General features: G+C 39.9%; 1 protein-coding gene and 1 pseudogene across 1 annotated transcript; one reads left to right on the top strand and one right to left on the bottom strand.

Moving 5' to 3' along the window:
* The first annotated feature begins 11,532 nt into the window (after window positions 1-11,532).
* Window positions 11,533-35,801, top strand: LOC133882805 (probable dolichyl pyrophosphate Man9GlcNAc2 alpha-1,3-glucosyltransferase; annotated as a pseudogene).
* A 1,132-nt stretch (window positions 35,802-36,933) lies between these two features.
* Window positions 36,934-48,805, bottom strand: LOC133881937 (uncharacterized). The gene is made up of 5 exons (XM_062321014.1): window positions 48,423-48,805; window positions 41,657-42,593; window positions 41,407-41,502; window positions 38,341-38,477; window positions 36,934-37,608 (listed from the first exon to the last, which is right to left on the bottom strand). Exons 1-5 carry the CDS (start codon window positions 48,662-48,664, stop codon window positions 37,440-37,442), a joined length of 1,581 nt encoding a protein of 526 aa, XP_062176998.1. The 5' UTR covers window positions 48,665-48,805; the 3' UTR covers window positions 36,934-37,439.
* Window positions 48,806-54,868: the final 6,063 nt, after the last annotated feature.

Below are 54,868 nucleotides of genomic sequence, written 5' to 3'. Positions count from 1 at the left end.
AATTCACTGTCGAATTTTGTACAAAACACAAGCCTAGGGCCCTCTATTTATAGGATTACAGGAAACCTAAAACTGCTGAGATTCGAACTCTGGCTGGCGAGCGTCCGGACGGAAGTTAGCCTCGTCCGGATGGTTTTCTGTGATATCCTTTCAGAAACAGTGCAATTCTATCTTTATCAGGTTCACGTCTGGACGGCTTGACCGAGCGTCCGGACGGTCTTCGTTAAAATCCTTTCCTCTTTCGAACGGAACTTTGGCATATTCTGAAATACTGGACATCGTCTGGACGTGTTGCCACGTCATCCGAACGGCTTGTAGAGACTTCCCAAACAGTGTCGACTTCTGAAATCCAACTACTTGTTGAATACTGATTGACCTAGCATCCGGACGATGTTGCTCTAACATCCGGACGTCTTCATCATTATCTGCTGGACACTGAGGGGCATCCGGACGCCTTTAAAGGCCCGTCCGGATGGTTGCACAGGAACTGGCTGTTTTGTCTTGGATTTTGCAAGGACTCTTCATGGACATCTTCTAGAAGCTTGTGATCAGATAATTTCTTTGATTTGAACATTGTCTGAATACATGAAGATTCTGAACAGGAAACTGACCATCCTGTTAAATTGCAATCGTTAGATAAAATGCTTTTGTTAACCAGAATGTTGTCAATATAAAATACTGTTAGTTTGTAATTGGCCACATTCTGTTGGACAAAATCACTTCTTTGTAAAGATGCTTTTTATCAGGGATTTCGCTATTCAGAAGTGTCTCCAAAAGATTCTGCACAGTTTGCAAGTCAGAAATTTCGGTTCCCTGCCAGCCGTCCGGACGACGTGTCATCCCGTCCGAACGCCCAGCTGTCTAATGCATCAGCCGTCCAGACGACGTGTCAACCGTCCAGACGCCCATCAGACTAAAGCATCATCCGTCCAGACGACGTGGATTCCCATCTGGACCTTCCTCTGTGTCGAGAAGCTTCAAACTGCTCCAGCTTGCATCCGTCCGGACGATTCAGCAGCTCTTCCTAACGATCCTCAGTGTTCGATCAAGCCTCAGGATTTCTTTCCAAAACACAGATATGGGAAGATTGCTGCAACCGTCCGGACGACGTGGATTCTCGTCCGGACGCGCTCATCCATAAGGCAAGTATCGTAATTCAAATCCAGACGTCCGGACGCCAGTCAGCATGGTCCGGACGCGCGTGCATCAATCAGCCGTCCGGACGCACGAAGCCTCTATATGGAAATTACTTACAGCGAATGTGTGACCGTCCAGACGACAGGGCATCACCGTCCAGACGCGACTCTTAAACAGGAAAGATCTTTAGCAAAATTTTCAGAATTTCGGTCACACAGTTGTCCGTCCAGACGACCTATGACCACCGTCCGGACGGCGCTCAGTTTTATCAAGCCAGACGCTCATTTGAACTGTCAGCATATAAATAGAGGCCCCAAGGCTTGAGAACAGCAAGAATTCGGTATTGAATTCCATTAGTGCTTAGAGAGCTATATTGTGAGTTTATTGAGCTGAGTTGATCTCTCTGAAGCCGTTGTTGTCTGTGCTGTTGCTGCACTTATCTTGAAGCCTATCTTAGGGATTGGCCCTAAGGTAAAGGATTTCATTGAAGACCCCTTTAGGTAGGAGACCTGGTTAGGAGGCGTTCATGTTGGGTTAGACGTTAAAGAGCAAGGTACAACCACTGCATCAGGGGTATGTAAGTGTTACTACTTTGTATCTAGTATTGTCTTCTGAATAGTGGATATCCTGGGTTTGGCTGTCCCGAAGTGGTTTTTCTCATATTGAGTTTTTCACTTCGTTAACAAAAATTCTTGTGTTATTTATTTTCCGCATTGTTATTTTGTCAACACTTTGTGAACACTTGCTTTATATTAGAAGTCAATTTCTATTTTTCAAATACTAACAATGGTGAACTCATACTTTCACATCTATGGACGAGGCTAACACCATGACCATATAGACATTAATGCTTTGGTTGTAGGTACCGCAGATGTCGACAACGACCCTGTGGCAAACTACTTGGGATACTACGACTAAAGCTCGTCGCTCGGGTTGTAAATGTGTTGGACTTGGATGGTCCATTTTGATATACATTTTGTTTATGACTAGTGTCGCTTGTGACACCTAGTTTGATAGCCATTCTTTTGTTGTATAAATTCTTTATGTCTAAGCTTTAAACAGATAGATGTTAAATGGCCCTTTGTGTAATTAACAATTTATGTTATTAGAGTTGATTTCCATTGTTTAGATTTGTATTCCATTGCATAGTTATTATTACTCTGATATATCAGGTACAGGTTATGAGACTTGTACTATGAGTTGGCTGAGTGACAAATAGTCGTGCCACTGTGGTGATCCATTTTGTATGTTTTCAAAAAAAGAGTCATCACAAGCAACTTTGTGCGTGATTCCATATTTTCTCATTAATGCTTCAAAAGGCCTATTACAGAAATGTGTACCCACATAACTGATAATGGCTCGAGGTGTTCCAAATCTAAATAAAACATTTTCTTTTAAAAATTTCAAAACCATTTTATGGTCATTAGTCTTGCATGGAATTGCCTCAATCCATTTGGAAACATAATCAACTGCTACCGGAATGTAGAGATTCCCAAAAGAATGGGGAAATGGCCTCATAAAATCGATGCCCAACAATCAAATATTTCTATAATCAAAATTAGGTTTAAGGGCGTCATATTTCTATGGGTGATTCTGCCTAACTTTTGACATTGCTCACAAGCTTTGCAAAATTCTTAAATGTCTTTAAAAGGATAGGCTGATAAAATGCACACTGTAAAATTTTAACAGTGGTTTTCTTAGTAGAAAAATTACCCCCACATGGTTCAGAATGGCAAAAGGAGAGAATACTCATGAACTCATCAGGGACATATCTCCTAATAATTTGGTCAAGACAATACTCGAATAAATAGGGATCATCCTAGAAAAATTTTCTTACCTCATTCAGAAATTTCTACCTATCTTGTTGACCCCAGTGTTGGGGGTAGGTGTCTGTAACAAAATAATTAGCAATGTTAGCAAACCATGGCATCTTAGAAATGGGAAACAATTGCTCGTCAGGAAAATTGTTAAGTGACAATTATTTGTGACAAGTGATCAGCCACAACATTGTTTACTCCCTTTTTGTCTTTAATTTCAATATGGAATTCCTAGAGTAGGAGGATCCATCTAATCAACTGCGACGTAGAATCCTTCTTGGTGAGAAGGTACTTGAGAGTTGCATGGTTTGTATACGCATAAACCTTGGATCCAATCAAGTAAGATTTGAGTTTATCAAGAGAAAATACTATAGGCAAAAGGTTTTTATTTTTTCTTTTTCTTTTTCTTTTTTTCTTTGTAGTAGAATAATTAATCTGAGCATCATTCAAGGTTTTACTTGCATAATAAATTACATAAGGCTTCTTGTCCTTTCTCTGTCCTAAAACAACACCTACAGTATAATCACTTGCATCGCACATGATCTCAAAAGGAAGATTCCGATTGGGTAGTTGATAATGGGAGCTGAAATGAGCATCTCGTTTGGCTTATCAAAAGCTAACTGGGAAACCTCTGTCCACTCAAATGAAGTCTCCTTTTGTAGGAGATTACTGAAAAATTAAATGGACTTCTAATTTAACAGTGTGTGTGAACAGTGTGCAACAAAATATTAAATGCGGAATTAAAGGAGACAAATATTTTGTTGACGAAGTGAAAACTCAGTTAAGAGAAAAACCACTCCGAGGAGCCAAACCTAGGATATCCAATATTCAGAAGACAAAGCTAGATACAAAGCAGTAACACTCACATACCCCTGATGCAGTGGTCGAACCTTGCTCTCTAACGTGTAACCCAACACGAGCGCCTCCCAACCAAGTCTCCTACCTGAAGAGGTCTTCAATGGAATCATTTACCTTAGGGCCAACCCCTAAGATAGACTTCACAGCTGATCAAATCACATACTGGCAAAGCTAGAGAGCTAGCAGATCTTCAATATCTCCCTAAACACCCTCTCTAAGCTGTAGAGAATTCACCACCGAATTCTATGTTGAAAACATGCCTAGAGCCTCTTATTTATAGGCTTAGGAAACCCTATTTTGAGTCAAAAAAGGAGTCTGTGGCACGCGCGTCCAGACGGGAGCCAGGGCCATCCGGACGGGCAAATCTTTCTGTCCGTACTGAGGCCTTCCGAACGCTATTAATTGTAACGCCCCGCCTTTTACAAAAAGGCGTAAGTGAAAATTTTTCGATTTCCACGTGACATTACTACAACATCAGAGTTATAAATTGGTAGCGGAATATAATATATCCAACAGGCTTGGATTAAATAACACATTAGAGCTTTTAAATTAAATACCTCTAGACATTCATTAGAAAATACTTAGAACAAATACATGGAAACAGGTGTCCATAGTGACACAAGAGAATACATGGAAATTATTAGCAATCTTGTCAACATAAAATGTTATAAACACAGAAGACTACAAACAAAATACAAACTATATATCTTTAACTGGAAGACCACTCGAGCTCTAATCTTTGTCTATAAACCTGCACCAATGTATATATATATATATAGAAATAAAAACACAAAACAACCTAAGTGAGTCCACTGTTTCCCATAATAATATGAATGCTGATTTATTTAATAAAATACCACATAATGCAAATATGGTTTTATAGTCACGTATATACGCAATATATAAACCGTGGTAGCTAATCACAGTCATATATTAAATGTATACCTAACCATAAAACAGTAATATGACAGTTTTAAATGCAAGGCTTAATTATCAATTTTATGCACTCCTCTCGTGAAGGAACCAACGGTCCGGATTAGCGTGTCACGGGAGCCAACGGTCCCAGTTGGTAATACCATCAACACCCCAGCTGTATTAGCCAACTCTCACATTTATTAGTTTGTTACTAGAATCCAAAGGTCCCAGCAGACTATGAGCCAAAGGTCATAACCCGTTTAATTAATTTAGTGTCACGGAAGCCAAAGGTCCAACTGGCAGCCATCACCCCCCCGCTGAATACCAGCTTTGTTATTAACCATTTTAGTTAAAAATAGAAAACATGTAAGATCACATGCGCAAACAAATAAATAAAGCAGTAAACACAATATCATGGAAAAATCCACCAGTTTCTTCCTCAGTAAGTATAGAGATACTTACAGCCTTTTGGTGCAGTTCTCATAATAGCTCATATTCTGCAATAAATATATGTTTGTACACTAAGTGTTAACATTAATACTCGTGAATATTAATTATATATATATGTATATTAACATGAGTTTAAGGAACTCAATATCATTGTCATAATTTTTAATTAAACCATATAACAATATTAATTGATTATCTTGGAAGTTAATTTACAGTTTCTTTAACACTCAAAATCATTTTACTCCAAAATCATCAATAAACCCAAACACTTCTCAATACACCACAAATTAGTACCCAAAACCCATATCATTCGGCCACCTACAAAAACCACAACTCAACTCAGCTAATACCCATCAAAATATAGCCATCAGGAGTCAATACCCATGTGTCCAAAATACTATAATCATAACCAATCCAAAATATCTCAGAACCGAAACCTCTCCTGCCAACACACACACAGCCGAAACCAAAAAGGTACCCAATATCACCATTCAGTTAGGACACCCACAAGAACAGAGTATTCCCCAGGCTTTGAACTATACGGGTTCTACTCATGAGCCATCATCAACCAACCAAAAATACTACCCACAGATTGACCAACAAAAACACCACATACACGAACATCACAGTATTCGGCCAATCAAAGGAAAAACAGGGGAATTAGTTCAACTTGGCAAAAGTCCATAAAACATCAACTTCCAACTCAAACAAAACCACCCACATACGGCCAAATTCATAACAGAGCACACGGCCAAAGACCACTACAGCTCAAAATCATCAATAAATCCAACAAGAAACCCAATCGGTTGAACCCACAAAAATACCCATTCTAAATCAGTCCTTCCAGAAAATACCCAACATCAAACCTATCTAGGAATCACCCATCTATGGGTACAGGGGATCACACGGCCGAACACCCACACAAAACACACACACGGCTAACCCGGGTCAATCCAAATACTCAATAAATCCAAATACATAACAGAAAACCACAATAAATCAAACAGAAATTACAAGAAATCATTAGGAATTTAAGGCTGGGGAAATTCACCAGAAAATCACCCATGGAAGTCGCCGGATTTCCAGCCAGAATCGCCGGAAATCACCCCTAGATCAATCGGCCAACGACCCACCGGAAGTCGACTCGCCGGAAATCGCCACAGGGACCGGCCAGAATCGCCGAAAACCGCTACTGGGACCGTCACCGGCGATGACCCATGGAGGATCGGGTCTGGGTCTCGTCGGAGGGCCGGGTCTCTGTTCCGGTTCTCCTGGGTTTCGGATCCTCCTGGGTCCGACGGGTTTTCTGGCTCCACCGGAAGCTTGGCCTCCGGTCGGGTCTTCTCCGGGCTTCTCCCGGTTTCACTCTCAGCTCCGGTCTTTCTCCCTCTCACGATCGGCGTCTCTTCTCTCTCTCTGATTCTCTTTCTCCCTCTGTCTCTCAATCTCTCTCTCGGTGAGAAACAGAAAAATAGAGAAGAAAGAAGAAGAAAATAAACAAGGAGAGTGATCTCTCTCTCTCTCTGTTTCACTCTCTCTCTGGCTCTCGGTTTCAGAAAAGAGAAGAAGAAAGAGGAACAGAAAAGAATGAGAAAGGAAGAAGAAAGAACAAATAAAGAAGAAGGAAGAGCTTCAGTTAATTCTCACTGAAGAGGTGCGATTTTCTGATGAAGAAGGGAGTTCGGATTTTATAGAAGAGAAACCGTGGGCAGCAAGGGTGATGCACAGAGATTACGCAATAGATTCCTTCACCCAGATTCAATTAACTCGCAGATTCGACTAATCTACAGATTCAATTAATCTGTATATAAAATATTTTCTGAATATTTTTATATCGGGTCTTTACCATTTAATAAATCATTAGAATATAATTTTAAACCCGTTTTGAGTCCAAATCATTTCATAAATAATGTTAATTTTTAAATAACATTATTACACTGATAATATTATTATACAAAATAATATTAGATCAAAATAATATCTTGTACAATAAATATTTCAAAATAATATTATATATTAATAATATTATTCCACAAAATATTCTCGTATAATAATATTAGAGATATTATTATTCCAATCAATTTACTAAATATTTAGGTTTTGGAACAGATAGCACATAAAGATGCAATTTATCAGAATAATGTCGATCAAGCAATTAAAAGTGTGAATTAATCACCATAGGTCTTAAATTCTATTTAAAACGCTCTGTCTTAAAATCTGGGGTATTACATTAATGGCCGTCTGGATGCTCAAATTACAGAACTTTTTCTTAGCTTTCCAACGACGCCGATTTCATCCCAATCCGATATTTGAGTAAAATGTTATTACCAAAATACCCGAGGTTGTCCGGACGGCTTGACCGAGCGTCCTGACAGTAGACTGCAACCGCCTTTCCAAAGTAGCACTGAAAGCTTCCATAACAAGGCCACGTCCTGACGGTGTTGCCCTAGCATCCGGACGGTTGCACTTCGGCTGTACGTAATTACCATAATAAGGCTTGGAGCGTCCGGACCCTGAAGGCTGATGTCCGGACGGTTGAACTGGTGCACGTAATTTCCATATTTGAAGCTTGATCGTCCGGACTAGGGTTGGCAATTTTTGACACAACCCGCGAACCCGACACGGGAAAATAGGGTTTGATTTTGGTGTAATCGGGTTCGGGTCATAATCGGGTCAACCCAATTATGACACAATTAGACACGGTTTTTTTTTTTTAAATAAAATAAAAAATAAAAAAAAAATAAAAAAAAAATAAAAAAAAAATAAAAAAAAAAAAAGAGAAAGAAAGACCGAAGTCGAGTAGAGTCAGTAGAACAATGAAGATTGAAGAATCTAGAAATAGAGAATTGGAGAAAGTTGAGAAACTGAGAAAGTAAGAAACGAATCGGAAGTTCGGAACCCTAGCCCGCTACTCGGCGTAGCCGCACCGGCCCGCACGGTGCACGCACTCCACAGTCAGAACCCTAGCCCGCTAGTCGGCGTAGCCGCACCACCCGCACAGCGCACGCCCGTTGCCCGCGCTCCGCAGTCGGAACCCTAGCCCACTAGTCGGCGTAGCCGCACCGCCTGCACAGCGCACGCCCGTTGCCCGCGCTCCGCAGTCGGAACCCTAGCCCGCTAGTCGGCGTAGCCGCACCGACCCGCACGGCGCAAGCCCGTCGCCCGCAGTCCGCACTCCCGCACAGCCGTACTTCTCAAGTTCTCACTTCTCACTTCTCATCTTCTCTTGAATCTCTTCCAGATTTTCAATTTTTCACTTCAGTGTTTCAGTTTCACCATTCGGTAGTTCGGTCCTGTCCCGATTTAGGTGAATTTTCCATTAGATTTGTTAATGTTTGTATTGATTTTGTTTTGATAAACATTGGGTTCTCAATTCTCTACTTCTCTGATCATTGATCAATCAAGGATTCAGAATCTTAGATTTCAGGGGTTGAAACAAACGTGTTACCCGGGTCGTGTTCGGGTAACACGGCTGGCAGGCGAGTCGGGTTTGGGTTCAGAAGTTCAACCCGATTATTAATCGGGTCGGGTTCGTGTCAAACCCGATTGTGTAATCGGGTCAGGCGGGTCGACACGAACCCGACCCGCCGACCCAAATTGCCAAGCCTAGTCCGAACCATGAAGGCTGACGTCCGGACGGTTGAACTTGGTATGCACGTTCTTGCCTTATAGAGGACATCGTCCGGACAGGATCACACATCGTCCGGACGGTAGCGGCCGTCTTCCCATAACTGTGTCTTGAGGCAAAAACCCTAATTCTTGTCAAACACTGAATGGCGTCCGGATGGTATAACCACGTCGTCCGGACAGATGCACTGGAACACTGGGATCTTCTCGAACTCTGAAGAGCATTCGGACGATTTGCCATTACGTCCGGACGGATGAAACCTTGAACTGTTCGAAGCTTCTAGACACTGATGGGCGTCCGGACGGAAAGATCTCGTCGTCTGGACGGATGTTGCTGACTGATGAGCGTCCGGACGGAATACCACATCGTCCGGACGGCTGACAGGGAACTGAAATAAATCCTTGAAAACTTCACAGAATCTTCTCGAAGAACATAGCTGAAGAGTAGACTCTGGATAAAGGAGTAACATTACATAGAAATGATTTTGTCCAACAAAATGTAGCCAACACAAAAACTAACAATTACATAAAGGTCTAGATATGACACTAAAATCCTTTATAAATCTCCTATAAAAATCCGCGTGTCCTAGAAAAGATCACACACCCCGAACATTCCTAAGGGCGGGTAAATTATAAATCAAATCAACTTTAGCCTTGTCAACCTCTATTCCATTAAGAGACACAATTTGTCCCAACACAATTCCTTTGGTCACCTGAAATGAAATTTTTTAGAATTCAGAATTAAATTCCTTTTGGTCCTCACATCTTGATAAAATTAATTTCAAATTAGATAAGCAGTCATCAAATGATGAACCAAAAACAAAGAAATCATCCATAAACACTTCCAAAAAGCATTCAATCTGGTCAGAAAAAATATTAAGCATGCATCTCAGGAAGGCCGCTGGAGCATTACAAAGTCCAAATGACATTTGCTTGTAAGCAAAAGTACCAAAGGGACAAGTGAAAGTGGCTTTCTCTTAGTCCTCAAGGTATATGAGAATTTGGTTGTGCCTAGAATACCCATCTAAGAAACAATAGTACTTGTGACCAGTTAACCTTCCAAACATTTGATCAATAAAATGCAAGGTAAAGGGGTCTTTCCTAGTGACAGAATTCAATTTCCTATAGTTAATGCACATTCTCCAACTAGTAGGCACTCTAGTAGAAATCAACTCATCTTTTGCATTCTTGACTATAGTGATGCTGGTTTTTTTAGGTACAACCTAAGTGGAACTTACTCATCTGCTATCAGCTATAGAGTAAATAATATATGCATTCAACAACTTTAAAACTTCAACCCTTACCACCTCTTTCATGTTGCGATTCAACCTACATTGCGATTCACGATAGGGTCTTACTTCCTCCTCTAGGTGGATTCTATGTGTGCAAATGGAGGGACCAATCGCTTTGATGTCAGCTATGGTCCAACCTATGACTCCTTTGTGCTCTATTAGTACATTCAACAATTTACTCTCTTGGGTTGCATACAAATGAGCAGATATCACAACAGGCAAAGTCTCATCTTGACCTAAGTAAGCATATTTTAGCTTAGAAGACAAAGGCTTTAGGTCAAGTGTTGGTGCTTGGATAATAAATGGAAGAGGTTTACTAGGTGTAGGTAATTCCTCAAAACATGGCCTCCACCCATTAGTCCATGTTCAATTCTATATTATCATTGTTAGGATTTAGCAAACATGCTTCTATAGGATTAGACAATATAGAATGAGCCAATTTACCTTCCACCCAACTTCGGATCATGTTTACCTCATGGACTTCCTCATGCTCATCATCAATAGTAGGTTGCTTGCAAATGTTGAAAATGTTCAGCTCAATGGTCATATTTTCAAATGTAAGCTTCATGATTTCATTCCTATAATTAGTCAAAGTATTAGAAGTAGTTAGGAATGGTCGTTCCAAAATAATAGGAATGTAGGTGTTAGATTGTGTAATAGGCTGTGTGTCCAAAACAATGAAATACATAGGAAAATAGAAATGATCAATTTGCACTAACATATCTTCTACTATCACTCTCGGTATACGAACAGATTGGTCGGCAAGTTGAAAAATAACTTTGGTAGGCTTTAATTCATCGAGATCCAACTGTTCATAAACCGATTATGGTAATAGATTGATATTAGCCCATAAATCAACCAATGCTTAGTCAATCTTAGAATCGCCTATGGCAGCTAAGATGACATGAAATATGTAGTTGACACGTGTCGACTTGATGCGGTACGCTGTTAATTAATTAATTAGATAATAGTTGACGAAAATGATTATTTGAAATTAGGATAAAATCTAAAATTTAATTGTTAAAATGAAAAGTTTGAAGATTAAATTAAAATTGCAAAAAACAAAAAATAAATTAAATTTGATTTTTTCTACGAGAGAGAGAGAGAAAATGTTCTTCATCATAATAAAACAGGGCGGCCGGCCCATAGGCTCATATACAAAATTGTATAACCAGTTGGACCAATTGGACTCAAAGTTCAGCTGCAGCAATTGGTGTAGTGAATGGAAGCAACAAATCCGTGAGAGAGTAGATCGAGGTTTTGCTCTGCCCTCTGCTCTTCATTTTGTTCAATTGTTATTTGTTTCATATCATTTTCCTGTTCTTCTTGTTCGCCATTTCTATAAATCACGTAATTGTGCTATTTCCAATTTCATTTACTTATGCCTTGATTTCTTGATTTTTGACTAGATTTTTCCCATTAATTCATGGGGTTGTTGGATTTTACTTGGGTTGGAAATTATGCCCTAAATTCTGCTGATTGGATTGGATGAACTCAAAATTCGTTTATTTTCAAATTCTTCATTTTCTGTTTCTTCTGTAAAGCTTGGGGTTGGAAAAATGGCTTCGCAGCTTGCTTCCTTCTGATTTTGTAAGTTATGAACAAATTCACTGAATCTGGGAGTCCAGTTCTCACATTGATATCTTTCCGGTGGCTTATTTTTATACAGACTACTGAAGAAACGGTAGAATTGTGGTGTAAGAGAGATGGAGAAGAAGAGCGTGTTAGAATATATTCTGAATATATTCAGAATATATTCTGATACTCACCGTAATTCCCTAATATTTTGTAATTATCAGAATTACCGTTACGTATTTCCTTGTATAGGTTTGATTTGATTTTGTAATATTGTCCATTAATTCTCTAATTGTATTTCCTAGTTTACCTGGCCCTATTTAACTATAAATAGGCCCTTCTGTACACAGTTACAACACACAGAAATAAAATATTCAGTTCTTTCCTATATTCTCTAGTTATTTTAACATGGTATCAGAGCCAAGTTTTGGTCTTGTCTAGAGGAATAGGAAAACCGTACGATCTTTGTACGATTTGAAGACTTTTTCGAACTTGTTTTGGTATAAAAATTATACCAACAAGTTCTAAATTCTTCGATCTACAATCTGGTGTTTTCAGATCGTCGTTCCTGTGCTCCACGCGCTCCCACGCGCCACCCGAAGTTTCTGTGTCTTGTCAAGCGCTCCCACGCGCCGTTGCCGGCCACCACGCGCCGTCCTGTCAGCCGTTTCCAAAAGCGGACACCACCACCAGATCGGAGGCTGCCGATCTGCCTCGCTGCCTCCAGCACGCGCCTCTGCCACCTCAGACGCGCCGCCACGCGCCGGTCCAGCCTGTTCCAGCCAGTTGAGCTGCAGTACACGGTCTTACCGTGGTCGCTGCCGCACCAGATCCCAGCCCCAGCCAGTTGAGCTGCAGTATACGGTCTTACCGTGGTCACTGCCGCACCAGATTTGAGCCCCTGCAGTACACGGTAACTTCCCTGCACCCTACCACACCCGATCCTAGCCGCTTTATTTCTCAAAAAAAAAAAAAAAAAAAAAAAAAAAAAAAAAAAAAAATCTTCCAATGGCCTCATCTTCTACTATCACTCTCCCCAATACCAAAGATATTACCCAACCTATTCCAATCATTCTTGATGGCTCCAATTACCCCGCATGGGCTCAATCTATGAGTAGGTGGCTTAAAGGACATTGTCTTTGGGAATATGTATCTGGCGAAGAATCTAAGCCTGTTGCTGCTAAAGAAGAACCTGCTGATACGACCTCTAGCCGCATCCGAGCATGGCAAAGTATTCATCACAGGATTATTTCTTGGTTCTCCAACACATGTACAGTCTCGATTAGCATGACTTTTGGTAGCCTTGACAATGCCAAGGATGTTTGGGACATGTTAGCCCACCGTTACAATGCTGCCAACCTTGCTCAGAGCTTTCAGATCGTCACCAAGCTCAATCGCATGCGCCAAGAACCAGGTCAGAGTATTGTTGAATTTTATTCCCAAATGACTTATCTTTGGAATCAAATGTCTCTTTGTGAGCTAGAATGGGTCAATCCAGTTGATGCATCTCGGTATATCGCTTTTCGCGATAGCATGCGCCTTGTCGAGTTCTTAACAGCAATTCGTGATGAATTTGAAAATACTCGAGCTTCTCTTCTCCATCGCTCACCATTGCCATCCTTGGAAGGTGCTCTTAGTGAACTCATTTCAGAAGAAACCCGATTCTCTACTATGAAACTGCACACCTCTGAGATGGTCATGGCCACTGCTCCACACGATACACGTGCTTCTGGTTCCAATCCTGTTGGATCTTCTTCATATACTAAGAAAATACAATGTCACTATTGTCATAAATTTGGCCACAGGATCAATGAGTGTAGAGCAAGGCTTTCTCGAGGAAATTACAGGGCTCCTAGTCATAAGGCTGCTGCGGTCACTCATACTGATACATCAGATATGTCTCACACCAATACTGTACCCCAACCTAGCACTCTTTCCCCATCAGATATTGAGGCTATTGTTCATCAGGTTTTATCTAAGTCTAATCTCCATACAGCAATGTCCACCACATCAGGTAATTCTTCTTGGTTTCTTGACTCTGCTTGCTGCAATCACATGACACCAGACTCTTCCATCTTTTCCTCTAAATCCGTTTTAACTGATCCTCCTAGCATTTACACTGCCAATGGCTCACACCTAAATGTCAGTCATATTGGGTCTGTTTCCACTAAACAATTGTCTGTGTCTGATACATACTTAGTTCCTCATCTTTCACTAAATCTTTTGTCTGTGGGTCAACTTTGTGAACTTGACTTAGAATTACATTTTTCTAAACGAGGTTGTGATCTGCAGGATTCGCAGACGGGACAGCTAATTGGGACCGCCCGTAAGATTGGACGTATGTTTGAGCTTTCATCTCTTCATCTTCCTCGCACCGTGTCTGCTGCTACTCCATCTCGGTCATCATCCACCACTCTCAGTTTATGGCATTCTCGTTTGGGACATGCGTCTGTTTCTCGTGTTCGTTCTTTAGCTACTAGTGGTCAGCTAAGGTCTGTTGAGTTTGAGTCTTTTGATTGTGTTGCATGTCAACTTGGAAAGCAAAGTGCTTTACCTTTTAATAATAGTGATTCTGTTTCTTCTGCTCCTTTTGATTTAGTACATTCTGATGTTTGGGGCCCTGCACCTACTCCCACCATGGGAGGATCTCGTTATTTTGTGATATTTGTGGATGACTATTCTCGATACACATGGCTTTATCTTTTACAAAACCGTTCTGAACTTCCCAAAATTTATTTTGAATTTCAGAAAATGGTCCAAACTCAGTTTTCTCGAAACATAAAAATTTTTCGTTCTGATAATGCCATGGAGTATCTTGAATCTTCCTTCCTTGCCACTCTCAAACAAAATGGCACTCTTTCCCATCGTTCCTGTCCGGGTACTTCTCAACAGAATGGTCGCGCTGAACGCAAACATAGACACATCTTAGACACAGTTCGGGCATTGCTACTTTCAGCTTCTATCCCTGAACATTTTTGGGTAGAGGTTGCGCTTACTGCTGTTTACACTATCAATAGGGTTCCATCTCCCACTACTTTCAATAAGTCTCCTTATGAACTCTTGTATGGTTCTCCTCCTGATTATCAATCCCTACGAGTCTTTGGTTGTGTTTGTTTCGTCCTTCTTCAACCCCATGAACGTACTAAATTAGAACCTCGTTCTTGTATCTGTTGTTTTCTTGGTTATGGCATAGAACATAAAGGATATCGTTGTTATGATCCCATTGCTAAGCGTCTTCGTATTTCCCGTCATGTCACGTTTTGGGAACATAGGCTCTTTAGTGATATGGAGTCTTTTTCTCCTAGTCCACCTTGTTCCTCCCCTATCTTCACTGATGTCTCTTTTAATTTGTTCCCCGACTCTACTGATCTTGATGCAGGGATGACAAGCTCTCCAGACGACTCTTTGACGGACGGCTCCAATGCCCCTGACCCGCCTGTTGATCCATCTACTACTCCTCCTGAGCCTGAACTTTCTAGCCCTCGTCGTTCTACTCGGGTAAAAGCTCTTCCTTCTCATCTTCATGATTATCATTGTTACTCTGCCATTGCTACTTTACACGAACCTCACTCCTTTCGTGAGGCTAGTACTGATCCTCTTTGGCAGCAAGCTATGTCTGAAGAACTTACTGCCCTTACCAAAACTCATACTTGGGACTTAGTTGATTTACCTCCGGGGAAAACCGTTGTTGGGTGTAAGTGGGTTTATAAGATTAAGACAAAATCTGATGGATCTGTTGAGCGATACAAGGCACGTCTTGTGGCAAAGGGGTTCAACCAGGAGTATGGTATTGATTATGAGGAGACTTTTGCACCAGTGGCTCGGCTTACCTCTGTACGATCCCTTATTGCTGTTGCCTCTGTGCGTCGTTGGGACCTTTTTCAGATGGACGTGAAAAATGCATTTCTCAATGGGGATCTTAGTGAAGAAGTTTATATGCAGCCTCCTCCTGGATACACTCGTCCACCACACAAAGTTTGCAGACTTCGCCGTGCATTATATGGGTTAAAACAGGCTCCACGTGCTTGGTTTGCCAAATTCAGCTCTACTATCGCACAGATTGGGTTTGTTTCTAGCTCTTATGATTCTGCACTTTTTATTCGGCGCTCTGATGCTGGTCTTATTCTCCTTTTGCTGTATGTGGATGATATGATTATTACCGGAGATGATGTTGCTGGCATTCGTGACCTTCAACAGTTTTTAAGCCAGCAATTTGAGATGAAGGATTTGGGCTCCCTTGGCTACTTTCTTGGGTTGGAGGTTTCTTCAGATTCAGATGGTTACTATCTTTCTCAAGCTAAGTATGCTTCTGATCTCATCTCACGGGCTGGCCTTTCTGATTGTAAGCTTGTTGATAGTCCTCTCGAGACGAATGTCAAGCTTCGCGCCACTGATGGTGAGTTACTCCCAGATGCCACTCTCTATAGACAATTAGTTGGGAGCCTTATCTACCTTACTGTCACGAGACCAGATCTTGCCTATGCAGTTCATCTTGTCAGTCAGTTCATGACCGCACCTCGCTCTGTTCACTATGCTGCTGTTCTTCGCATACTTCGCTACGTAAAGGGCACATTGTTTCATGGTTTGCATTTCTCTTCTCACTCATCATTAGACTTACATGTGTATTCAGATGCTGACTGGGCAGGTGACCCTACCGATCGTCGTTCCACAACTGGTTATTGTTTTCTTCTCGGCGATTCCCTCATCTCTTGGCGTAGCAAGAAACAGTCTGTTGTTGCCCGCTCTAGTACTGAAGCTGAGTATCGTGCCCTTGCTGACACCGCTTCTGAGCTCCTTTGGCTACGATGGCTCCTCCATGATATGGGTGCTTCTCAGACTTCTAGCTCTCCTATATTCTGTGACAACCGAAGTGCGATTCAGATTGCGCATAACGATGTTTTTCATGAGCGCACTAAACACATTGAGATAGACTGTCATTTTGTGCGCCATCATCTTTTGCAGGGAACTCTTCATCTTTGTCCTATTGCTTCCGCTGATCAGTTGGCTGATGTGTTTACCAAAGCACATCCACCTGGACGCTTCCGTGCTCTTGTTTCCAAACTCAAGTTGGCTTCTACATTACCACCTTGAGTTTGAGGGGGGATGTTAGAATATATTCTGAATATATTCAGAATATATTCTGATACTCACCGTAATTCCCTAATATTTTGTAATTATCAGAATTACCGTTACGTATTTCCTTGTATAGGTTTGATTTGATTTTGTAATATTGTCCATTAATTCTCTAATTGTATTTCCTAGTTTACCTGGCCCTATTTAACTATAAATAGGCCCTTCTGTACACAGTTACAACACACAGAAATAAAATATTCAGTTCTTTCCTATATTCTCTAGTTATTTTAACAGAGCGGAAGGAAGGTGATGGAGGACAAGGAGGAGGTTGTTCACAGGGGAATTGCGGCCTCATTCCTGTGCATTGCAGTGTTTGCATTTTTGGTGCGAGTGGCCGTATCCCTTCATCCTTATTCCGGTGCAGGAAATCCTCCCAAGTATGGGGACTTTGAGTCACAGAGGCATTGGATGGAGATCACCCTTAATTTGCCACCCAAGGAATGGTATCGTAACAGTACAACCAATGATCACAGCTACTGGGAACTTGACTATCCTCCCCTTACTGCTTACCAGAGTTATGTCCACGGTCTACTTCTCAGATTCTTCCATCCTGAAGCAGTTTCTCTTTTCACTTCTCGAGGCCACGAGTCTTATCTTAGGTTTGTATTATCTGGGATTCTTTTCCAGTAACTGATTTTCCTTTTTATATACTTCAATTTCCATTTTCTTGATGAGCGGTAATGATACGTTTGAGTTTCCCACTGCTGTCTATGCTTTTTGAGGCATAATATACGGGGGACGTTTACCGTCCCCAGCCTCTTTTAAATAAAAAGTTTAATTTTAATTAAAAAATTGTCTTTATTGTAACATTAGAGACAACTTTTTAATTAAAATTAAATTTTTTAGCATAAAGATGGTGCTGACCGTCCCCAAAAATCGTTTTCTTTGCTTTTTTTACTGCAGAAAACTTCTCATGAGGTGGATAGTTCTTTCATCTGATGCACCGGCGTTCTTTCCTGCAGTTTTCTATTTAATTGTTTTGTATTGATAAGCTCTAAATATTATATATTTTGATTCCTTAATTTATATTTATTAATTTTTAATTTTATTATTTTTTAATGTTTATAGTTAGTTCTAATGTACTAGTGTTTTGCCCGCTATCGAAGAAAAATTATGATTTTTAAGTAAAATTACAGAAAAAGGGAAAACCTTTTCAGTTTGACTCGCTTTCCCACGAAGTGCGTGAGGTTTATGCAGATTTTTAAAACCAAGCAAAAGAGCACCAACTCTTCTCTTATTTTTCTCAACGTGCACGTGGAATGGATTACACCCAGCAGACACGCACCGAACAGCAGATTCTCCAGCTCATTCTTTCCATAAACTGGCACGAGATTTTTCCTATGCATTGAAGCAGCAGCTGGAGCGTGAGTGATACAAGACACATAATCTTTCCAAGCCAAGACCCAGCCATGCACGTGAACTAAAGCATCGGATCAGCACATATTCTTTCCAAACCTGGCATTGAACGCACAGGTTGTTTCCAAATAAAGCAGCAGATGGAACACGGTTTTCTTTCCTTAAGAAGCACCGGATTGTTCTCGATCTCCATACAAGAGACCTGGCAGCACACGACTCCCTCTATACTTGGCAGCACCCAAAATCATGCACAAAGAGCAGACCAGGCAGTAAGAGCACTCCCAATGAATTATCTATTTGTAACTTTAAGTTAGAATAGATAATAAAAGTGTTAAAAAGAGACTCCATCAGCTTATGTATTCTAACTTTATAATAGATTTTCCTTAATTCCATAAATAGTAGAACTCTACATGTAGAGTTATATTATTCACTTATCTATTTTTTTTATTCTTTATCTCCACTTTTTTAGCTTTGCTTTTTTCCTTTTTCCCTCCACCACTCCACGTTCTTTTTTTTTTTTCTTCCTTTATAGTGGAGATTTAAGAGAAAGTGTGCAAAGTAGTGGAGTTATAAAGCGGGACCCACGTGAAAAAAAATACTATAATGAAATAAATAAATTAAAAATAATAAAAAAATAATATAGAGTTAAGAATAAATAATCGGATGTATAGTGCATTTAAAATTCATTAGCTAAACTAGATAAAATAGATTTTGATTAGCTATTCTAGATTGAAAAATACATAAACCATTGGGAATGCTCTAAGAGGACGTGATTATTTCCATTCCAGGCAGCACTTAAGGTTTTTTTTTCAAAGGAAAGAACAGCACCAACACCGAAAATCCCAGGATTGGCGTGCGTGATTCTCACCAAAAGGAAGCAGCACACGTTTTCCATATCTGGGCAGCAGCTGTGCGTGAGTTTGTTACAGCACCGATTCTTTCCATTCCAGAGGAACGCACGACTTCTTTCCATACTGGCGCAACGTATTAGATAATAAACAGTTTCTGTTTAAGCTGTTAAGTAGTTGGCTTAGTTAGTTCGTTTTTTATCCACGTGTAATCTTATTATTAGTTCAATTCTTGTATAAATACAGAAGTCTTTGTATTCGAAACCAAGTTAATCAATTCAGATATTCATTTCCACAATCTCAAACTCTCTTCTCTTCTTCCTTATCTTTCATCTAAATCTCTAGATTCTGATACGGTATCAGAGCACTCAACAATGAGTGATTCCTCTACTAACTCTGGTTCTCTTTCCAATGAAAATTTCTTGAGCCCCTTTTTTCTTCACCAAGTCGATAGTCCTGGTGCAGTGCTGGTTTCTCAAACCTTAAACAGCGATAACTACAGCACATGGCGGCGATCCATGGAAATGGCTCTAACTGCCAAGAATAAGCTCGGATTCATCGACAGTACTATTCCTAAACCATCTTCTACTGATACATCGTTTCATGTTTGGACACGCTGCAATACAATGATATTATCTTGGATCTTGAATTCCATTTCTCCTGAAATTGTGAATAGTGTGATTTTTGTTGATTCTACTTCCGCTATGTGGTCTGATTTGCAAGAAAGATTTTCTCAAAGTAATGGTCCTAGGATTTTTCAATTACAAAAGAGGATTTCATCTCTTACACAAAGAAGTAATTATGTGAGTGCTTATTACACTCAGCTCAAGGGCCTTTGGGATGAACTATTGAGTTTTCGCCCAATTTCTAATTGTACTTGTGGTGGTTCGAAAGTTTTGGTTGATCATCACCATTAGGAATATGTTTTTCATTTCCTTATGGGATTGCATGAGTATTTTGCCAATGTTCACGGTCAGATTCTGTTAGCTGATCTGTTTGCCTCCTATTAATAAAGTTCTTTCTTTGGTGATCCAAGAAGAAAGACAACGAGAACTGTGTGCTTCTTCTTCACTTACTCATGATTCGATTGCTATGTTGTCTAAAGGCCAAATCATCTGCATCAGCTCATCCTTTTCCACATTTGCTCCTCCTCAAGACCATATCTTCTCAAATATGGCAGGTAACATCAATACTACTTCTTATACTTCTTTTCCTTTAGATAAGAAGTATTCTATTTTTTCATGTTCTGCACATGTTAAACTTCAATCCTTTCATCATACTTGATAGAACTAATATATTAGGCTGTAAAACTGTGCTCTATAGATGAGCTTTCATTGAATATATTTAGGAGTATTACAAGAGATAAACATAAACAAGGACTCATAAGTGGATTTGGAGTCTTGAGTTGTAGTTGTTATTGGAGTTGTGTTAATACCCTCCTTCAAGATCAATGGGGGAGATCGCACGTTGAGCTTGTAACAAAAGTGAAGAAACTTGGCAGAAACTAGTGGCTTTGTAAGGACATCTGCAATCTGATCCGAAGTAGGAACAAAACGAACAACTAAAGATTTATCAGCCACACGGTCACGGACAAAGTGGAAATCAATTTCCACATGTTTCGTGCGAGCATGAAAAATCGGATTAACCGACATGTAAGTGGCTCCAATATTGTCACACCAAAGAGTTTGTGGAGTTGAGTGAGTGATTCCAAGTTCTTTAAGAAGTGCACAAATCCAAAGTAGCTCGGCTGTAGTGTTGGCAACAGCTTTATATTTGGCCTCAGTAGATGATCGTGAAACAGTCTGTTATTTGCAGGAGCTCCAAGAAATTAAATTGGAACCTAGATAAACACAATAGGCACCTATAGAGTGACGATCATCGGGACATCCAGCCCAGTCCGCATCGGAATACGCTTGTAAAGTATTAGAAGAATTGTGATGAAGAAGGAGACCATGAGAAACCGTATGTTTCAAGTATCGAAGAATTCTTTTAACCGCTTGCCAATGAGGTTTGAGAGGCCGATACATGAATTGGCACACACGGTTGACTGCATAACTGAGATCTGGCCGAGTGAGAGAGAGATACTGTAAGGATCCAACTGTACTACGGTAGAGTGATGGATTTTCCATTGGATCACCTGTAAAAGCCGAGAGAGCTGATGAAGAAGCCATTGGAGAGGTGATCGGTTTTGCTTCATACATATTTGTTTTCTTCAAGAGGTCCATGATATAACGATGTTGTGAAAGTAGAAGACCCAAATTGAGCTTGATCACCTCCACACCGAGAAAATAATGAAGATCGCCCAAGTCTTTTACAACAAAATCTGCACTAAGAAGCTGTAAAAGTTCGGTAATGGCTGCTGGATCTGACGCAGAGATGATGATATCATCAACATAGATAAGAAGATACATAGTAAGAGTCTTGGTGCGATAAATAAAAAGAGAAGTGTCAGCTTTAGAACCCACAAAACCAAGTTGAAGGAGCTTGTCACTAAGTCTTGAAAACCAGGCTCTTGGAGCCTGTTTGAGGCCATAGATTGCCTTTTGAAGCTTGCAAACATGTTTAGGGAAGGTAGAGTGAACAAAGCCTGGTGGTTGCACCATATAAACATCTTCCGAAAAAAGCCCATGGAGAAAAGCATTTTGGATATCAATCTGTTTCATGGACCAGCCAGCAGAATAAGCAAGAGATAGGACTGTCCGGATCGTGGTAGGCTTCACTACTGGGCTGTAGGTTTCTCCATAATCCACCCCGACCTGTTGATGAAAACCCTTTGCAACAAGACGAGCTTTATGTCTTTCAATAGAACCATCAGCCTTTCTTTTAAGCTTAAACACCCACTTGCATCCCACAATGTTTTGAGAAGGATGAGGAGGAACAAGTGACCAGGTCTGATTTTGAAGAAGTGCATTGAACTCGGTTTGCATAGCTTGTCGCCATTCTGGAATAGGGGCAGCATTGGAGTAGCAGGTTGGTTCAATATTGGTAGGAGAAGCTGCTGCCATGAGAGCATGAGGAGCTGGATACCGAATTCTACCATCTGTGAGTTGTCGTGGCTGCACAATGTTGTTCATTGACCTAGTTCTCATAGAGTGTACTCGAGCAGGAGGCTGATCTGCAGAGGAAGTAGAACAAGGCATACTGGAAACTGCTGAAGAGTTATTGGAAATAGCAGGGGAGGACTGGGAGGGAGAAGATAAAATAGAAGGAGAGTCCGGGGGACATATAGTGGTAGAAGGAGGAGGAAACAAGGATGGAGGAAGCACAACAGAAAGGGAGACACTGGAAGATTCAGGAAGAGGAGAGCCCTTGGAAAAGGGGAACCGGTCTTCATGAAAGATGACATCTCTAGAGATGTACATCCGGTCAGATTCTAGATGGAGACATTTATAACCTTTGTGATGTTGACTATACCCGAGAAAAACGCACTCCTTTGAGCGAGGAGAAAATTTGTGAGAATTATAGGGACAAAGATTTGGATAGCAAGCACACCCAAAGATTTTGAGGAAAGTGTAGTTGGGTGTTGTATGAAAAAGTTTTTCAAAGGGAGATTGATTTAGTAACACTGGAGTTGGCATGCGATTTATGAGATAGCATGATGTAAGACAAGCTTCATCCTAGAATTTTTGAGGAAGATGACTGTCAGCGAGCAATGCCAAGGTGGTATCAATAAGATGCCTGTGTTTACGTTCAACACATCCCTGTTGTTGATGTGTATGAGGACAAGAGAGACGATGAGTAATACCAACAGATTGAAAATATGTATGAAGGTTACGATACTCATCACCCCAGTCAGATTGAAAACTTATAATTTTATGATTAAGGAGACGTTCAACCATGACTTGAAATTTAAGAAAGGTGGACATGACATCAGATTTTGCTTGAATAGGGAAAACCCATGTATATCTAGTGAAAACATCAATGAACGAAACATAATATCGATTTCCATTAACTGAAATAGTTGGGGATGGTCCCCATACATCGGAATGAATTAATTGTAAGGGCTTACAAACTTTAGAAATAGAGGGATAAAATGGCAATTGATGTCCCTTTGCTTGAGCACAAGCTGAGCAAAACGGATCAGCCTTATTGGAAATAACAGGAAGCTTAAACTGAGATAGGACACGATGGACAATGCGAAAAGCGGGATGACCTAAGCACTTGTGCCAGGAGACCGGAGTGGTGCGTTCACCAACAAGAGCTTGATTTATTGATGATGACGAACTAGAGGAAGACGGAAGCAACTGATAAAGGCCATCTTTAAGGTGCCCGTGATGAAGGAGGAGCCCAGTGTGTTTGTCCTTGATCAAAAAATAAGAGGCGTGAAATTCAAAGAAAACAGAATTGTCAAGGGCAAATTTTCTAACAGATAGAAGATTTTTACAAATAGAGAGGACATGAAGAATTTGCTGTAAGTTGAACTTACGACGAGACAAAGGAAGAGAAGCAGTGCCAGTATGAGAAATATTCAAACCTGTTCCATCCCCTATGCGGATTTGGTCCTGGCCGTGATACTCCTCTTGTGCTAAGTTGAGATTCTCAAGGTGGCCAGTGAGATGGTGAGTTGCACCAGTGTCAGGATACCACAATTCTTCAGCTGGCAAGGTAGGTGCGGAGTAATAACCTTGGGGATTGGACGACTGGTACGGCTCGGGCGGTTGAGACGACTCAGATTGGTCCTGTTGGTAGAAGCAACAGATTGTTGTATGTCCGGGCTTGCCACAAATTTGGCAGATAGGTCAAAAAGAGGCTGGATCCGTGGAGAAACAGGAACCGCGTCCTCTGTTGTTGAAAGATCCACGTCCCCGGTTGGAGGATCGGCCGCCACGACCACGGAAACCTCGACCACGAAAGTTGGACGTGCGGGTGGTGATGTTCGCAACGGGTGGGTGAACATCAATGCTCGGAATTTGTTGTTCCAGTCACATCTCGTGAGCAAGGAGGTGGCCATAAAGTTCATCAATGGACAGTGGGTCGACTCTGGTTGTGACCGAAGTCACAAATGGATCGTATTCGGAGCCGAGCCCTTTGAGAAGAAAAGAAACACTCTCAAAATCGTTGAGAGGCTGTCTGGCGGCAGCAAGAGTATCACTCAACGTCTTTATAGTCTGAAAATATTCGGTGATCGAGTTGGTGCCTTTCTTGACCGTTGCGAGCTGGAAGTAAATTTGCATGACCCGAGCACGGGCCTGAGAAGCAAACATGGTGAGCAGCGTGTTCCAGAGATAGGAAGCCGAGGGAGAGCCGACTGCATGGACAACATAGGGCTCGGACAGTGTAGAAATTAAAATACTAAGGATCATCTGATCCCGTTGATTCTAGGCGAGGAAGTCTGGGTTGACGATGGTGGCGGGTGCTCCAGCAGCAGTGCTTGGATTTGGAATCGTCTGGGCAGGAGGAAGAGAAGAACCATCAAGGAAGCCATAAGCGTCTTGGCCTTTGATATACGCAAGAATCTGAATTCGCCAGGCCATGAAGTTACCTTTGGTAAGTTTGATGCTGAGGTTATGATTCATATTTGGGACTGAAAAAATAACAGAGGGCTGGGCGGGTGGTGGGGGATGCTGTGAAGCATGAGAAGCTGCCGATGTGGTAGAGGATTCGGAGTCGGAAGCCATGGATCACGACGTTAGTCGGTGATATGGCTCTGATACCATGATAGAACTAATGTATTAGGCTGTAAAACCGTGCTCTATAGATGAGCTTTCATTGAATATATATATAGGAGTATTACAAGAGATAAACATAAACAAGGACTCCTATACATAATTGATCTAGGACTTCTTTAGCTCTCAAATAACTAGAATACAATTTATCTTAGAACTCTCTCTTCAAATTAGAACTCTATCTTCATATTAGGACTCCGGATAGGATTAGACCTCAACTCAATAGTCTTTGGATTATGTAGTGCCGCACAAGACTCATAAGTGGATTTGGAGTCTTGAGTTGTAGTTGTTATTGGAGTTATGTTAATAATACTTAGATCATAGACACAGGAGCTACCGATCACATGGTATGCTCTGTTTCCCTTTTTACATCAATTACTGCCCTTGTTTCTCATCGTGTTAAACTTCCAAATGGTGACTTTGCTGAGGTTACACATATTGGTACCATTCAAATTTTTGAACATTTAACTCTTACAAATGTTCTTTGTGTCCCTTCATTCTCTTTTAATCTCATTTCTGCTAGTAAATTGATCAAGAATATCAATTGTTGCCTTATATTTCTTGATGGTTTCTGTTTTATACAAAACTTGCACACTTGGAGGACGATTGGACTCGGTAGAGAGCATGGTGGATTATTTCATCTCCTGCAATTATCCAGGGGTTCTATCTTCGCTCCTGTATCCCCTTTTATTTTTGTTTTAGTTTCCAATAATGTCAAAGATGTTTCATCAGATATTTGGCATTTCTGATTGGGACATTTGTCTCAATCACGCATGTCTTTGCTATATGAGTTTCTTCCTAATATTCCTTGTAAAAACAATGATGTTTGTACTGTTTGTCCCTTAGCTCGACAACGTCGGCTTAGCTTTCCAATAAGTACCTCTGTTTCTGCTTCCATTTTTGAAATAATTCATGTAGATATTTGGGGATCTTTCTCGGTTTTGTTAATAAATGGAAGTTCATATTTTCTTACAATAGTTGATGACTTTAGTCATTTTACTTGGATTTATTTGTTACAATTAAAGTCTCAAGTTCGTTCTTTGTTCAAGCTTTTTATCAACTCATCAAAACTCAATTTCAAGTCAGAATTAAAATCATTCAGTCTGATCATGGTCATGAATTTTCTATGACTGATTTTTACTCTTCTGAACGAATTTCTCATCAACTGAGTTGTGTTGAGACTCCACAACAAAATTCTGTTGTGGAGAGAAAACATCAACATCTTCTTAATGTTGCCCATGCCTTAAGATTTCAATCGCATTTACCTTTAAATTTTTGGGGTGATTGTGTGTTAATTGCAGCTCATATCATGAATCGGATCCCTACTCCAAATCTTTCTAACAAATCTCCTTATCATTTACTGTTTTCTAAACCTCCTTCTTATCATATAAAAGTGTTTGGTTGCTTATGTTACTCTTCCACACTTACTCGTTATCGGTCAAAATTTAATGCCCGTGCTAAACCATGTGTTTTCATTGGATATCCTCCTAATTCAAAAGGTTACAAACTGTTTGATTTAGTAACCAAATCTGTTTTTGTGTTTCGTGATGTTGTTTCTCATGAGACTGTTTTTCCCTTTGCTTCCACACTTACTACTTTCAATTCTGATGGATGTCTTGGTATTCCAAAACCTATTTCTGATTCTTCTCATTCTGATGGGTATTCACCTGAGTCTTTTGATTCTTCCAATTCGAATTCTGCTCCTGAACCCATTATTCCACCTTCAAGTTCATTCACTCCTATCAGAAATCCACTAGACTTCATCATCCACCTGGATACTTACAAAATTATCATTGTAACTTTGCTGCTCAACCTCAAGTTCCAACTCGTTCTACAAGATCATTTTCAGGTAAACAATATGATCTCTCGTATGTTCTTGATTACAACTCTCTTTCTAATTCCAATAAACATTTTTGTCTATCTGTTTCAACTCACTTTGAACCTAAGTTTTGTCACCAAGCTGTGAAATATTCTCACTGGCGTGGAGCAATGGCAGTTGAAATCCATACACTTGAGGCCAACAATACTTGGCTCCTTACTGATCTCCCTCCGTCCTATTGGATGCAAATGGGTTTATAAGGTAAAACTTAATGCTAATGGTGAGGTAGAACGATATAAGGCTAGGTTGGTAGCCAAATAATACACCCAATGTGAAGGCTTAGATTATAGTGATACTTTTTCTCCTGTTGCAAAACTTACCACTGTTCGGTGTCTTTTAGCACTTGCTGCATCTAAGAAATGGCATTTGCATCAGCTGGACGTTAATAATGCCTTTCTCCATGGTGATTTGGAAGAAGACATTTTATGACTCTTCCTCCCGGATTTGACAGCAAGGATGCTAACAAAGTGTGTAAGTTACAGAAATCTTTGTATGGGCTTAAGCAAGCATCTAGGCAATGGTTTGCCAAGTTTTCTTCTACTTTGATTTCTCATGGATTCATTCAATCCAAGGTTGATTACTCTTTATTTAGTAGATCACAGGGTTCTTCTTTCATAGCTTTGCTTGTGTATGTTGATGACATTGTCATCGCAAGCAATGATGTTTCTGCAGTTTCGGATCTTACTGTATATCTTAATAGTGTTTTCAGTCTTAAGGATCTTGGTCCTCTCAAATATTTCCTTGGATTGGAGGTTGCTCGTAGTGATAAAGGTATTGTTGTTTCACAACGCAAGTATGCACTGGACATCCTAGAAGATTCTGGTGTTTTGGGTGTTAAACCAGTTTTATTTTCCATGGATCCTAACATTAAGCTGTCTAGGTCCGATGGTGAATTATTATCTGATCCTTCAAGCTATAGACGATCGGTTGGTCGATTAGTTTACTTAATTAACTATCACTAGACCTGATTTGTCCTTTTATGTTCAGATGTTGAGTCAATTTATGGATTCTCCCCGAAAGCCACATATGGACACTGCTTCTCGAGTACTTAGATACTTGAAGTCTTCTCCTGGACAGAGTGTTTTCTTCCCATCTGATTCTGATCTCAAGCTAACAGCTTTCTATGATTCGGATTGGGTGGGTTGTCCTGACACTCGTCGTACAGTTACTGGATTTTGTGTGTTCCTTGGAGACTCTTTGGTGTCATGGAAGTCTAAGAAGCAGTATACCGTCTCCAGGTCATCTGCTGAAGCCGAGTACAGATCTATGGCTGCTGTCACATTTGAGATCACTTGGCTCCTTGCTCTTCTTCGAGATTTGCAGCTTCCCCACTCTGATGCATCTTTGGTTTTTTGGTTATAGTCAGGATGCTATTCACATTGCAGCCAACCCCGTATACCACGAGCGTGCGAAACACATCGAATTAGACTGTCATATTGTCCGGGAAAAGATTGACCAAGGCATCATCCGGACTCTTCATGTGAAATCTGCTCATCAAATTGCAAACCTCATGACAAAAGCTCTCCACCGACCAGTTTTTCAAGGGCTGCTATCCAAGATGAATGTTCTTGATTTATTCCATTCATCACATTCATCTTGAGGGGGCCTATTAGATAATAAACAGTTTCTGTTTAAGCTGTTAAGTAGTTCGCTTAGTTAGTTCATTTGTTATCCACGTGTAATCTTATTATTAGTTCAATTCTTGTATAAATATAGAAGTCTTTGTATTCGAAACCAAGTTAATCAATTCATATATTCATTTCTACAATCTCAAACTCTTTCTCTCTAGTTCTTTTCTTCTCTTCTTCCTTATCTTTCATTTGAATCTCTAGATTCTGATACAACGTACCCATGCGGGCCATGCACAACTGTCAGCAAAAAGGAGACACTCAATTTCCAGAATAGGACCAAGAGACACGGGTTTATTTTCCTTAAAGAGCAGCACCTACACTCGAACGTGCTTCTCCAGAACTGGCAAGGCAGCTGCATGTCATGATATGCTCCTATTATAGCTTGCATTTTGCAAGTGATTCTTGCCTTGAATGCCACTTGACTTGGCAAGCACCGAGACCCAAGAAGTGAACTGGAGCACCGAGATGATTTATTTCCAAATCTGGCAGAGAGAAAACATGGAAAGAGAAGCGCCGAATTTTCTCCTTTCCCTCCATATCTGGCAGCTCCAGGATCGCAGCACCAAACAGGACACGCACGTTTCCCTTGTAAGACCACAACGTACGAGAGAGCGGCGCCAGGGATACAAGACATGTGGTGCGGGGGCAATTTGTGGAGAAATTTTCTGGCCTTTACCTAACAGAACCGAAACACCCCAGGGACTTAGTCTATATATATATATATGTTTTATTTTCTGTCGTAAAAGGTGTGGGGTGGAGGCGTGAGCCTCTTTTGTACATAGGCGGCAGACTTCAACTTCCATTTTCTTGCAACATTTTCTTTTGTAAGTCTTTTAATATTTATGTTTTCAATTCAAGGTTTAAGTTTTATTTTATTTTTTTATCAGGTGTAGCTAAACTCTCAACTAAGGTTGAGAATGAAACCTCACCATTGAAGAGCAACAATATTTTCATGCTAGTTTATGCTATTTGATTTTATTGGTTTTTTTTATTTCTAATTGTTCTACTTCCATTCGATTATTGAGATGATTTTTGGGTATCTCTTATGATTTTCGGATACAAATGATGATTTGAGGTTGTCTCATTTAATTGATTGCTTGGGTTTTATTTATCAAAACGTTGGGTATTCATTGTGTTTCGTTCAACGGGTGTACATTTGATGATTTAGTGAAAAACTATGTATCCATTGTGATTTGTTCTTTGAATGGATACAATGGATGATTTGGAAAACACCAGGTATCTTTTGTGATTTGTGTAAAGAACGGATTCATTGAATTATTCAAACGATTTTTGAAGCAAAGTAGAGCATATCTAAGATTTGTATGGTGAGAACTTCAAATCGGTATAGATGAGCATGAGAATATATTGCTATGATTTGATAGGTGTGGATTCTTGAACGTTAGAACTTCATCCTTTGATTTATTGAGTTTATGGTTTTTTTAGTTAAAAAGTCCTAAATTTGGAACTAGATTAAAATAGGATTAGTTTAAATAGAGATTAATTTTCGCAACACAATTTCATGTGGATTCGACCTCACACTTGCACACACTATATTGCAAACGATTTGTGCGCTTGCGAGTATTAAAATTTGCACATCATGTACTGTACTGGTCGCCCACATGGCCGTAAAACTAACATAGCATGGCACATTGCAGTCATGTTACTGAATCCATGTCTGATGCTAATAGATCATGGTCATTTTCAGGTTCCAATTGAATTTTCCGATGCTTTTTTCCACCTTTTAGAACTTTGAAGGCACTTAGTATCAGTTGCTAATGTTTGATTTCTCATCCGTATTTATTCTGTCAGTACAATTGTATCAGTTTGGGCCTTACTGTTGGAGCTGTTGCTGCTGTTCTCTCAAGCAAAGAGCTATTAGCTTGTTTCTTGTTCAGTCTTGCTCTCAACCACAAACAAGTGCTTCTAATTCAAATTACCTTGCATCATGATCTATTACTTAAAATGACTACAAGTTGCCTATTTTGTCAAATTTACAAAGGTACATCTGAGCTTCGCATAAAAAGTAAAGGGGAAGGGCTCCTTCTGTTTTCTGTGGCTTCTGATGCACACAATTTTTTGAAATGGAACGCTGAAAAAGAAATCATTTTCTGGTGGATGTTCACATGCATGTACCCTTATAACAGTTTGTTCTCTGTTTATGTGCTTTAGCGATCCCAGGAAATAATCCCTTGAGTGTTGAGTTGAGCAAAGGGATTTTATTTTCTATATTGTTTGAGAATGAGACCATGTCAATCTTGTTAGGGAGTATGCCTTGATGTTCTAAGAAATACTAAAATGCCAAGAGGGAAACACAACGAATAATCAATTTGTGATCCGGTAAATGTTGCTTTTATCAATGAATTGTATTTTCCTAGAATTCATTTTGTTTCATATGAAAACACTAAATGGCTTCGTTTTGCGTATATTTAGTCCAATAAAAGTGGGGACCTCGCTATTCTCCACCTGTAGGTAGGAAGGGTAGCAAACATATATGTGAAAGGTTGTTGTACTTCACTCCTGCCAGCTGATTTGTCTTCCGGGTATGTTTGATTGTGGTTTGCTACAGATGACTGCATATTTTGCACGTGCATTTTTCAGCCATCTCTTGGGTAAAATGGTAAATGTCTTGGGCGCCAAAATCCTCTTTTTGAAGTATCGAAACTGGGCCTTGTGGTCTTGGGAATATTTGCACTTGTTTGGTGGCCATATCTCCACTCCATGGAATTTTGCAATAACTTAACTCCATAGTTCTTTGTGGTACTTCTTTACTAGGATCATGGTCTAGTACATAGATTAAATGGCTATCCATCCTTTCTGTTTTTATGCTATAAATCTTTGTCTTGCCCTTTTATATCTTGCTATACTGATACATACAACAAAAGGAGAACTGAATTTGTCAACATTCAGGACATCGTATTTATATATCCCATTTGTTGGTACAGTTTTCGGTTTAGTAACGTGTTGCATTTTGATTCACTTTTACCAAGATCTGCAAAATAGTAAACAGCTTGTCAGATGTGCCGACAGGGTCCCACTCCGATGCCTAAGTTAAATTCTACTAGACAATTTCAGGGAGTATTGAGAGCGCTTTTATATCAAAGAGATCAGAGAATTTTAATACATGGGGTAGTAGCCTATTTATAGGCGCACAATTCTAAAATATTTGAGTACTCTGATTACAATTCAATTAGGATTCTAATCCCAGACTACATGGGATTAAGTCTTATCTCTGGAAGAGTCCAGTTCAGGTAGGACCCCCCTTCAGCTAAATTCAAATAGGTCTCTTATCCATGTCTTGTGAGATAAGGGCTTATCCCGGGAAATCCGGGACAGTCCTTCTGCACCTCTCTAAAGATTATCAACCAAATCTTATCCTATAAGTCCTGGCCGTAATAATAGGATGAGAATATTTCAGCATGTTCTCATACATATCACCACGTGGTGATCTCAAGAAAGCCGTCTCTGGGACCAACTGAATATGGATATTCTGCATGTTCTCATATCCCTGAGACAACGATGTCCCAGGACCATGGTGACCGACCCGATCTTCATGGGCCTCACTTTGGGCCAATTGAACCAGTTGGGCCACTAATTCGGTCATAGGCTTGCTCTGGCTTTGGGGAATAATAGTTTCCCCAACAGTTACCCCCAATTCTCTTATTCGAAATATGAGTTTAAGAGAATTAATAATTATTACCATAATTTTGAAATTCTTCCTCAAATCGTGTGTTTGATAGCTGCCGCCACTTTTCAGAAATCATGATGACAAGCACGCTTTTCGGACCGCGTCACTCGAGGTGTCATCAAGTGGTGCCTTGAATCTCGAGTTTACGAACTTGAGGCATTGCTTTGATGACGACGAAGATGGTATCTCCGTCCAATTTTTCGTTCAAAACAAACAGATTGCCACGTCATCGACATGTAACACACTTAAAATTGCGACACTTGTCCCCAGATGCCACCTAAGTCGTCACATCAGCGTTGACATGGCTACCATATGTTTAAAAAATAAATAAATAAATAAAATCATGGACAAGATAGGGTGGCTGACCACCCCCAAGGGCCATGGGGGTGGTTCGGCCACCTCCAAGGGCCAAAATTGGGGTGGCCGAAACCACCCCCAAGAGGGCCATCCCATTTGGCCGGAGGGTGGATCGACCACCCCCGTGCTCATGAGGGTGGTTCAGCCACCCCCAAAGGTCAAAGTGAAAAAAAAAATAAAAAAATAAAAAATAAAATTAAGGGTTTTGGCTCTTGGGGGTAGTTCTGCCGAGCCATCCCCAAGGGGGTTTTGGATGGGGATGGTTCGACTACCCCAAAACTTTTCCACCAAGAAGCCCAAAGGGGGGGCTCAGCCACCCTCACATTTTTTTTTCTTTTTCTTTTTCCTTTTTTTTTTTTTTGGTTAAATACCCTATTAGTACTTGAGTTTTAGGCTTTTTTAAATTTAGTACTTGAATTTTCATTTATTCAATAGGTAGTACCTAAATTAGGAGTAAAAACTCATTTGGTACCTCTGTTACATTTCCCGTCCAAATATTAACGGTCTGCTACGTGTCAACCATTGGCATCATATAAAAATATTTAAAAATTAATTTAAAATAATAAATAAATAAAAATTGGAAAAAAAAAAAAAAAAGAAAAAAAAAAAGAAAAAAAAAAAAAAAAAGAGAAAAAGAATAGACCCCCTTGGCCACCATAGGGGTGGTTCGGCCACCCCAGACCAGCCAAGGGGTTGGCTGAACCACCCACATGGGCCATAGAGGTGGTTCAACTGCCCTCAGGGCCAAAACCCATCAAAAAAATTTGGAGGGTTGGTCAAACCACCCCCATGGGCCATGAGGATGGTTCGGCCACCCCCAAATGCCAAAACCCATCAAATTTTATTTTATTTTCTATCATGGGGTGGCCGAGGTGGCCAAGGATGGTGGCTCAGCCACCCCTCTTCTTCTACTTTTTTCTTTTTTTCTTTTTTCTTTTTTCTTTTTTTTTTCCAATTTTATTATTTTTAATTAATTTTTAAATTTTATATATACAGTGCCACGTGTCAACCTCAGCGGTTGACATGTGGCGGGCCGTTAATATTTGGACGAAAAATGTAACAGAGGTATCAAATGGATTTTTACCCATAACTCAGGTACCACCTATAAAACAAATGAAAATTCATGTACTAAATTTAAAGAAGCCTAAAACTCAAGTACTAATAGAATATTTAACCCTTTAATTTTTTAAAGCCTTAAAAAAAAAAAAAAAATGTGGCAGCCACGTCAAAGCTGAAGTGGCAACTTACGTGGCATCTAAGGACAGGTGTCGCGTTTTATATTGTGTCACGTGTTGCTGACGTAGAAAACCGTTAGTTTTTTATGGAGGTACGATTTCCGTCTTTTCTCATAACCCAAGTACCATCTGTGATAAAAAAATTTAAAATTTAAAATTTTAAAAAAAAAAATGAAGCATAGTGAGCAAAAAATAAAACTTGAAACCTCATGAGGCAAAAATGTATTTAACCTTAAATTCTAATAGACAATTTTCATAGAGTATTGAGAGCACTTTTATATCAGAGAGATCATAGATTTTTAATACCTGGAGTAGCAATTCAATTAGGATTCTAATCCCAGACTGCATGGGATTAGGTCTCATCTCTGGAAGAGTCCAGTTCGGGTAGGACCCCCCTTTCAGCTGAATTCAAATAGGCCGGTCCCTTTTTCCATGTCTTGTGAGATAAGGGCTTATCCCGAGAAATCCAGGATAGAGTCCTTCTGAGCCTCTCTAGGGATTATCAACCAAATTTTATCCCATAAGTCACAGCCGTAATATTAGGATGAGAACATTTCAGCATGTTCTCATCCATATTACCTTGTGGTGATTCCAAGAAAGCCGCCCTCAGGACCAACTGAATATGGACATTCCGCATGTTCTTCTCATATCCCCGCGACAACGATGTCCTGAGACCATGGTGAATATTGACAACCAGGTCTTCATGGGCCTCGCTTTGGGCTGGTTGAACCGACTGAGCCCACTAATTCGGTCATGGGCTTGCTCGAGCTTTGGGGAATAATAATTTCCCCAACACCATTCATCGATCCTGCTTGACAAGTTTGAGCAATTCTGACCTACTAGAAGAAAAAGGAGCAATCTATACTCAAGGATTTCAGATCATATATAACAAGGACTTTCCATATTGGACAAGACACCAATTTTCATGTCAATGTCCTCATCATGTTGGTTAATTTTTGTGAAAAGCAGAACAAGTACGGGTCTAAAGGGTTATTGAAAAAGTCATTTTAAGTGGTTGAAGTGTTTTGAAGTCATATTTCCATCTTCTGAAGTGGAATTTTGGGGGTTATTTTCTAGTGCAATAGTAAACACTTGGACTATCAAGCTTAAGTGCATCGATTGAAGTCTTGAGAGTGGCCGTTTCATGCAAAGAATATCTGAGGGGTAGTCGGGTAGAAATGTATGTAAACCATCCCTCCCAACACCACTTTAGGTGGGGGACCAACACTAGGATTAGACCATTAAATTGAAAAGTACAGGTAAACAAAACATTACACCCCATATTGGATTCAACTCTTGACATTAACCTGCATCCCTTGGTTAAAGTGGGAGATGTCATTGGGTCCATAGGCCATTGGCAAAAGTACGTTCGAAGTAACTTTTTTTTATATAGATATTTATGCGCTGAGAACATGAACTACGCGCTATAGAATACATGAAGTGCTCAACAGAAATTCTTCTCTGAGTCAATTTTGGACACCAAATATTTATGATTTACTTGAGCTTGGTGAATGTCCAGGTTCTCGCTTGCCTCGCTCCTTTTGAGAGAGGAATATACGAGGATTATGTGGCTAACTTTTGGTGCGCCACTTCAGTTCTTATAGAATGGAAGAGAATGTTCACCACAGAATCGCTGAAGCTTTTTAGCCAGGGTGCAACTATTTCGACTTGTCTGCCTTCAATGGTTCAGCAGATACGGGCGCCAAGCAGCCAAGGTTTCCTTTATGGACTGCTGAATAGTGCATTCTCATTCTATATGTTCTCATTCCAAGGTAGGTCAAAATATATGTGTCTTTCACTCTATTTTAACATTCTTTGCTCGAATTTATTTTTCCATAGTGAGTATGTAACAGTTATCTGCATTGCTGGCTGATGTTTTAATTTGCAGTGCATGAGAAGTCAATTTTGTTGCCTCCCCTGCCTGCAAGCCTTTTTGCACTGGAATAGCCTTTTCTACTTAAATGGATTACACTTAATGCCTTGTTCTCTATGTTCCCTCTACTATGTTGTGACAAACTGATTCTGCCATATACTGCACTCTCTGCGCTATTCATCCTTATTTGTTACCATTTGCCGAGCAGAAGACAAGATAGAAAGGAGACATGCACGTTCCTTCAATACATATATGACAACCTTTCTTGTATTATGCTCTGTTATTCTTCACGGCGTTTACTTAACCAATCATCCTCCACGTAGATATCCTTTCCTTTTTGAACTGTGATTATGCTTCTTTGCTTCTTGCAGTTCATGTTGCTTACTTTTTACTCTAATGCAAAGCAATGGATGTTGTTGAAACTGAAACACGCCATTTTGATGGATAAAGAAAATAAGCTTCTTTGATCCTTTGCTTGAAAAATTAGGTTCATTCTGTTAGTACCTGGCCTCTTGGTTTCAGCATTACATGGAGATGTAGATATGGGGGGGGGGGGGGGGGGCAGCAAACTTGTGTAACTAAATGATTTGTGTTGATTTATTAAGGGGAGCTATGTCAGGGAATTGAGAAGAAACGTGCCCCCTGTCATGTCTTTTTTCTTTTTCTTTTTCCTTCTTGGTGTTGTATGCAGTGTTTTTTTACTTACCTTACCTCATCTTGGATTTGAGTATGTCAGTACATCTTGGATTTGAGTGATACTAAGAATTGTTAAAGGGGGATAGCAATTTCTTTACCACCAAAAAATGCTATTAAAATTTTATTTTATTTTTTTTTTGAACTTTTTATAGACTATTTAATTTAATTGTTGAGCTAGTATTTTATTGACCAATATAGTGCATTCAAACTATGAGCTCTCATTAGCCCAGCTATTGTCATTCTTAAAATGCAGAATCTTCATTTGATATGGTTTTGCATGTCATTGAAAAAAAAAATCTAAAAGATGGTCAATAATATGAGGAAGTGAGGTCCATCTAGCCCCGAAGTTGGGCGCTATCCATTAAATTTATTATTATTATTAAATAAGTAATCAAATTTCAATAAAAATTAAAAGCAAATTTAAAGTTCTAAAAAAAAAAAAAAAGATATCGTTTCTCAATTACATTTCGAAAGTCATTAATCACGTTACTCACAATTACATCTAAAAAAGTCATTAATCAAATGATTCAACTAGAGGTATACATGCAGGCGAATATTTACCATCTGCATCCGCTATTCGCAAATATCTGTTATCCACTATCCTGCACACACAGATATGGTTCTCAAAAATCAATATCCGTATATGTGAATGTGGTAACGATTTTAAAGTATGCAGATGCAGTTATTAACCACATTAGCATATCCTTTATATATAATATATATTCTATATATATTATATTTAATAAATTAACCAAAAGGATGTCGTTTTGATGTTTAATAGCAATAATGTCGTTTCGGATTAGGTAGAAATTATGCTTACATTGATTTGATTGGTTGTGTTACTTTCTCGTGTAACACTTAATATGTGTATAACGAATAATAACCTTATTTAATGACCACATGGATGCGAATATTTAAAAGTGTTATCCACATTTTGCAGATACAGCAGCAAATATTACAAATAACAACATCCGCATCTACACCACAACCCTAGACTCAACAACATCAGTTACAATGTCTTGATAAAGAAGACGTAAGCAATTGCAACATCAGAAATTCAGAATCAAAACGACACACAGCTTATCTAGAGCATCCACGTCCAATATTTCAACCCTGTTTTTTTTTTTTTTTTTTTTTTTTTCTCAAGATTCGATTTACTCTTTTGATGGCACCATTTGCAACATATGTTCGATGTACAAAGAAACAAAGATTAAATTGTAAAAAAAAAAATAAAATAAAATAATATGAAAAATATGCAGCATTTTGGATCCTAGAACCTTTTAGCCAAATTTTAGACCACCTCCTGGCATGCCAAGTGTTGTCACTCACCAATAAAAGTTACTCCAAGAAGAGGATATGCTGATCTCAACCCCAGAGCTCATATTAACAACAAAAGATTTCTTCAGTGATCATTGCCTCTTATTCTCTTCCCCATCATCATCTTCTTGTTCGAAAATGGCATTTGTTTCAACATTCTTCTCTAGCTTGACTAAACTGAGGTCACCCTCCTTCCCCCTGGTTAGGGATTGAGCTTCTTCATCATCAGATTCTTCTCCCACTTCCTCAGAGTAAGCATACCTGTGTATAGTTCGAAGTTAAAGTCAAAATAAGAGTGTAGATGGCAAAGGATGTCTACACCTCCCAGTTCTCCCCAATTCTTCATCATCAGATCCTTCTCCCAGTTCTTGTGATGCTTATTTAGGAGTAGGCAGCTTACACATGCAAGTTCAGATTACTATATACTCCTTTAGAAAATATTAATGTAAATTTGAACTCCAAAACATACCCAGATCGTCCCTTCACAAAGGATGTCTTACCAGGCTGCCTAAAGTTGAAAAAAGAAGAAAAATTGGAAGAAAAGGAAAAGAAACACCGTCTTTTATTACTTGACAATACTACCATTCGGTTACATAGGTTGAAATAGAAGAGTAAACCAAGCTATTATAGAAATATACTTATTGCAGATTACAATAAAAAATAATGGGATAAAATCAGGACAATAAAATTAAATCATGGAGAATAAATCATATCAGCAGCATATCAGAAGTTTCCTTCCTCAACACCTAAGGGGAAGATTTCCGAGTTTTCAGTGTGTTTAGATTTGGTATTAAATATAAGGGTAAAATTTTGTCTCAAATGACCTTCTTGAGAAAGGCAATTCAAAACTTAGAGACAAGAAGAAATTTTGAAAAATGTTTTCATAGCTTTCTTCAGCAGACACTGTCTCAAACAATAGTTCTACATCAGAAATCCCAATTTAAAAGAGGACCATCTTGTTGACTATATAGGTTTTTGCAGATTATAACGTACCGTTGAGAGCTCTGAGATGGGGCCCAGAGATAGCAGATCACAGAAAGCAATGCAAATGCAAGAATGTCCCAAAAAGCAGTGATGATCCAAGCACTCCGCCATCGCTCATTGAATGGATCTGTTGCTTTAAAGTAAACCTGTTGGAGCCAGCATATCAGGTCAATAACACTCGTTCAAAATGTACTCGCACAATCACATGTTGAAGAAGAGTAATAAAGCAATTATTTCATAAGAAAATAAACAAGGGTAAAGAAGCAGAAGTTCTTGCAAAAGAAAAAAAAAATAAAAAATCAAACATAAATGGATTCAGATAAAGGAGATTCAAAAACACAGACAGCGGACACCCAAAAAAGTAAAAAAGTAAAAAGACTCTTAAAACATTCCTCGAGTAATGCCCCTTTTAAGCCAATAAACCCAGCTTTAGGTTTGCAGAACAAGAAACCTAGCACTCGATTTGTGTGCAATTTTCAAATAAAGATAAACTGGAGAAAAGAAAAGGAAGGAGCAGAAGGTATTGTTTTCCACTGTTTCTTAATATGTTTTCTCTCTCTCCATGACAAAGCGAACATTCAGAAAATAAAATTCAAATTATTTCCCTTCTTTTCTTGTCTCTGAAGGTCAAGCATAGTCTAGGAGATGATGATTTTCCAATTTGTAGCAAGGACAAAAGCTTGCCAAAGGACTTAAGAGTTCATAATCACCCAAAGTGCTACATTGCAGTAGTCATTCTCCTATCAAGAATGCCTTCAACATTACCTAGAAGCACGCGGCAATAGATGACGGGTTCCAGAGAACAACAGGTCTATATGGCAAGCTGAATTAGGTTGCCATGATTTCTACCGGAAGGCTGACTGCTCAGGTATGTTGGGCATACTTCACAATCTGGTGTGTTATTAAGATCCTTCTAGAAAACTTGGGTGCATAAGCAACCATATCGAGGTGGCATTCCATCTATCAATGACTTGATGGTAGGAGTAGCATGTGACGTGGAAGGCTTTTCTGCTCCTCTAACCCCAATTTTCAAAATCACTGAACTATTTAGACAGCTTTGTACTAAATTCCATGACATCTCAACAACAGAAAAGAAGTAAAGGAACAAATTAATAAATGGCCAAAGATGAAGTAAATTTCACCAGCAATGAAGAACTAAACCTCCACAACAAAGACAGTCCATCCAAAAGGGGCAAATTTCAGAGGAGGCCCACAGTCTTCTCATCTGAAGCATACTAACAAGCACTTAAAACTGTTTGAGAACAGTTATCAAAGGACTTCCCTTGAAAAAAAAGAATAGCTTATGCAAGCAAGACCATCTTGGAAAGCAAACTATCAATGAGATGAGGAAACTCAAAAGCAAGTTGAGCAATCTATAGTCATATGTTACGGACCTCCGTAACGGCGATGGACGGTGGATAATTGGGATGGAGGGTGCGTGTGATAGTAGGGTATTCGAGGTACCCTAGGCCTCCTAATGTTAGGATTATTCAAGAAACCCTAAAAAACTCCTAATCAACTACGAGAGCTGAATTATAATATTTCTTCTTCATATCATTTCATTCTTCAATACCCTATTTATAGGGTTACAAAGCTGGAATTACGGGACGATAATTAAATAAATATTACAAACCCTAAATAATAAATATTAATTCTAAAGGGAGACAAATCCCTTATTTTTCTATTAGAGATATTGCTTTATAAGCAATACTCTTTATTTACCTAATAATAATAATAATCTACGACTCTTTCCTTATTTAAAAACCTAACCTAATTATTCTATTAAAGAAGGCATAAATATATTTCCTACAATACCCTTAGCACATACCCTAGGTACGTAACATCATAACTCTTTGAGGGTATCAAGGATCAAGGTTCCATAGGTGAAAGATGTCAACTTGTTAAACTATGCAAGAACAGATCTTTTGCTTTTTGGGGGGCTGTAAATTTCTTATCTGAGTTAACCACCGTAATAGTCCACTCAAAAGGCTGAAGAAAAGTAATGCGAATATGGAATTTCAAACCAACCTCAAGCAATCATCAGATTCAAAACTTCTTTGCTTTCATCCGCTTTTCCAGTAATCTAATGGATATAATAGTGTCTCCCAGATTGAGAAAAATGAAAAGACAAAGAAATAGGTGATAAGATTCACATATGAAATTGGATTTGATAAATTTAGAGCATTTTTTTTTTCCTTAGAAAGATGAAAGCAAAAATGCAACAGACAAAAGGGGTAAAGGCCAAATCATGCAAGATCTAATTCACTATGGAAAAGGAAAATATCAAACAAGAAGAAGACAGACTTAACAAATCCTACAAAATACATTGCAGAAGATTTTCCTGAAGCTGCATGGCACAAAATCAAAATTTAAATTTAGAATATGGAAGCAGAAGTTTAATCTTCTCTTTCCACATAAATCAAATAATAACAGTTTCACACCATCATACAAATATTGAAGAAAAATACATTTCCATCCCTTTCCCTTCCCTTCCTCCCCTCTCTTTTTTCCTTTCTTTCCCCTTCTCCCCTTAAGTTCCTAAACATAGTCAAAGAAATTAGCTTGTGGGCATCACAACCTCATTCACAAGTTTTTTTTTTTTGATAGGTAATAGCAATTTATTGAAAAGCGCTAAGGGGCGCAACCCTTATACACGGGAAGTATACAAGAGAGCCCTTAAGCGGGTCGAACAGAAAGTAAATTTAAGAAGTCTACAAAAGTAAAGACACTCAAACTACGATATGGCGCTATCCACCTCATTCACAAGTAATCTCAACCATAGGAAATTCCGCAGCAGAGAATTATCATAAAATCACAGTCTATGCAGAAGTAAAGCTCTATATACCACCAGAATTCTTTCTCACTGCATTTTAACATGATATTCTCAAGGAAAAACAAATTCTCGGGAAGCAAAATTTATACATGAAGTGTAGCAAAATGTGATTTCTATAAAATTGTATTCATTTAACATTCCCCCTCGAAACACACACAATCATAACAATTCCACATGCAGTAAACAAGCACTTGAATTGACAAAGTATATTAAATCAACGTCAACTTGTATAAAAACCATACCTCATATCCTATCCAAGCGACTGAGGCAACTACTGTCACTGCTAATGCATTTGAGAACTTCCTATATATATCCAACTTAACAGAACTCCTTTTTGCCTGGACAGAAATTATATTAGTTTCTGAAAGTTATACTGTATCAAAGCAAAATCATGTAAGTTGTACAGGAAAATACAAAAGTAGTGTTAATTGTGATCAAGTCAGAAGAAATTAAGCAACGGAATAGAAACATATCACTGTAAAAATATGATACCTGTAACTGCTCAAGTGTTCTTGAAAGAGATGTAAAAATCCATAGTATCAAAAATGCGTCCAGGAAAGCATCAGGAAGAACTAAAAGGAGCCTTGCTCTTCCTGATATGTCGTTGATGGTCCCCACATACTCAGTAATATCCAGCAACTCCGATGCCAAAAAGTAAGTTATTCCAAGAAGAAGCACCTTTGAGGTAAGACCACCAAGAGTGGGCCGCACAACGCCATAACCCATCGAAACAGAGAGAATAAGAAGGCGCGAAAGTGTTTTCCTAACAGCTCCAACTGTTACAACCCAAGTTGTAACTACAACTGGCCTCATTCCTGTACTGTCAAAATTTACATACTCAAGATACCAAAGAATCATCTCAAACAATCCAAGACCAATGACAGCTGTGATGCAATGCTGAAGTTGCAGTATATCCTTCCAAAATCTCACATACTGAGAGAACCAAATGACACTAAGAAACAGATAAGCAAGTGACATAAACACATAAAACTTCATCAATGGGGCCATCCTACCAGGTAAATAACCATCAGGATTTTTCCATGTTGTTTTCCCACTCATTATTAGCCCCTTGAGTTTTGGATCACATGCTACAAAAAACAAGTTATACATTCCAGTCTTTGTGATAGGAACCTCCTTGTAAGCCATTTTTGTATGTAAATAGTTCCCACCAAACTGTACATTTAAAACAACGGGCCAGTTAATATTTGTTGCAGAAGGTCTCCTAATGACTTCACCTTGTTTACAACCTTCCAATTTAGCAAGATCAGGAGTGCAGCATATAGCTCTCTGGCCACCATAAGCAGAACCACCTATATTATTACGATCAGCTGCCTCAAAAATTATTACTTGTACCAACCCAGTACTATGCTCCATGTCTGAATGCTGGTCAGCAACAGCCTTGCTCCTCCAGAAGGTTATATTCTCAAATCTATCCCAGTTGAAAATTTCAGAGATTTGCACTTACAGTGATAACAAATAGCTTAATGAGTAAAAAGAAAGCAATGGCATATATGCATAAACCTTTTGAACACATGGCCTAATACAAGAGCATATATGTTTTTACACCCAGTTCTTGGCCATATCACCACATAGAACCGAATACATTTTTTTTTAATAAGACATAGAACCGAATACATCAAACTTTCTCTAATTGCTTACATTCATAGATACCAAATCTTAATGATGTTAACATGCATGTATCATGTATGTAGAAAGGAAACTAAAAATCTAAACAAGATGCTATATCTAGTTATCAACTTTGATCGTCACAACCGGTTCTCTTTTAGTTCCTTTCACTCTGAAATTTTGAAGAATCCATTCAATTGCTGGGAGAAAGAAAAAAAAAAAAAAAAAAAAAAAAACTCTTAAGATCATGGAAAAGAAAAAGTATGGTGTCTTGCTAGTCATTTTTCATGGCAAATTTAAAGACTCACAAACATAGCCTGAAATTGGATAATGAAAAACCAAGGTTGAAAAAAGAAATTCTAGTTCCTAAAGGATAAGAGTTTACATCCTTAAGGGAACTCCTCTCTATCCCTTTCAACTAGTGCATCAATCCTATTCACTTGTTCCTCAAACTCAAGAACCCAACTTCTACTTTTTGTGTAACCTCTTTCACATAATGAATTAAATGAAAGGGAATAGTAGAATCACCAAACAAGAGATGGAGAAGAATAAAAGACAAACTGAGTAGGAGGGGTAAGAGAGGGGCAAGGTAGTCTCTCTCTCGTTCATAAAAAGAACAAAGAATTTTTATTTATTTATTTTTTATAAATTATGTTTATTCATTCAAAAGCGTAGAGGGGAGCAACCTAAGTACACAGAATGTATACAAGAGAACCCCTAATCCATAGAGAAAGAAGAATATAAATCTACAAATTCAGAAAAAGTAGATACAGGCGAAGTATTTCAAGCCACTCTCCATATATTGTAGCACCAACTTCTTCAAATCAAGCAAACCATTCTTACAATCTTCAAAACTGCATGCATTCAGCTCTCGCCAAAGACACCACATCAAACACAATGGAGTCATTCTCTATAAGTGCAACGCATTATAATTGCCCAACTATCCCCACCAACTTCCCAATAGCTCACTCACCCTATGAGACATAACCCAAGCAACACCAAAAAGCTGAAGAAACGCACTCCACATATCTGTGGCAACCTCACAATGAAGGAATAAGTGATCGATAAATTCTCCACAAGTCTTACACATACAACACCACTCCAACTCAATAATATTCTTCCTACGTAAACTATCCAAAGTTAAGATTTTTCCTAGAGCTGCCATCCACACAAAAATGTCACTCTTGGAGGAACCTTAACTTTCCAAATACTCTTCCAAGAAAAATTTGATTGTACAGGAGTAGGCAATACCTGATAGTAAGACTTCACTTCAAAGGACTTTCTTTTCGATGGGATCCAACAAAATTGTATCCTCGCTTCCATTCCTTATTTTTTGAAAGTACAGCATTTCAAAGAATCAAGATACCACTTCCACCTCCCAATCATACATAAGTCGAATAAACAGAATATTCCAATGAATGTGACCATTTTGGATATGCATATTCTTCTCCATCCACGTATCCTTACCACATGCAATAGTGAACAACTCTGGAAAGAGGACCTTCAACGGCAGTTTCTCAAACCACACATCATGCCAAAACAACACTTTAGAACCATCACCTACCTACCATACTTATCTACCCAAACCCTCCTATAAAGCTTTAGTTTTATAGGAGGTTGATAGGGTGGTGTGGAATCTTTCCAAGAGGAGAAATTTTGAAGTGAAGACTTTCTACAAAGCTTTAGTTTGTCACGAGGCAGCCTCTTTTCCTTGGAAGGGTATATGGCGTGTTAAAGCTCCGAAGCAGGTGGCGTTCTTTGTTTGGACAGGGGCTTTAGGAAAGATCTTAACTCATGACAATTTACGTAGGCGTGGTATTGTGGTGGTAGAGTGGTGTGTTATGTGTAAGAAGCATGGGGAGTCTGTTGATCACCTTCTTCTTCATTGTGATGTGGCACGGGTTGTTTGGAGTTTTTTTTATAGCTTGTTTGGGGTGGAGTGGGTTATGCCTAGTAGTGTCTTAGATTTATTGACTGGTTGGGGCACTTTGCTGGGTCGTGGTCCTGTTTTCCGTATTTGAAAGCAGATTCCTTTATGTGTTTTGTGGGGCTTGTGGCGTGAGAGAAATTCTAGACTTTTTGAGGATGTGGAGGTTTCGGTTGGGGCTCTTTGTATAAATGTGTTTAATATGTTATATCTTTGGGTGTCGGCGCGTAGCCCGGGTAGTATGTTGTTCGCTAACTTTTTACTTTCTTGTTCTTTTATTTCCTCTGTATAGGGGCACTTTTGTATACTTCCTGTGTAGTAGGGTTGCGCCCCTCTGCGCTTTTTAATGAATTCTTACTTATCAAAAAAAAAATAGGAGTCTATTGTATTATTAAAACATCAAGAGAAATAAGAGGAAAATGTAGCACTTTGGGCTTTATCCTGTGAACGTAGGTCATAGACTGAACCACGTAAAATCTCTTCTCTTTTTTTTATTATTCCGCTTTATCTTATTTTAACGTTATGTTTTCTTTCATGATATCAGAGCTATAGGCTAACGCCAGTGTTCGATCCAATGGTCCTGTGAAATTTATCGTTTTCTTGTATTTCATTTTTCTCTTGATAGTCATTATTTTGCAGATCCCTCACCATAGATCTTGCATAGTATTGACCAAAAACAAAAAAAAAAAAAAAAACAAAAAACCAGAAATCTCACTTCCCCACAGATGTCTCTTCTTTTTGTATTGTTGTTCTTTTTTTATTATTATTCTTTTGGTTTGTCTCTTTTTTTTTTTGCCAAAAAAAAAAAAAATGTTCTCAAGTTTTCTTTTCCTTTTCGTACTGTTCCTGTGGAAAAGAGACTCAAGTTTTCTCTTCTTTTTGTACTGACCAGCCCCACCCTTATACATTTCCACGCTCCCACTCCATAAGGTCCCCTACCTCCTTGGAACACCAACGACCCCTCATACTACCATATTTAATATACAACAACTTCCTCCATAACCACTTACCCAGCAAGGCTAGATTAAACTGAAGCATGCTTCTCACCCCTAACCCCCCCTGAATTTCTTCGGCGTACATACCTTTGACCAATTTGCCAGGTGAAACTTAAATTCATCACCAATACCTCCCCAAAAAAAGTCTCTCTGGAGTTTTTCCAGTCGATTAGCCACTCCCATTGGAATAGGAAAGAGGGACAAATAATATGTGGATAAATTAGAAAGCGTGCTTTTGATCAATGTTAACCTACCACCCTTTGATAAATACAACCTCTTCCAATCCACCAATATGTTCTCCATCTTCTCAATAATACTACTCCAAATAGTGGAGGCCTTATAATGAGCACCCGAAGGAAAACCAAAATACTTTATTGACAACAAAGCCACACCACACCCAAGAATGCTAGCCAAGCCCTCCACATCCCCTACCGGAACAATCTCAGACTTAGACAAATTTATTTTCAGCCCCGAAATCGCTTCGAAACAAAGCAACAAGCATCTTAAGTTTCGGAATTGTTCGACACTAGGTTCACAAAAAAGTAACGTGCCATCTGCAAATAACAAATGTGACATTATCATTTCCTCCTGATTTCTCGAACCCACAGAGAATCCAGAAAGAAGCTCGCTCTGTATCGTTGCAAACATCATCCTGCTAAAAGCCTCCATCACCACCACAAACAATTAAAATAAAGGAGACAAATGATCCCCCTGTCGTAGTCCTCGTGAAGTCGACCCATTAATGATAATGGAAAAATGGATCATAGAAATGCAATGAGCTATCCAACCTTGCCATCTCTCCCCAAAGCCACATCTCTCCAACAAATATAAGAGAAACTCATAATTCACCTGATCATATGCCTTCTCCAAATCCAATTTACATAAAAATACCCAGTGCCCCAAAACAAAGCCAACTATCCAAACATTCATTAGCCACCAAAACATAATCCAAAATTTGTCTACCCTTGATAAACACAACCTGAGAATGTGAAACAATCTTTCCCAAAACTGACTTCAACCTATTGGCCAAGACTTTCGAAATAATTTTGTATACCCCACCTATTAAACTAATAGAGCGAAAATCTTTAACCTCCGCCACTCTAGATTTCTTCGAAATAAGCGATACAAGCATAGCAATAAAACTCTTTCAAAATTTTCCACTATTGTGGAACTCCTTAAGAACCACCATTATGTCCTCCTTTATCACCTTCCCAACACTTTTGGAAAAACGCCATAGTAAATCCGTCAAGTCTTGGCGCCTTATCTCCATTGAAATTCCATACCACCTCCCACACTTCACATTCCTAAAACTCTCTTTCCATCCAAATTCTTTCCCCATCATCAATGGAAATAAATGATAAAGCATCCACCTTTGGTCCCCACTGATATTGCTCACAATACAACTTCTTATAGAAGTTCACAATGTGATCCTATATAAATGTTGCCTCATCTGTCATGTTCCCATCCACCACTAAGGATTCAATCGAATTATTTCGCCTGTGAGACTTTGCCAAGCGATGGAAGAACTTTGTATTGTTGTCGCCCTCTTTCAACCACAAGGCCCTTGATTTTTGTCTCCAACTCAATTGTTCAAGATATATACTTCGCTCCAAATTGCTAGAATATTCTTCTCGCTTAAGATTTTCATCCTCCGTTAAAGATCTCACCTCTGCAATCATATCTAGCTCACAAAAACCCTTCTCCATCTCCTTCTGCTTCCATACATTCCCAAATACCCCATTCCATTTTTTCAAATCAGCTTTCAATGCTTTCAACTTCTGTGCCAACACGTGACTCGACGTACCCTCATAGATGTAAGATCTCGACCACGTCTTGACCTGATCCACAAAACCCTTTGCTTGCAACCACATATTTTCAAATTTAAAAGACCTCCTACCCCGACTCCCCACTCCAAAATCCAACAACAGGAGGAAATGATCAAATAGTAACCAAGGAAGCTGTCTTTGAGTTACAAATCCATCCAAAAATTGCAGGATTATGTAGGATGGTCGTCTTTTCTTTGGAAAATGATACAAATCCATTCCCTACCCATCTCATTTTCGAACTCACCATTGGATTTGTGTGACCTACATGGAGTCCCACAAATCCAATGGTGGATTTGAAAATTGGTTGTATGGAAATTGGTAGGAGATGGATGTCTAACATGACCCCGGCAAAAGACCAAGTCCGTTTCTGTTAATTTATCACAAATTTTAAGATTCTGAATCTTATTTTCCATTTCTACAATTAGGAGAAACAAGAAACTAATGTGTAAAAAAGGTAAAAGAAAAGCGACGCACAAAATCGCATCTACCCAATTAGCTTCATCATCCTATCAATGTAACTCAGATTGATATCTAAAGAGCCGTAGATGTCTTCTTGTTCATTAGTCATCTCTGTCTGTTGTAGAATCCATAGAATGAAATAAGAATAAAAGACGGGCTTCTAGGCCCAAAGGCCCCAAACAGTTCATATATTCTACTTCCTTCAATTTCTCAGCAACCGAACCAAACCAATAAAAAACCCAAGAAATGAACGCACTGTAACCTCAGATCTACCCAGTTTCCCCAAGATGTCATCTTCAAGCCACATATTCAGAAATGCAGTATCACTCGCTTCAATCCAAGTCACCACCACACCGTGCATAAACAAGGAAAAAAAATACTATAGATATTAACCATGAATGAGAGAGAAAGAGACATAAGAGTACCGGATATAAGAATGACCATCGTGGATCGATGAAGCGACGGAGTTGTCTAAGGTGAGAGACGCAAAGATGCCTTCGCTGCCACCGGAGAGAAGGTAAGCATTGCCGACTTCCCTGAAGGGTTCGTTGTCGTAGAGGTGGATTGAGGCATTGGTGGTGCTGATTACAATGGCTGAGAATAGGAGAGAAACGGCCACCAAGAGCTCCGGAAAGCCACTTCTTTGAATTGCTCCTGAAAAATCCATGCCCTGCGAGAGAGAGGGAATGGATCGGCGGGTGTGCAGGGAGAGACTAAGCGAGAAACAATATCGCTGTCGGTGGGAGGGAAGTCAGTGTCAGTGTGTACTGTATCACGATCCGCGCGTAACTAGCACGCGAAGTCGGAGAAGAAGAGTCTTTTGCAAGGCTTTCAGTATTTTGCCAAAAAAAAAAAAGGTCAAATACTTTTTTGCCCCTTAAATTTTAATAATTTTTTTTTTGTTTTTTGGTTTCACCTTCAATTATAAGTGGTACCTCACTTATGGCTATATACCCAAATAGTATCTCCATCAATCAGCCGTTAAAAAAAAAAAAAATCAATGTCACAACCATGCTCCCCCTTTAAAACAAGACACATATCCTTAGTGCCACGTAATTTGTTTCACTAACTGATGGGTATTACAAGACTTTGTCACATCATTTTTTTATCCACATCATACGGTAAAATTTGAGAGAGAAAAAAATTCCTGATTTTCCCCCTTTTTCCCTTGGTAACATTTCACACTAAGTTTTTAAAATCCGCTACAATCATCCAAACTGTTTGTCTTCTCGCAAAATTTCCCCCAAAGAACTCAAATCTACAATTCTACTACTTGACCAAAGACTATATCAAAAGAGCTAGATGAAGAGGGTGTTGAGTGTAATGACTTGATAAGTTTAGATGATAAAGATGATGGTGAAAGGTCACCCAGACATGTTAAAAGAAGGTATCCGAAGTGGAAAGAATTGCAGCACGTGAAAAGACAAGGTTGAATTAGTAGTAGGGTTGAAGTTTAGGGAACCCTATCAATTTAAGGAGACACTTAAGCTATATGCAATTCAAAATTCTTTTGATTCAATTACATGCACAATGAGAAGAAGCAGGTATTTGTGTTGTGTAAGAAAAATTGTAGTTAGAGAATACATGCGTCGTGCACTCCTAATAGGAAGTATTTCCATATCAAGACTTTAGTTGATGTCCATAATTGTGGGAGTTGTTGGTACAATTTTCGGTATGGTGACGTGTCGCCTGGTGATTCGCTTCCTCCCTCAAACCGAACTACCTCGATCCCTGCAAAATAACAAACGACTAGTCGGGGGTGCCGACTACGCCCACTCCGATGCCTAAGTCAGTTCAAATCAATTTCCTGGAGAGTATCTGTAATCTCAAAAGCTCAGAGAATATATATCGTATTTAATACCTGGCGTAGTGGTCTTATTTATAGGCTTGTAGTTGCAGTTCTATTGGGATTCTCGAAGCCCAGTTGAACTAGGAGTTTGAGTCCTAGTCTATTCGAATCTTAACCTTATCTTCAGGAATTTGAATAAGGCTACAGAGTCCAAATTGGATAGCACTCATGCCTCTTCAATCTTAATTCCACGTTATTAGCAGTCTTATCCCGTTGATTATGGGATAGAGGCTTATCCCTGGTCTTCCGGGATACTAGTCTTATCTCACTCTAAGACAATTGTAGTATACTTTGACCAACCCCTCGAGATGATAATATCCGAGACATGTTCGCTCCGATCGGACTAGGAGATCTCGGAATAATATCGCACCGTAACAGGGTTGTAGAAAGTCCAAGGTGTTACCATACCGAGGCAATCTTTTTATACCGGGTTGTGATGAAAACTTCCTGGACGGTATCGTAGCTTCTGTCAATCCTCCGAGGCATAAATATCCGAGATATGTTCGCTCCGATCGGACTAGGAGATCTCGAGATATTTCTTACCATTACTGAACTCAATAGGACCGAGGTGTCATCATACCTAGACGATCTTCTTCTACTGGGTCGTAACAAATGTCCGAGATGTTCCAAGATTAGGATCCACATGTCCTCGGGGTTAATTTTATCCCCAATAGTTACCCCCCTAATTCTCTAATTTCAAAAATAAAATTGAAATTAAGGGAATTATTTGTTGTCTGTGAACCTGTACTCTGCTATTACTTTTGTCATAAATGGCGCGTCTTTTCAAAAGTTTGAATGTTTGAACCTTACCGCTTCTTTTTCTTCTAATGATGTAAGCCCTGACGCCGCGCTATTCCTCTATAATCATGACGCGATATTCTCGAGGTTGTGTCATTTAATTTCTGGATCTGAAACGTACGCCCCTTCGGTTTTCGGAGATACTGAAATGATGGCGCCTCTTTATATTTCAGACGCGTGGGGGAGTATTTAATGTTTAGACTACTTTCACTATTCATCCTTTGACATATTTTCATACTCTTTCTTTATCCTCCATTGTCGCCATCTTCTTGAGTTTCTTTTCTTTCTCTGAAACTTCTATTCGTCCTTTCTCTCTCTGAAATGGCTCCCAAGAAAGTTTCCTCAAATATTCCCCCTAGCCTCGGGTTTGAACCAAAAGGTCTAACGGCCACGTAGACCTTTCTCCCCTGGAGAGCAGGGTGGAAACCGCCCTCTTTGAAAGGCATGAGGGTGTTCTACCGCTGAATTACGACATTCCTCCGACGGTGAGGATGTTCTATCAAACACCTGGGGCTCAACTTATTTATGGCAGCGACATCACTCTGTTTGAAATGATGTTTCTGGCCGGACTCTGGCTACCCTTCCCGGAGATTGCCCGGGACTTCGTCCTCTTTCTGATGGTTGCTCCTAGTCAGATCATGCCCAACACCTGGAGATATCTATTCCCTTCGTACATCCTTTGGAGGCTTGTATTGAAGAAGGAGATGAAGATTCTTCAATTCTTGAACATTTATAGGCCGAGGCAGACTTCAGAGGGAATGATCGAATTGTGTGTCCTTCACCCCCTATATTCATCAAACTTAAGAGCAGGTTGACAAACAACAAGTTCTGGGAGCAACAGTTCTTTCGAGTCTCTGGGGAATGGGAATGCCCCGAAGGTATCTTTTGCCCGAGAACCGTAGGATGTCTCGGTCCTGGCAATTGTTGCGGCCTGACCAAAGTGAAACCCATTCAATTAGCATATCCGACCGGGAAGATGTCATGAAGATAAGCGACTAGTCTGCAGTTAGGGTTAAGGCTAAGAAGTTTGAGGAAGTTGATTTTGACAATCTTGTGACCGAGGAGAATTTGAGGCAATTTCTTGGATACAATATTCTGAGGGACAAGAAGATGATCACCAAAAGAGGACCTGTCAAGAAAAGAAGTGATGCACCTCCATCTCCGAGGCCTGTCATTAAGAAGAGACCTTTTGGCAGAGCTGAAGAAATTCATGAGGATGTTCCTTTGAGGAAGAAGCGGAACATCCATCTGGCCACCTCAGGTGTGAAGAGAACTCCTCCGAGGGTGTCCATGGCTAGAACCAACACCGAAGAGGGATCAGCGAGCTTTTGGGGTTTTGTTCCGAAAGTCTCCCTTACACAAGGAGCTGGCTCTTTGCCCCCTTTTGTCCTAAGAGATGAGTCTGGCTCCAAGGCGTCGTACCGGGGCCCAGATACTCCTCTTGAGGAAACCAATGCCGGAGCCTCCACAGTAACAAGTCCGGTGCCAGAGAGATCTGAAGAGCCTGCGAACCGATACCTGAGGCCCATAACGTGCAAGTCACGCGTCGGGTGAAGCACCGGGCGAGGAAAAAGAAATTTGGTGCCCGAGATTGTCTGGTCGAAATAATTTCAGAGGCTGAACGGATGTGGGGTAGACCTGTCATAAGGCCTTCTGATGCCGAGGAGGTACGGCAAGAGTCTGCCCCTTCGGGTGAAGAATCTGTTGAAGAGAGGGGTGAGGATGTTAGCACCCCCCAAGATGAAGTTTTTGTCGAAGACACTGTGGAAGAAGATACTCCTCGGACTCCTTCATCAGAGCGTCCAGGAACTCCCCCACCCCCCAGTTATGACTGCGAAATGGGGAATGCCACCCCTCAAGAATCATACACAGCTCTTGATCAGACCGAAGCCCAAATGGGAACACCCGAGAGGGTAAATACCGAAGAGCCAGGAAGTTCTCAGCAAGCGGGTGTTCAGGATACACCAGGTGCTGGTCTTGAAGTACGGAGCGTGAATCAATCCGAAGCAAGCCAACATCTCGGAGCGCCTGAAGGATCTAGGGTCAATACCGAGGCCACCACTCCGGAGGCAGATCTGCATCCTGATGCTTCTGATAGGAATAGATCCCATACTGAGGCCAGCACTTCTGAATTAAGGCCTAATGAGTCTGAGGCAGCCCCTAATATGGAAGCTGCTCCTTCTGTGGGCCCTAGCTCTTCTTCTAGACTTATAGCGGCCTTTGAAGTCTTGGGCAGAGGCCTTCTTGGTCATCCGATGGAGGCCATAAAAAATCTAATCCCCGAAGGGTTCCTGGGAAATGCAGGGGCTTCCTCTCCCAAGAAAATTGCTCAAGGCATTCTTATTTCCCATTACCAGGTGAGTTTCCGAAAACACACTTTTGTTTTAACCAATTTTTAGCATTTTATTCTAAATTTGCCTACCTTCCTCTTTATAGCTTCTGGTGAAGATGACAGCCCTCTGGGAAAGATATGAAAATCGTCAAGTGCAGCCTACTGCTCCAGCTCCCGAAGTACAAGCTCGGCTCTCAGCAATAGAGAAAGGAAGTAGCAACTTTGAAAGCTCTCCTTCGGTCCAGGGACGAAGAGCTCGCTTCCCGGGACTTGATTATATCCGAGGAGCCCTCCGCTACATCTCGGTTAAAAAAGGAAGTGTTTGAGGCAAATGAGCGGTATACTCGCTCTGTTGCAAATCTTTCTGCTAAACTTGATCGTGCCGATCAACTAGCTTCTTGCCTGCAAGCCGTGCAAAATGAATGCTCCGAAGCGTGCAAGAATGCTGAAAATGATGAAGCCAAAAAGGAGAAGCTGAAGGCCGAGGTTGAAAGGCTCGAGGCCGAAAGAGACAAAGCTGTCAAGGCACAGGACCGTTCGGAGAGTCTTTTGATCAGACTTAGGGCTAGATATGATGCGGGCCAAGCGAAACTGAAGCGCTATCTAAAGCAGCTAAGCTATATGCCATTTCTTCGAGACCAGAGCTGGGCTCGGGGATTCAACTGGGGGTTCGAAAACTTTCAAACTTTGGTGACGAACCCTAAATATAAGTTCGACCCCGAAACTGTTGGGTCGCATCTAGTAGGATTTCCTGACGAAGCAGTCCAAGAAATGGAAGACTTCGGTAAAGAATTTATGCCAGATGTTCCGAGTTGGGGTGCTGACACACCGGATCCCCGAGAGGATCCTCTTGAAGAAGTTGCAGGTTAAGGGTTGTTCCCCGGGCCTGAATATTTCCTTCTTTCTTTCTGAAATCTTTGTAACCTGTAAAAGATTTTATATATCTCACTAAAATGAAATCACTGAATTGAAATCTTAACCTTTCAATTTCCTTATCTCTGAATTTAGATGATCCATATTTATAGCATCTGGAGACCCCCGACTGAGGGGTTTCTTTTCTTGGTATCCTTTCCATAACACTTTCGGGTCTTCCGAGGAAAGGACTCGGGCCGATTCTATCTTGAATGTTCTTATCCCTCCGGAAACTTCCAATCTCGACGTGGTATCCTTTCCATAACAATTCGGGTCGTCCGAGGAAAGGATTCGGGCCAATTCTTAACCTTATCCCTTCGGAAACCCCCAACCGAGGGGTTTCTTCCCATTGAATCATTTCCATGACCCTTTCGGGTTGTCCGAGGAAAGGATTCGGGCTGATTCTTATCGGGATATCCTTAACTTTATCCCTTCGGAAACCCCCAACCGTGAGGTTTCAACCCTTTGTATCCTTTCCATGACCCTTTCGGGTTGTCCGAGGAAAGGATTCAGCGGATTCTTTTCTGGATATCCTTAGCCTTATCCCTTCGAAAACCCCCAATCGAGGGGTTTCTTCCCTTTGTATCCTTTCCATGACCCTTTCGGGTTGTCCGAGGAAAGGAATCGGGCGGATTCTAATCCTCATCCCTTTGGAAACCCCCAATCGAGGGGTTTCTTCCCATTAAATCCTTTCCATGACCCTTTCGGGTTGTCCGAGGAAAGGATTCGGGCGGATTCTTCCCTGAGCATCCCCTCATAACTCTCTCAAGTCGTTCGAGGGGAGGAGTCGGGTGGATGTTGATGTAGCTTGATCATCTTTGGAGAAGTTTGATGAAGAAGTGCTTTTACTCTGTTCCGGACTGCTGCTTTATTCTTAGCAAAGATCAATCCATAACTGGGGACTTTCTGTTCTTCCTTGCTCTCGGTGTCGGACTAACTGAGAAGTTTCTTGCCTTGATATCCTTCCCATAACCCTTTCG

Source organism: Alnus glutinosa, chromosome 11 (genome assembly GCF_958979055.1).
Source record: "Alnus glutinosa chromosome 11, dhAlnGlut1.1, whole genome shotgun sequence".
Classification (NCBI taxonomy): domain Eukaryota; kingdom Viridiplantae; phylum Streptophyta; class Magnoliopsida; order Fagales; family Betulaceae; genus Alnus; species Alnus glutinosa.
This window is presented reverse-complemented; position numbering and strand designations above follow the sequence as displayed.

Bases quoted from the DNA above. Each gene is read 5' to 3' on its own strand.
- LOC133881937 (XM_062321014.1), bottom strand. From the start codon at position 48,664: ATGGATTTTTCAGGAGCAATTCAAAGAAGTGGCTTTCCGGAGCTCTTG. The intron at 42,594-48,422 runs GTACTCTTATGT...CAACTGGGATAG, and splicing joins GATGGTCATTCTTATATCCG to ATTTGAGAATATAACCTTCT. The intron at 37,609-38,340 runs GTACGTTATAAT...AACTATACACAG, and splicing joins CCATCTCAGAGCTCTCAACG to GTATGCTTACTCTGAGGAAG.